Source organism: Serinus canaria, chromosome 13 (genome assembly GCF_022539315.1).
Source record: "Serinus canaria isolate serCan28SL12 chromosome 13, serCan2020, whole genome shotgun sequence".
Taxonomy (NCBI): domain Eukaryota; kingdom Metazoa; phylum Chordata; class Aves; order Passeriformes; family Fringillidae; genus Serinus; species Serinus canaria.
The window spans coordinates 13,790,843-13,862,931 of NC_066327.1; the positions used below are offsets into that span (position 1 = coordinate 13,790,843).

The 72,089-nt window shown below is 40.8% G+C and overlaps 1 protein-coding gene across 1 annotated transcript; it reads right to left on the minus strand.

Annotated features, from left to right (window-relative positions):
* Positions 1-7,837: 7,837 nt before the first annotated feature.
* Positions 7,838-54,656, minus strand: CLINT1 (clathrin interactor 1). Its single transcript, XM_030229201.2, has 12 exons — positions 54,498-54,656; positions 29,134-29,238; positions 28,369-28,465; positions 26,803-26,911; positions 25,782-25,946; positions 23,071-23,245; positions 17,955-18,198; positions 17,378-17,459; positions 13,972-14,049; positions 11,062-11,357; positions 10,223-10,427; positions 7,838-9,530 (listed from the first exon to the last, which is right to left on the minus strand). The coding sequence occupies exons 1-12, from the start codon at positions 54,536-54,538 to the stop codon at positions 9,190-9,192; spliced, it is 1,938 nt and encodes a 645-aa protein (XP_030085061.1). The 5' UTR covers positions 54,539-54,656; the 3' UTR covers positions 7,838-9,189.
* Between the last annotated feature and the right edge of the window lie 17,433 nt (positions 54,657-72,089).

A 72,089-nucleotide genomic window follows, 5' to 3' on the forward strand; every position in this document is an offset into this window, starting at 1 on the left:
AACTTTCCCTAAAATCAGCCCAAAGATGTGAATTGGAATCAGCCCCAGTCCCCTCCTCTTTGCTTTTGGAGCTGCATGTTTTAGTGTGTTCCTTGGTGTGTTGCTGGTTCTGCAGTAACATTTGCGTGTGTGTGTAGCCTTATTTACAAATGCTTTGCATCTGGGTTTGCCCACCCTCCTCATGTGCTGACAGTTTTATACTGATAAGATAGTGGCTATTAATTAGTTTATTTTAAAAGCAGCCATGTGCTTGTCATTCCTTGTTGGGTCAAAATGCTCTGAAGTCACCCATTGCTCAGCTTGGTGTTTTAATTAAAAAGACCCTTCAAAGACGGGGGGTTCTGTCTCCATCTATTGCAGTCATGGCAAGTGTTAGTGCAGCAGTGTGCATCACTGCCGAGAGCATCCTCCACCCTGGCCTCACATCTATTAGTGAGGGTAAACTAATGAGCAAAGAGCTGCTGGTGGTGACAATATCCAGCATAAGGGCTTCCCAAAACTGCTGTAGGCTGACATGGAGAGATTACAAAAGGCAGCAGCCCCTGACCTCAATAAAGGCTTCAAAGGAAACTCCTGAAAATTTTTTGCTACCCAAAAAGGAAATTCTTCTGGCAGTGTAGCACTTTAATAGCCAAAACTATGCTAAGGCTTCTGCTGACTGGGTGAAACAGTGTCTTTGTTTCACATGTGAATACTGTTCTGTAAAGCCTTTTTTTTGCTCCCTTTATTAAAAAAAAAAAAAAAAAAAAGAAAAAAGAAAGACTTGAGGCTTACGAGATGAAGGTACAGTTTACTCAGGCAGCCACCTGCAGTGACCCAGCTGGGCAGGGTGTGAGGGCAGGAGCAGGGAGCAAGAGCCACACAGGCACCAGTCCCCATCATGGGCTGGGATGCTGAAATCCCAGCTCCCAAAGAGAGAGAGGACAGGAGCATGTAGTGACAGGAGAAGAGGGGAATGGCTCCAGGCTGAAAGAGAGGAAGTTGAGGCAAGATATTAGAGAGAAACTCTTGGCTGTGAGGGTGTTGAAGCCTTGGCACAGATTGCCCAGAGAAGTTGTGGCTGCCCCATCCCTGGATGGGACTCTGAAGAATCTGGTCTAGTGGAAAGTTGTTGGTTGGCAGGACGGTTGGAATTAGATGATATTTAAGGCCCCTGTGATGCTATGAAGACCCTGCCTCAAAGAAAATGGTGGGGAAATCAGCAACTGCTCAGGCACCCACATTTGCTGAGTCTGGCCCTGGAACAGGAGCAGAGGAACCGTTCCGGGCATCCCGGGTAGGAGGTGACAAGGACAGGAGTAGGATTCAATCCACGGGACTGCTCCAGGGGAGAGGCTGCGGAGCTGGCACAGCTGGAGCTCCGGCCGTTCCCCTCTCCGCAGCTCTCGCCGCTCCAGCGCGGAGCTGCCGGTGCCGGGCTGTGCTCCATCGCACACCAGGGCGTTCCCTTTGCCCCAGCACCGTTTGCCTCTTGTCAGGCTACGAGTGCTGAAGGCAGAGACAGACCCGCGCTCTGCCTGTGCGCTGGACCGTGCTCTGCTGGCCGTCATTCCCGAGGCCGGGAGCCGCCGCCGTGGAGATGCTGAATGCTGGGGAGAGGGGTGACCGGGGCAGCTCATCCGGCCGGTGCAGTTTGTGTCTAATTAAGTTGAAGACCGTCATCCTGTCTCTCCTCCTGCCTGCAGCCAGCCCGAGGCCTCGGCCAGGGGCCTTGGGCAGCTGACCCTCATCGCCACGGCCGCCCCGTGGTGCAGGGCAGGAAGCTCCCATCATTTTTCCAACTCTTTTTTTGTTTGCAGATATTTGAGATTTCCTATGAACTGCAAGCCCCAGCAAAGAGAATGGAAGGTGATGAGCACCTGGTGTGGTTTTCCCGCTTCCCAAAGGCAATGTCCATGGGACACAGCTCAGGTATGACTGCTGGCAGTCAGCAACTCCCTTTGTCTGCCCACAGCTACTTTCCTGGGCTCTGTGACTGTTGCGTGTATATGAGAGAAAGATGGAAAATGGCCCAGCACCAGGTAGGGGAATTTATGCACATCAGACTGGGCTGGAAAACCACTTGGAGGCCAGTTCAGGAAGCTCAAGGTGGGAGCAGACACTTCCTCAACTCCTTTATGCACCTCGGGGGAACTTGGGAGGATGTGCTCTCCTGTTGGAAGGAGGAGGGACAAGGGGCAGAGGCAGGTAGGGAGAAAACTGAAAGAACCAAATTGCCTGGCTTTTAGGAATTTAACCCTTGGTGCTCTCCAATCCTGGATTTTGTTTCCAAATCAAAAATGGGTAAAGATTTTGGTAACCTTATAGTATCACCAACAGTTTGTTAAAAGACTAATTGCCAAGTAGCTTATGCATGTGGGACCATTAGTAATTCTGTAGCTATGCAAATTAAAACAGTGATGTATGATTTATAGCTTTAATAATGTTCTGAAGGCTCTTAAATTTTAATCACTTGCAACATCCTTTTTAATATTCAATTACTTTATTAACTAATTAGGTCACTTGCTGAAAAAGCACATAAGGCTGGTGCTATTTTAATATCAGCTGAACATCACAAAATACCTTTGAAATGGTGTAAATGGTTTATTTATTTTAAATAGATCATTAAGATGCTGTAATTAATAAATCAATTACAGAAAAAAAGACAAGAAATTGATAGATGCCAAATCACAATGGTAGTGGCTTCTCTGCTTACTTTATAAATGTTCACAGAGATGCTGAATTTGGTGAACATGGCCACTGAAGCACCTTCCTGGATAATTCGTATTCAGCTGCAGGGATAAGGTTTGAGATATGCTTGGTTCATTATAGATGCTTTTTGTATGGATTTAGCTTTCTGATTGATAAAAGCTCCACAAATGACCTTGAAAAGTGAAAGCACTTAAAAGGACAGCCCTCTTCTGCCTCGTGCTCTTTTGTCTGCCTCAAAAAAGATAAATCCATGGCAATCTGAGAGCGCTGGGCTGAAAGGGAGAGCTCTGGGGAGGGCAGTGGGCAGCTCTCCCTGACCAACCTGCTCCCCTCACCGTGCACAGCCCTTCCTGCTGCCCAGGGGCTGTGGCAGTGCAACAGCAAACCAAGGAGAGAAAATTTCAGCCTGGCTGTAGTGCAGAGGTTCACTCCTCCCTTTTACACCAAGCCTTGAAGTAAAACTTCAAGGCTCAGAAGTTAAACTTGTCACCAGGGCGGCTGCAGCTCTGAGACTGAGTAATCTACTGTCTTAAAACTAAGGGTAAGACAAACACTGTTCTAGGAATTAAGTCAATCTTATTAAAAGATTTTGGTTTAAATTATATTGATGTGATGATACAAAGTGCAAATTTTCTCTCTTGAGAAGCTGCTAGTAAGATCTGCAGTAATTACAGAGCACTCATCTTCCCATTTCAACTTCTCTTGCTTCCATTTTCTTGTAACAAAAACCTGTAAATCCAGGAGCAAAAAACTTTCTGTTAGAATTTCTGCTAAACTGAAGACTGTTCATTATAACTGAGCTGCACAGAAAACTACTCCAAATTTCAATTTATAGAGTTTCCTGGGAACTGAAACATACATGGTGTCAGTCTAGCTCCAAAGCAGAGTCCAGGGGAGGTACCACACTGTAACTCCATGTCCCCAAAACCAAAAATAAATGCTGCCGCTGCCCCTGTCCCAGGGGTACCTGCAGCCCAGCTCTACTGCAGCTGACAGTGCCTTGTTCCCGTAGTGGGGCTTGAGCCGAAATAATGGATTTTCTCTTAGGAAAATGCCACCTAGGTACCATTTCTCAACTGCTGTGAGAGGCCACTGCCTGGGGTGACCATCCCTGGAAAGAAGGACAAACAAAGGATAAAAGGAAATGCCACCTAGGTACCATTTCTCAACTGCTGTGAGAGGCCACTGCCTGGGGTGACCATCCCTGGAAAGAAGGACAAACAAAGGCTCTCTATCCTCTCTGCAGAAAGGATAGAGAGCCCTAAAATAAATCCAATTCACATTTTATGGGAGCTGCCACAGGAAACAAAGGTGCAGAACAATGGTAAGGTACAAATACTGGTACAGCTTAGGACAGCATATGGGCTCCCTGCCTTGGAACAAGCACAGATACAAGTCTTGAGGGGTCAGAGATACCTGTACAGTCACATGAGGTCACTGTCACCATTTTGAGGGGATTTATTTCACCCTACAACAATCCTGTTGTACAACATGGCTCAGGGGCTGTTCTGAGCCTCCTTACAAAGCCCCAGGTCTCAGTCAAATAGGTGCATTTTTATCACATTCCTGTAACTTCTCCCCAGTCGTTTATTCACGTGAGCGATTCCTGAGCCGCTCCAATCGTTTGTGTGGGAATCCCCACATCCTCCTGTGTCAGACCCAAATAGACACAACTGCTGCAGTGGCAAACAAAAGGCCACCGGTGCCTCAAACCCAACCGGTACCAGGAGAAATGAGGAGGTAAAGGCGGTAGCAGCACCCGCAGAGCTCGGTGGGCCCAGCCCTGTCCCTGCCCGTGCTGGAGCCGCTTTTCCGCCTTCTCCGCCGCGGAGCCGCCGTTAACCTCCCCGGCTCGATTCAATGTGACAGTGACACTTCACAGCACATTGCATCCAATCTCATTTGAAGCTGACAAAGATTGTTTCTGTTTTATATCTATTGGTTTATTAATGGCCTACAGCCTCTTAAGCAGATGCATATTCATTAGATAGCCAGCTGTTAGGAGGTTCCCAGATGTCGAAAGTAGCTCTGTCTTGGTATACATTCTTTTTTTCCCCTTCTCATGAAACAAAGTAATTGTAGCTCAATTAAAGAAGCAGTTAATTACTAAGCCAGTACCTTATGGCACGATTTAGAAAAAAAAAAAATCTGGAAATTTGTGAGGACTAAAGACATTTTTAAAAACACACGAGTTGAGCCTTTGCGTGTTGTACAAATGAAGGATTTACGTAGAAATGGAGACTGGATTACCCCATGTAAAGAACCCTCAGCTGCAGAATCCAGGGATACACTGAGTTTTGCAAAGGCATCTTTATTAATTTTCCCCATTCTGCAGATTTTCTCTTACCTCTTACCATTCCTTAGGTGAATAGTGGGTGCAGAAGCACATAAGAGATGAAAATGAGACACATGTCAGTTTTTAAAGGTCATTTTACATGGAGAAGAAAAATTCCATGGCATCCCAGCTAGCTAAAACTGTGACCAGGTTATTGAACAAGCTGTAGAGATTGACCTACAAATTCCAGGGACCATCCTTCTGAGTCTCACAACATTAACCCAGCTCATGGAGGTGTCTTTGCAAATTCTTTGCTCCAAGCTCTAAAAGCAGCTCCCAGAAGCAGGTCTATCACTACCACCCCCAGGAAGCCCTTTGCCCATGGAAATGTTTAAAACATTGAAGTCAGCTCCAAGTCCATGGGATCTGGGCAAAAAAGGTTCCTGCGGATTGTGGTTTGTGGCAACAGCCCCACTCCGTCGCAAGAAAGAGCTGCACTTCCATCACCAGGAGAGGAAGAAGCAGTTGAAACCCTAAAACAACCTGAAACAATTCTAAATTTTATTCAATAACACTTTGGAGTAAAACTTGTGAGGAAGGAAAAAATTAAAACCAAAACTGCCCTCAGCATTAAAAGCCTTGATCAGAAGGCAGCGATGGCAGTATAAAATGTCATCTGCTGTGAGTGTGTTTACAGGCGAGCACAGAGGAACATGGAGGCAATTTTGTAGAGTGACTCCTGGAGCAAAGGCCTCTGAGAATAAAAGTGTCTTTAGATATTTGTTATCCTGTTATAGCTGGTATCACCTTGAGTATACAATGCCTGCCTGCATTATGTAAACACTTCATTGATAAATCCCTCCCCCACCTCCCCTAAGCTGTGTCAGACTGTTCTTAGCTGACAGATAGAGCTGAAACAGATGCTGCTATAAATACCCTTGTTTAGCTGTTTTGAATATAATTTCTTTTGTAGAACACGGTGGTTGCTCTACAAAAAGCATTGAACTTGCACCTGTGCTGGAATTTATTACTCCTTTGTACACATCAAGATGCATTTTTTAAATTATTCTATAAAAACCCCAAACACAGAGTTGGATTCTGCTGCCCTTTTCTCCCCTTCAGAAGTAGAGACAAACTTTACTAAGGATTGCACTCATTTAAATTGAACTCTTTTAAAGTTTAGAAGCTACAGAATCCAAAGGTGGTACAAGTTTAACTCTCAGGACCAAACACACAGTTAATTTACAGAATCATGTAATTCTATATATTGAATTCTATGTTTCTGTATTCAGATATACAACACCCAGCCAGCCAAACTCTTCTGGAGAGATCACAGGTACAGCTGGACCTGGCTTCAAAAATGAAAAAAACAGTTGTACTAACACAGCAGCATGATTTTGAATTCTGTTATGCAGCAGTTGATAACTGGTAGATCTGCCCTCATTCACACAGTAGCTCATTTGTATTTTCACCCAGAAACATAATTTCTAGCTTAAAGATATTATTTTGTTCATACCAGAAATATCAGAGATGAAAACATTTTATGGTATTTATCTTAAGTTCAATATTGTTTTAAGCAAAAAACCCATTTTATATTCAGTCTTTAAATAAAGATGTAAACCACGTTTTGCTAAGTACTGCTACCTGTGACCCATGTGCTTGAGCTGGGGGGAAAACTTGCAGGCTCTCATCACTGCAGAAGAGATCCACAGGGATGCACCTGGCCCACATTCTCAAGGAATCTTTCCAGGGTTTCTTTTCTGATGTTTGTTTTGGTTTGAAGAACTTTGTTCTCACCCACGTGCAGAGGACCTGGCTGGCTTACAAAGCTGCTTCTCACACTCCCTGCTTCCTAAGGAGGACATTGACCCATGGGATGAACAGAGATCAGGTCACCCCATGGCTGTTCCCTGAGCCAGGGCACCCTTGACTGAGGTGGAATTGGCACAACTACGAAGACCCACCCAAAGGGACCACTGGAGTTTTCCACTGGAGTTACTCCAATCTGACAAATCTGCTTCATTATCACCAATGTTAATTAGAAGCAAAACCAAGGGTTCATCTGAAGAGATGTGAACAACCTGAACATACTAAGGGACATGGTCCTTCAGCTCAGAGCTGACTATTTCACTGGCCAAACCCACCTCAGGACAGCACAAGGAACAGACTCATCCTATTCATGCAAAAACCTTCCAAGGAGGATTGAGAAGCACTGCACCCTCCAGCACAACATAACAACACTGACTCCAGGTTTAGCTTTCCTCAGTCCCATCTCCCAGCCCTGGAACGAGCTTCCTTCCCACCACAACTCTGCATACATTGAACCATTGAATTCTGCATACAATGTCTGAGCCTTCCCATCTGTTCCAGCGAGAGGGTTTGAAGATGATTATTCCAAATAAGTGTAAAGGTTTCAGAACAGGAACCAGAGCCATCTCTCCTACTCAGCCGTTGAAGGCTGCCTTGATTACTTTGATGTAACAACACTTGAAAGCTCCTATTCTTTGAAACTAATTTAAACACATTGAATTGTTGAAAGATTAAAAACCGCAGTCAGCTAATTACACTCACTCTCATCTCTTATTCAGCAAATGAATCACTTTTCATTACCACTTAGCTGAAGTACATGAATTTCTGCCTAATTAGAAATGTTGTAGATGGAGCATTAGCAAGGCTGGAGCGGGTCAGGATATCTTGCCTGCTTCATTTTTAATTCCTAACGGTAGAGCCAGATAGGAAAGGCTTCAGATAAGAAGTCATTAAACAATTTTAAATTATTTATAAAAATTACTTTGCCCAAATTATAATTATTTTTTTTTCCCAAATGCTCTCATAAACGTCAAATGGAATGAAAGGAAAAGCAGCCCAACATTGATTTTAATGAACATTTTAATGTTATGTATAACAGAACATTATGAATACAATGGAAACAAAGTTTTATCAATTTAATAATAAAAAAGAAATCCAACATAAGAAAAGGGAGGCAATAAATTTCATACCTATAGTATAGTGCTTATTCTTAACAATATTCCCAGCTTGTGAATATAACAATGTCTTTGTGTTCCAGATTCTAAAATCTTGATTCATGTGAACTTAAATGCAGAATTACAGAAGGAAAAATAAAACCCCCCAAAACCTTAATTCACTCTTTTGCTTTCAGTAAATCAGTAAAATCTTTGACTGCTACAGGTCTCCTTTATTAATATATATATTTTTTTACTCCTCTATTGGATTCCACAGCTGCTAATGCCATATTTACACAAAGGAATCACCAAGTGTTGTATAAAAGTCAGGATCCAATGCCATTGGATTAAGTTAGGTTCTAGATTTACATCACTGAAGTGTGATTCACCTGCTGCTGATGCCCTAAACCAGTGGCTCCTTAGGGACATTGGTGCTACAAAGGATGCCAAGTGCCACTGGAAAAGAACTCCAAGAAAGTGCATTTTCTGGAGTTTTCTGAAAGGAAACCTTCCAGCAGTCTTGGATAAAGCATCTCCCAGACTTGCACAAGGTATCAGTTGTAACAGTAGAAGCACGTTAAGACCCCAAAAATTTGTTGATCGCCGAATTACTGAGAGAGGATTTTTACAATAAAAATTTGGGTAATACAGCAGTGTGGCTGGAACATTAGCAAAAGTATATATACATTCCAGGTCCCTTTGAATTAGCCATAGTCACATATGTAAGCCATTTTTGGACAAAAATATATATTCTTATAAAAAACTGATCATAGTACTTGAGTGACTTCACAATTGTGGACTCAGTGGTAGTAAAAGGAATGATCCAATTATGACAAAGCGATCAGGGAGAGGGGGAAAAGAAAGTCAAAGCTCTTCAAGAAAAAGAAAAGTATAAAATTAGATTCAAACATTTTTACCCAGTCCCCAATCCAGTCTTCCATCAAGTCTCAAAGTTAAAATTGGTTCTTCTACGTAGGAAAGGTTTTTTTGATGGTCTTAATACAAATTATTTTGCAAAATCATCCAACACATTCCTTAGAAGAATCTCTGACCTCTCCAGAATTTAAACACTAGTTATTTCAACACTTAGAAAATAGCTTTTGGTTCTTTATGTAGACAATTTAACTGATAAAGAAAAAAAAAAAACTGATCAGTGTTTCCCATCCCTTCCCCAGCTATATTTGTGCAGCTAAAAATCCTTCATTCAGTCTGCCCATTTATTTTATTTTAATCTCATTTAATTTATTTATTTTACAATCTTTATTTGCTAAAATTGGCAAAATTTGCAAAGGCATCTTGCTTGGGTTGTACAGTCCCAGGAGTCAGAGAGGTCATAGCCATGTTGGGCACCCCCATTCCTATTGTGCCCATTCCTGTGGCTGGCACTCCCATGTTCATGCCCATCATTCCCTGGTTGATCATGGGTGCAGGGGCCATGGAGGCCATGCCCATGGTACCCGACATCACCCCGGGCACTGCCAGCCCCACAGGCCCTCCCAGCAGCGCGCTGCTCTGCGCCCGCACGGGCATCATGCTGGGCTGGGGGCTGAGGTTCACAGCTGCAAAGTTCTGCGTTATCACATTCATCGGTTGTTGCATATCTGCAGCGAAGAGAAAGAGCACAAAAATCACTGAGTGGAATCTGCTCATACTGAAGGAGCTCTTGTGATTTAAGGAACTCGTGTGGTCACTGATGTGAACATGGATACGATGGCCAGGCATGCAGCTGTTTCCTGATTTGGACATCAGGAGGAATTTCTTCACTGAAATGGTGGTCAGGCATGGGAAGGGGCTGCCCAGGGATGTCTGGAGTCCCCATCCCCAGATGTCCAAGGACTGGACGTGGCACTCAGGGTCTGGGCTGGGTGACAGGGTGGGGATGGGCCACAGATTGGACTTGGTGATCCCTTGGTGAGGTCTTTTCTAACCTTAATGATTCCATGATTCTGTTGCACTTGTTTCCCTATTTTCTGCATGAAGACTCAGAAAGCTTCACAGAAGGTATGAATATCATTGTATACCAATAAATATTCTAGAGAAGTTCTAAAGATTAGAAAGCCCAAAGTCAAGACACAGCCATGGTGCAAGCTCCACAGCAGAACCTGCACAGACACAGCCTCCTGACACACCAATCTCCATTTAAAGAACACTTGTGTCACAACGTCACTGTGGTTTATGAAACACGTGTGACTAAAGGAAGGAAAATGGTAATGGACAGAAGACTTGGATCTCAGGGACAGCCTATGGAACACAGACAGGGCTCAGTGTGCATAACAGTGCAATGATCACTTACTCTGTTGCTGCATCATGGTATTAAGCGATGGCTGTTGGGGTTTGGAAGGCTGCATCCCAGGTACTAAATTGTCCAAACTGATATTTACACTGGGATCTGACCACGTTGAGGGTAGAGTTTTGCTTGCATTTTTCTGGACCATCTCTGTCCTTGCATTATAAAGTGAGTTAGGCTTCGGCATCATCGGGTTCACACTTTGCAGAGGCTAAAAAAGAAAAGTTTGTTGGGATTCACTTGAAATAATTTACTGGTAGGAAATAGGACTGAACAACAAGTATTTAGTTTCCCACAGAAGATAATAAAACCCATGAAGCCATGAACTTTAATTCTTCCAAAGCAGGGCTGCCAGGTGCTGTTCCACAGTTAGATTAGAAGAGTATTTGTAACCAGAGGTCAAGTCCCACATCAATGTGGAGTGACAGTAACCAGCAACAGCCAAGTTTTGAACTCAAACATGCTGATTCTTTCTTCCTAATACCAAGCTGATCCATTAGTTTCCAAACCACTCTCCACTGCGGCAGGCACTTCTGTATTTTGGAGAACAGGCCAGTCGTCATCTCCACGTACTTGAGGCAGGAAACCTGTAACAATCTGTGGAGAATGGCCTTACACTACCAAACTCAACTGCTCCAAAAAAGCAGCTACACTTCCTAGAGCAATGAAGCCCATCTTCAAGAACAGACTTTTCTGTTTAGGATACAATTGAAACATTTTTGACAAAATGCTGATCCCATCTGAGTGACTGGGTCTAATGCATGCCAGGAGAGGAATGCATTCATTTTCAAAGCTCTGATTAAGGAGGAGAAGGTCATTAGCAAACTATAGCAATAGCAGCATACCTGTGACCTGGACATGGGTAAACTGACACCCATGGAACTGGAACTCATCATGGAGAAATTCATGCTTTGTGAGGAGGTCATGGTTGTCTGAGAGGGTCCCATCAAATCAAACAGATCCATAGAATTGGAAGCAGCTGAAGGCTGGCCCGGAGCTGGCTGTGAGCCACTGAAGAGCTCTAGAGCTGGCGGCTGTGCTGTGCTGCTGAAGAGCTCTCCAGATGAAGCACTGGCACAAGGAGAAGCTTGGTTGAAGGCACTCCAGTCACCAAAGTCTCCATTTCCACTTGTTGCTGTACCTGAAGAAAAGGCAACAGTGTGGGAGGAAGGAAGACAGAGAAGAAAGACAAGACTTAGAGAAAGGCACTGAGCAAAATGCCATATTCCATGAACTGAAACAAATGAGAGCTGATCTGTGTCCATCCAGATTAACATCTGCAGGTAGAACCTCCATCTGGACATCACTCCCTCTCATGAATATTCCAGCAATTTTAACAAGGTACGAAAGGAAACATGAAACACCCGTACACAGAGAGTAGAAGATGTTTGATAAGATGTCACCTGTGGATGCAAGGCAAGCAGGGACAGGTTTGCCTCAGTTGAAGTACAACTGGAAGATAACTTGGGGTAGAATGGAAACTACAGTCAGAACAACACTGAGAACGTGGATAATATTGATCAACCTTTTCTCTTGGCATTTTGATATTTGCAGAGAGAGCATTTGTCAGGAACAAGATACTGGATAAAGCAAATTCCATCATAATAAAGACAACTACATCCAAATTTGGTTGTATACAACTGTAGCTTTTTGTATAAAACCACACTGAGGGGAATAAAACCCAGAACTTTGAGAGCAAGTTGCCAAGAAAAGCTCATTTGAGGTGATAAGGAACAAGCACTTCCCATCCATGGAGTGCTCATATAAAACACATTAAATTTTTTAAATTTGATTCCTGAACTAAATGACTTGATTTGAAGCAGAAATTCAATCTTGGATCAATAATTTCTCTCAGCAGCAGCTTTGCTGCACTGTTGTAGTTCATCACTTGAACACTGTTCCATTTCAATAGTTGGGATTTTGGAGACAAGTGTTTAAATCAGAACACAGCACTCAGAGCTCTCTGTCTGTATTTCTCTGTGAAGGCAGAGCCAACAGCACGAGCTGTTTGTAGACACCTGCAAGGGCACCTCTTCAGCATCACAGATGTTGTGACACAAACCAGTGAACTGAGAGCATGTCAAACCTTGGAGTCAAACAGGAGGAGATGTTCCCTCCCTCAAAACACGTGTTTCCCCATTAACAGGGAAACTGTTGATTCACAGCACTGATGGGGAAAGAAAAGCTTAAAACAGCATTTGCAGAAGATGCTGAATATAAAACAACACCATTTAAACAGCTCACAGGCTACACAGTGAATCACACTCTAGCATGGGCCACTGGCCAGCTCAGCCTTTTGATTCTCCCACTGATTCACTTTTGGTACTTCAGCTACATCACAAACAACAGCGCTGCCACAGGAAATGAACTTTGAGTCCTGGTGAACATTTAAATAATCTTTTGGATTTCTTTAGCTGACTGAACAAAGACTCAAACACATAGAGCTGGGGCAGATGAATCCAGTGCCAGTTTCTATTTCTTGCCCTATGCAATGGCTGCTTCCATAATAGATTCCACCCACTCATGGGTAACTGCAGCAGTCTTAAACACTTTGTGTAAATATTTATCAACATACACCTTCAACCTTTAGTCATGTTTCTTTACCAACACATTACAATTTAAAGAAAAGTAGAAGAGTAAATTTGTTCACAAAATCCAAGTATTGCCAACAACTTCAGTGCATGAAGTGGGCTAATATTCATTAGCTCAGGGCCTTACTAGAACATTTGCTTTGATCTTCCTCACAAAGAGGCACTATATTAGAATGTTTCAATTAGTATTACATATTAAAAATTAAAACCTACTTTAAATATTCCTGATAGATAAGTAAATGCTGAGTGTGCTCCTTCTGTGTTCAGACCTGTGCATTGAGCACCAATAATGGAAGGGGGGGGTAAAAGGGAGGAGGTTTTGCCCCTTCAGTAGGACTTCAAAGATGATTAATCAAGAAGGAAAAGATTTCTAGAGGGGCTTACACTGTTCAGGAATGATTAATAATTTCACAGGACTCCATGTCCCTTGCATAATGGTGATTGGAATAGATTAATCATGTTAATGCAGATAAAGGATTATATCAATTTAGACTGTATTAACACAGGAGTTATTTGCATAGTGGGCAACTTTGTGTTTGCAAAACAACTTGGGTTTGACAGTGAAAGCTTGTAAAAAACAGAGCAGTTCTTTCCTACCAAGTACACTGAAGGTCTATTAACTAACCCAGGCCCAGCAGAGCCTTCCCAACACAGCAAAATAAAGGAGGAGATGGAACCAGCTGAGTAAAAGCTGCCTCCAGGTAGATTTGCTGCTCTTTTCTCATTTTGTACCTGATCCTGCACCCTGGCTGAGAACCCCTCATCACAAACATCACTCCAGCTCAAATTAACTTCACAAAGGACAGCCAGTCAGCTCTCCCCACTCCGGGGTTTTCTGCATCCCTGTAGATCCCACAAAAATTCCACCAAAGGAAAATGGATCACTTTAGGAGGTTTCCAAGCATATTTTATTATTTCCAGTCCAATTTTAAGGGAAACCTTTTCAGATGGTGGCCATGTCTCCTGATAAGCTTGTCTGTCTGCAGGTAAAATGTCTGCACATGCACTGAGCCAGGCTGCATCTTCCTTCCTCCCAGAGCACTTGTGGTCCAGTTACACACACACTTTACCCTGGAAAGGGAAGGGACTTTGAATAATGCCACATGGCATCTCTTGCCCTCCTTCCACCCTTCAGCAGCACTGCAATCCCTAAATCAATCCTACCTTGTGATGATGGGAAACTCGCTGAAGCAGCAGGTGAACTAAAATCAGCAAATCCTCCAAATGGGTCACTTGATCCACCTAGGAACAGAGAGAAGCCAAAGCTGTTACAGGACTGTGCAAAGATCCATTGCAATAACTGCATGTGGGATTTATGAAGAAAAGCTGTTCTGCACTTGACAAGATGCATTTATTGATTCTGCTCCTTAAGTCAGCTCTGTTTTCCTGTTCATCCCCACACTATGTTTATACAAGCCTGAGCAACAATAAACTGGATTATTTCCAACTGCCTCGCAGATCTTGCAGTTTTGTTTTCCATGGGAAGAACTAAAACATGCAAGTTTTTGTCACCTCTAAAAATATATTCAGAGATATTAAGAAGATTAACAAGTTTTTAACTGGGGAGTGATGCTACCAGTTTGGCACTTTGTAAAATTAAAAATCTGGAAGCATAATATAAAAAGGCCAACCATTTCTATTGTATAAAAGTTAATTTATTATGCTTCCTTATGAAAAATTACATGTCACCTTATATTTAGTTTTTGTGTTACTTAAAGCATGAATGATTCTGCAATGATCTTGAATTAGGATTTCAGGGACAGAGCTTCTCTGCGTGTTCATTTTTTTATAAGTTTGCTTCCTTTCTGCAGCAAGAACATTAAGTTTTCCAACTAGACATTTGTATACAGCATATAAATTATTGACTTCTGCATACAGAATAGTAAAAAATTTTTACTAAAAAGATACAGCCAAGGTATAAAAGCAGAAGATTTAAGAACCATATTGTAAAGCTGATTTTTAAAATAAACTCAGAAAAGTTATAAAAATCACTAGTTATGGTTGGTACTGTTTTCAAGCAGGTATTCCACTGACCAGAGGAAGCCAAGAAGTTGACCTTATTTGTATGTCCTTAAAGATTTCACCTCCAAACAGTCCCACCCTCAGAAGAAGCTGCAGCAGTTCAATTATTTTGCTTTTAGTGTTCTGAGTACATTATATAGGTTACATCACAGCTGCTTAGCCTGCAGTGCTTAGGAGGCAGCCAGGTGGGACTGGAACATCTGTGCTGCACTCAAACACCACCAGGGACAGCTTCCAACATCTGGTGCCATTTCGGAATTGTCTTATCGCTGCAAGACATTCTGCCCCATCTGCTACTCTCAACTGGGTTAATTAAACCAGAACCATCTCCTTTTTAATAAATGGCCAGCAGTAATAAAAGGAACCATTCACTTCCTAATACATGTGTACTTGTATTTCTTTTTAATGTTATTTTACTGTAGACATTGCCAGGAAGGCGACTGCTCTTCCAAGGGGAAATGTCTTCTTGCTGATCGCGTCGTGCAAGATATAAAACACGAGCAGAGAATGCAAGGATGGTCCCTGAATTTTCAGACACAGCACTACAGAAACTGTTTCAACACCTTTTCAAGAGGGAAACAACTTCACAAAAAGTTAAGGAATTTCTTCAACACAAATTCTGAAGCGATCTAATAAACATCTCCTGTGTGTTTGTACATGTTTTATTCTGATACTCGAGAATGAAAAAGGAACAGTGAAATATCAAACTAAAAACCTGATCTGATCCTATTTATCCTCTCTACTGCAATGAACATTTTCAAGTGTTTTTTTTTCCCCCACATACGTGCCAACAGAGTTCAGAACAGGTTAATGGTTTGAGAGTTTATATGCTGAATGAGAAACACAGATGACACACTCCTGACCACTTGCTTGAAGGAAAAAATAAAAATCAATGCTCCCTGCTACACCCATTATCCTTGGGCTGGCTGACAGTGCCTAGGGATTAATTTAATTTTAAAAACAGAACTAGGTTCAAACCCAAAATAACCCCTTAACATCTTTGGTCAAGTTTAACTTTTCCTCCCCATCTCTTGCCTGTTTTCAAGTGAAACTGAGTTTCAGAGAGAGGTGACAGAGATTAAGCTGGATGCAGTAATTCTCTAAAGAAAGGTTAAAGAACCTCAGCTCAGTAACACCAAAAAAATCCTCCCAGCAGGTCTAACCAGGGATTTTACATCTTCTCTTTTATGGCAAACAAGCACCCCCTCACATACAAACTGTGTTGCTCCAGTAAAGAGTAACACTGAGCCCAATCAACCCTTTCACATCTCTGCACCTGAAAATACACAGATAAGCAAACCCTAAGTTCCCTGAATTGACATCACTTCCCTGCCAGTTCCTTCACAGGACACATCAAAGGCTGCATTTGACCCTTTCCCTCTGCCTTCCCTGACACTGGGAATGTTCCCACAGCCTGTGCTGCAAGGAGCAGTGGTCATATCAAGTGACCTGCATGTGAAGGACAGTGCTAATCCTCTCAACATGAGCAAGCCTCAAAGATTCCCATACGAGATCTGTCACTACAAATGAACCCTTTCCATCTGCCTGCTCAGGTCAGCAGAGGTTATTTAGCAGGACAGCTGGTAATGTGTCTCTTCTCAGCACCACTTCTAAATGCTGCTTTGGAAAAAGGAGGAAAAAGATTAAAAAAAAAAAAGAAAAAAGGCTGACTACAGCAATGAGCCAAACTGATGAAAGATTTAAATACACTGTAATACAGAAGCTGCCATAGTTCTGTTTGAAATATGGGCAGGTTCATTTTGAAGCGGAAACATCTATTCTCAATGAGATCTTATTTTTATAAAAATTAAACATACACACTGTATATAAACCAAAAAAGGTTCCAAACCTTTCTGCCCTAAGAATTAGGTAGAAAAAAATTCAGTATTGACTTGGCATAGTGGTTGTGATCCAGGATCTTAACTTTCATGGAACTGTGGTAACTCTGGTGTAAAAAATCCTTTGTACTCTTACCGATCCCATAGGAATGCACTGAAACTTAACACACTCCTAAAAAGAATCTGCATTTTGGGAGCAAAAGGGTAAGTCCATGTGAAGACTAACAGATTTGCTACACATTTAGAGAGTGAACGATGTGTTTTAAATGAGTAATTTCATTTTTAGATGCAATTTCTTTTTGGTCTAGGGTTTGGATCAACCAAGTGCCAAGAGAAAATAAGACAAAGACACAAGTTTGCCATATACCTCAGATGAAAGCTTCCATGAAGATTATCCATCTCCACCTGCCCAGCCTTTGAACTGCACTATGAGAAATGCTTGAATATGAATGGATTGCACTTGCTTTTAGAGTTAATTATAAATAACTGCATTACATACACAGTTTCTGACAGACTGATCTAGCAGTTAATCTTTGTCTTCTTAACATTTATTAGTCCCATGCAATAGCACACACAGTACCTTGCTACAAAAGGTTCTTTCCAAGCAGTTTTACATTTTTTCAAGAATTCATTTCTCAATTCATCTACTTTTACTTTATTCCAGCAACAAACAAACTTCTCCTCAGAACTGGAACAGACCCCAAACCTACCTGTAGAAGCTGGCTGGCTGGCTCCATCAAACAACAGGTCCACCAGGTCGTTAGAGGACTTGCTGCCAGAGGGCACAGCAGCCTGGAAAAGAAATGACACCAGATCTCATCTCATGATGCCATTAATCAATCAAATGACATTAAGTAGTTTTCCGGGGTTTTGAAGGATTTTGTTTGCTTTTGCTTTGAAGATTTGGCTTTAAAGCCAACAACCATGCGGCTAAAATTGAACTCAAATACTGAAAAACTGAAGCTCATAGTTTTTTTATAGCTGAAGAATTGGTAAGTTTTCAGTAAGTGTTCAGCTTCATAGAATCTTTAATGCTTCATGCCAAAATTCTCTTTGCTGTCCTAAAGAGAGCAAAACGTGCTAATGACTATATTTAAAAAAATTCTACACCTTAAAGCAATCTCAATTAATTACAATTATACTGTTCCACAGACTGTGATAAACCAAACAGTTTTGATAAAACAGCTCCCTCGAAGGCTGCATCACAAAACCTACCCTAAATCAGAAATTGTCTTAGAGGCTAGAAGAAAACAGCTTCCAAAATGATGTGCTGTCCTGCTGTCTCACCTTTGTCGTAGGCTGTGCAGGATGAGCAGCAGAGTTCTGCTCTGGACTTGCTTTGTCTCCTGTGTAATGAGCTGCTGCTCCCAAGTCAATGGTTTTTGAAGGATTTGCTGAGCGTTTCTGCCTGATGGTGGTAATTTCTGTAGCTTGTGCAATATGAATGTGTTTTGTTGTCACAGTCTCCTCTTCATCTTTAAATTCAGCTTTGGGAGATTTGCCTCGTCTAGATTTTTCCTCATCACTGTCACTAGAAAAACAAAAGAGATAGCACAGCATTTGTGATGGACTTCTCAGTTCCTTGAGAGGACGTTTGGCTTAAGCTACAAGAGTTTTGGTTACTGCAGTTTCTTGTAGCAACAGTTCATGATAAAAATGCTGCTTTCTCCTACATTTGAGAAAGGAACTGTTCCACCCTTACATAACCCATCACAGCAGACAGCATTGCACCTGTTGGACAGAAGCAGTGGAAAAAAGCAGGTTATTTTGTTAAGCATGAACTGCAAGTCCACGACAGAGGATAATAGGAAATCAGTGTTTAAACCCAGTACATTGAATCACCTCCTGACAGGAACTCCCCCACACATTATGTAACACTTCAGCAACAGAAAGTTAAGTTGGCAGGTGTGCTCAGTACTTACACCAAGAGACAGAAAGCAATGAACCACATTCTGTACTGTCTTTCAGGTTTGCACAACTCCATTTGTATTTCAGCTCATTTCCTTTTCCAGGGAAACAGGCTTTCATATTCTTTAAAATGTTTGTGGGAAGAGACTGCTTACAGAACTATGCAATGCAATGTTACCATTATCAGAGCATGCACAGCTGTTCTCAAAATGTAAAAGAATATCACCCTTCAGGCAAAAACTTTTTAGATGTTGTTGCACACTATTTGATTCATTTATAATATTTTCTACTTTTGTATTTTAAGTCTTTCACAAAGAAAGTAACTGGCCCCCACCACCAGTCATGTTGCCTGTTACCATCAGGATTTGTACATAACAGTGAGAATTGCTGTAGAGAAAGCTTAAATACATGGGAATGTATTTTGAAATTGTAATTCCCTTAGCAACAGAGTTGAAAGTGGAAGGGTTTTATATTTTAATAATGCATTAGAATACTAAAACTGAAAAATTTAAGAAAGGCTGTCCCTTTGTCAGAGTGTGACAGTAACTGCAATATACTCTGGGGGGGAGCCTTTGTTCTCTGCTAACAATGGTGGCTTTTTGGGAACATGCTGCATGTACCATTTCCTCTGTGCATGTTACCTGCTCACCATTGGGGATAGCTCAATTCAAGTCTTTTGCAATTCTTTTACTGTTAAAAAGATAAATTTCACAGCTGCTGACCAACCAGCAGCTCCTGGCACTGGCTTGAGCCAGCCTTTCACAGATAAGGGAGCTCAAATGGCATCATTTAACTTGATTTTTCCAAAGCACTCCAACTCTCCAGTGTGAGCTCACCTACGTCCCAGTTGTGTGCACCGAGGGGACCCCAGAGGTGACCAGAGCCACACCTCCATTTGTGACATCAGGATTTTAACAGGAGCCCCCAGAGCAGAGGGATCTGCACATTCCCATGGTGTACACAGGGCATCCATCCCAAGAGCCCTGGAGGAGGGTGGAGGATGCTGCTGGAAACATCCAAGACCAGGCAACACAACTAAGGCTCAGTCTCTCCATGTACTGTATTTAATACCTGCAATGCATTCCTTGTCCACACTACAGAGTCCAACAATGTTCTGTGGGCTGAGGAAACAAGTGACAAGCAAAGTCTGATTGATAGAGAATTGCTACAGATCAATCTCACTAATGCAAGAATGAAAAAAGTCAGTATTTGGTGATATACAGCAGAATAAATGACTAAAGGCTCTAAGGAAAGACATTAAAACATATATGCTGGAAAGGAGAATAAATATTACAAGATTCAATTTTCTATGACAATCTGAACTTCTCCCAAATTCTCTCAGGAGATCCACTTTTTATTTTTCTTTAATGGTCACATGAACCAAAAAAAAAAACTAATTACAGATTAATGTTTGCTCTAAGTGTGTTTACTGTGCTCAGTAAAATTGCAGTGCTTCATCTGAGAATTGCACAGAGAACTTAAAATTACAGCAATGTACGAAATAATTAAAAAACTTCTGCAAAGAAAGTATATAATTACAACTTTGAGAAATCAAAGTATGGACACATGTTATTTTCCTTTAAGTTTTTTATAGTGAGGGTTTTTTTAACAACCTCTAAAAAAACAAAAACAGTTTACTGAGACTTTAGGTTTATCTAAATTACACTCCAATATAAAAGTCATTCTCTAGATACTTTTAGTACCGTAAAAATGACTAAAAGTATACTTTTAGTCATGCTTTAAAGTTGCCTTTAAACATGGCTGTTGCCTCCTTTCAGAGGAGTACTGGAAGCTTTGCTTCCTTTCTATTCTGTTACCTTCATCAACCTTTCTGAGTACTGGTGAAACAAGGATTAACAGAGTTTTAAGAATTCTTAGGGAAAAAATGCAGTGTTTCAGAAGCACTTCTGTGTGCCTGCAGGTAATTCAGAAACAAGAATTTCAGTGTGCAGTGCTGGAGTCAGGACAGCAGCTGGTTTATCCACCTAAGAACTAACTAGCACTAAGGAAGAAAACCAGAGGGTTTCCCACCCCATAGGGTATTGCTTGAGGTTTTCACTACTTGCACAGGGATCTATTAAAGGAAAAAAGAATCCATTTCCCCCATAACACTGTTAGAATTTTTCATCTAAATTAAAATGAAAAAGGCAGCAGACTTGGCTTCTCCACATTTCACAATGTAAAGCAGTTGCACTGAAATCTACTGTACACTCATGATTTTGCACCATTTAGCTCTCTGGTAAAGCTCTTATTTCCTTCAAGCATTTTTTTCCATCTATGCAAACCACTGGCTTTGCAAGTAAAGTCAGAAATCCACAAGTTTGGCCAAGTTCTTCTGGTGTGTAAAGACCGTGGCTTCCAAGTTTTACTGGCCACAGGTAAGATGTGTAAGACACATTTATTCTTTGTGCTTCAAGGCTTTTATTGGCTTTGCAGTACTCAAGCAATAATGGTTTATAAAGTTATTAAGACTGCAACAATAGAACATAACAGCACGTTTGCCAGCTGAGTGAGTATCACCATTTAGTCACTTTTCCAAGTGAAATGGCAACTTAATTGTTATTATATTGCAGCAGGCTACAAATTAGTCAGTACATTTTTGGCACTTTTTTCTACAAAAAAATTGCTGAAGTGTGAAAACACAAATGCAGAGATTTCACGAGGCATTTACAAAAGAATGTTATTTTGAGCCTAAGTTATATGATAATTAAAATTTTATGCCACCTTCAGTTTTAATATTTAAATATAGTATTTTGCTAATAGAGCATGCACTAAGCGTGTATTTACAGTATCCTTAAGGATAAATACAGACATTCCATAACCATCTGTTCAATCTTCTTGGGTCCTCTGATGGCTTCTGTAGAAACAAACCTCTTCACTCAAACTCTTGGATAAAATCCCTTCCATGGTATTTGATCCCCAATGCAAGAGAAGAGGAAAAAGAAATTCCAGGCTGGGATTTGAAGCAATGTTAGAGGAGCTGAAATGCTGCAACCTGAATTCCTTCTTACAGCAGAATAACCTGCAAGCACCAAACTGCCTTTGCTCGTGTATGTCCCAAAAATTTCTCCTTTTATTCTGAGTCGCAAGTTTATCACTTTTATAAATTTTGAGACAAACAGAACCTGACACAGACCAAAAAAAATAGGAGAAAAATCAAACAGAAGAGACAAGGATTAAAATATTAGCCAGAGAAAAAGAGCAGCGTTACTTGGGGCAGATACACAGTGGAGAAGTCATGAAAATACACTGCTTTTGCTAAAGATTAGGCTTCAGAAAGGACTGTCAAAACCACTAAAAAATACATGACTTCATCCAGCACATGTAAGAGACAGTTTTTATTCAGAAATAAAACAAAGAAAGTAAGACTGAAAAAAAAAATGTTTACTGTACATCCCCTATTTGAAACATGGCTGGTGAGGTCTGCAGACATCATGGGACAAGTTGCTTTTGAAAGATAAGTACAGAAACGCACACAAATGTACCATTGTTACATATGAAATTGTTTACTTTTCTTCTGATCCCTTCTCTTTGTAGTCCATTGATATTAGGTTCTAAGAGGGAACCCTGATGTGTGCAAAGAATACCAGTTTTATGATTTATTAATGCCCCAGCAAGAGGACCACATGGGCTTTCCCCCAGAAACGCTGCCATTATTATTACTTTTTGTTTCCATGCAAAATTGCTTTAGTTTTGCATCACACTGATGTGTGCAAGTGTATTTTTATGTTCATATACATGTGTGACTATTTAAAGATATTCTTGCAAAAAATATTAACCAAATCTCAGTGCAAATTTGATTTTTCAGTTGTTTCCCAAAAGGGAATTATTTCAATATACTTAAGCACTTTCTCTACAGCAATTTCAGATTCTGTTAAGTACAAACTTGATCTCCAGATAATTAAATTCAATGCACCTGTTGAAGTGTGACAGATGTTAAGTTCTTTCTGTAGCCAAAGCAGGGTAGACTTTCTCCCTTACTGAAGAAATTTAATGACCAGATGTAAAATACAAGAATTTTCCTGAAAAGCCTCAACTGAAATTGACTTTTTTTTAAAAAAAATCACCTGCAGGCTGTTCTTCCTGAGATCAGCTCAGGGAAGCAGCACTGTGTCAAAGCAATTTCAATTTTCTTCCTTGGCACTCCAGCATTCAGGGTGTGCGCAGCATTAAGTGGCAGCCTTCAGTACACTGGCACATGAGCACTGAATTGCTGAGACAAGGAAAAGCTTTGGCTATTTCAGCCAAATCCCCTGCTTTGCCAGCAGCTGGGGCAGTAATGGAAGGCAGCCAAGAGCAGTTAACTACTGCCAGAGCCACACTGTTCCCCAAGGCCAGGGAGCTGCAGAAGCCCAGGAAGCAGGTACTGAACTCAAATATGCTTTCCCCTACAGACAAAAAGAATGGCAGAGGATTGTAGCTTATATCCAGCAATGTCAAGCTGCTTCCTAAGAGCAATCTCACAGATAAATTCAGGGTAAAACAACTCCAGTACCTGCACCTTTCTGGAGAGTCTTCTCTATCTTTCCTTCGGAACTTGCTGATGGTGTCATCGATGGTGCTGCCGATCTTGTCACTGAGCTCCCCTAACTTGTCACTGAAAGGAAAAGTTGACTTTTTATCCCATTCTTCATCCCATTTGGACTTGGGCTCAGGATCATATCTTTCACCTGGTAAAACAAAGATGAGAACTATTAAAGGTACCAACAAAAAGCCTGTGGCCTTTCTGGAATCCCTCTCAAGCCCCCCCGCCCCACACACCTCAGCTGTACAAGTTCACAGAGCTAACAAAGCTCCCCCAGCTGAATCGACTCTATTACAGCAAGGCACAGCATAGAATGCCCATCATGAAGTGGCAGGAATGAAGGCTCAAAGACTTGTTTATGGCAATGACACAAGCTCAATGCCCAGCACATCAGGACGGTGTTGGGCTCTGCTGGAGAAGCACCAGAGGCACAAGCAGCCCTGGCTGCAGGAGCAGCTGAGCAGGAAGGGCACATGGCACTTGTGGAACAGCCCCTTAGTGCAGGACATTCCACTCCTGGCTGAGCTGAGTGATCCTGGGGTTTTATACACTGACATTAAAACACAGAAAATCAGTACCAAAATACTGAAAGAATGTGCATCATAGCTTTTCATTTTCCACTCAGCAATTAAAAAAAGTTTTACAAATTTTTAAGCGAGATGAAAAAAGAAAAGGCAGTAAAGCAACTCACCTTTTCAGGGGCCACTGAATAACCTGAACATCTTTCCTGAGCCCTATTATCAAGAAATCAAAAACTTTCTTCTAATTTAGTATTCCAGACCTCCATACTGGTATTTAGATTACAAACAGCTGACAGTTTTACTTGAAATTAGCACATTTGTTGTACAATCCCATCAAGGAAGTCTAAACACTGAATTCTTGTTTGTACACACACAGCCAACTTGAGTTTAATTCAAATGAAAAAAACCCAACATTTTAACAATGACTTGACTATCAGAAGCACTGCACACTTCATCTTGTATTGTGATCTTGTATCAGATCTTCTGCACAAAATACAGGTGTATAAATCAAACCAAACCAGCTCAGTTTCTAGACAACATTTGTAGGCAAACATTTTGTATTTGTAGGCAAACATTTTATATTCTAGGCTATCATACACATGAAACAAGCCAATTTTTGTGCATCTTTTAAAAATGTAATGAAACAGTAATGTAATGAAACAGTAGAGATTTTTTTTTTTACTTAGGCTGAGTAAAATTGAGTAGGAGAAAGGAAGGACAGTGAAATAATCCCTACTTCAAGTTACATACAAATGATATTGCAGCTCTTGTGATGTTCAAGATGTATTCAATTAAGCCATTTTAATTAAAAGAAAATGATTATTCCAGCACTACAAGGTGCAAAATTTAAATTATACCTGTCTGATAACTTTGTATCACATAGGGTATATTTTCTTAGTAAAGACTTAGTTGCAAGTCTCCAATTACATTTGTTTAGATCCATAAAACTTTTCCAGTAGAGAACCTGCTACAAATCCATGAGACACTCAGTGAGATCTTTATCATTGGAAAAGGAGACACTACTCAGAAATGTACTGCTGTTAAATTTTGCAGGAGAATAAAATGGCCTTATTTCAGTTTATGTCAGGCTCTCAAGCATTTTAATGCAGATTCCTTTAGAGGGGTTTTCTTGTGCAATACAAATTTTAAAATTAAAATAGGCACCAACTAGAAGCTCAGTATTTTCAGGACAAAATAAACTGACAAAAAATCTTAATAGAAGCATTTGTGTTTAAATAACTAGAATCTTTCTGATTAGAAATCTCACCTGGGTAAGGGTGCTGGAAAGACTTTTTAAAAAATCTTTACTCAACACATGAAGGAATAATTCAAAACCACAAAAATTAAATACAAGACAGAAACTAGTCCCTTAAATTAAAAAACCTGAATGATACCTAAAGAGCACATGGAGAAATGATCCTACCCAGCCTACAAGGATAGATCACGACTCTGCACAGAGAAGTCAAAAGATAAGCTCAGTGAAAGAACAAAGGGACATGTACAAAAAGTACAAATACAGTGATTCATAGGTATTTCCTAAAAAGAGAATCACCACAATTCCAAGCAAGTAGCAAAAGCCTAAAGGAACGTAATAAAACAAGAATTATCCTGCCTTGGAAATTTTTAACTACTCTGCATATGAGGAAAAGGGAGAATGGAGAAGGAACCTGTCAAAAACAGGAGGGATCAAATCTAAGTGGAAGGCTCACAGATAAGAAAAGTAAAAAACCAGAAAGCATCAGGCAAACAGGTGAAGTTTAAAACCTGCACAGCTACTACTGAGCTCTTACAGCAAACCCTTCTCTCAAAGAAATGACCAATTCTAGCAAACCAGAGTCTTGTGCCATTGGGTCTTCGGTACTCATCCCTTACTAAAAGCAGCCAAGGATTAACTCAGACCAAACAAAACACAGTCTGGCAGCTGGATCATGGATGGCATGTGGGATACATCAGATGGAAGCCCCAACAAAAGCTCAGACCCCTGCTACACACTATGAGAGGGACTGGAAGCAAGGAGTAATGTACTTGGTACCTGTAAAGACAGCTCTGACAGACTCCAGGAAACTCAAAAAGGCACAGATGCATTTCAAGGCTCCAAACAGTGTTATTTGGGAAAGCAAAAGTGGATTGCAATCCTTGCCAAGACAGCCCAGTACTCACTGTATCTGAACCCTCCGACACTGTCCGAGGACACCCCAATATATTTGTCTTTGTTCTTCTTTGCCTTCTTCCTCTCCTCCCGAAGCCGATCATCGTCTTGAGCAAACTCAACCATTTCTTTCACCTTCTGGCGGATGTTTATCCCCTGGTCCTTGCCATTCTCATCTGTCAGGTAATGCAGGACAGAGGTGATGGACAGAAGATGGGAGGGAAAAAGAAAATAGTAAGTAAGAGCAGCAATACTGAACAGCAAATGGATAAAAAAATTTGAATCATAAACACAACGGTCAAAGATTTCGTGACTACTGCAGGAGGTCCACTGCATCTCTTTAAAAGGGACTAATTAATGTAAAATTTAGATGAATTAGTTTGCACTGAATGGTGTACTTAAACACAGGAGAGATTAACAAAGACTGAGACAGAACTTGTATTCTCCACTTGAACTATTTTAACCCCTCAAAACATCACCCTTTTTCCTCAGTCTTTTTAGCACAGTTTTTGCAAGTTTCATTGCAAGAACCGAGTCTCATGGCAGAACTGATTTTTTGAAAAATTGCTTTCAGTTGGGAAGTACTATAAGCTAAATATGCTCCTTTCCAGCCTTTTTCACATTCAAAACACACACTGGCCTTGCTGCCTTTGCACTGTAAATATTATTTGGTGGGAGGAAAAAACCCCAGCTTCAAACAGATGTGTGTGTTTTGGAGCTCTAACCTTTTCTTCCCATATGATTAAAGCTATTCCTTTACGGACACCACAGGGGACCAGTCTCTAGTGCATATTTTAATATAAACCCCAACACTCATGTTGTGTTGGTTCTGTTGTTATTAGCCAGTCTTTTCTGCAAGTTCTTGTCTTCACTAATTAATACTCTAGGGCCCCACGTCTTGGATTCTGCACTCTTCACACAACTGGCAACAGTCACATTTTAATTAGACTGGGGAAGCTTCTAAGCTGGTTCAGGTGACTGACAACTCCAACTACTGTTTTAATTTGCTTATAAGATTTTTCTATTGCTCACCTACAAAGTGGTAATTTTCCAGGGATCGCAAATCATAAATGTGTTCTCTGGCACTTGTAACAACACGCTCTGATCCATTCCTTATGAGGTAAGCTAGGAGCAGCAAAGACTATAAAAATACAAAGCACCTTATGATTGCATGAACAAAAACTCTACCTTTCTTTTTTTGTAAAAACCCCAAACCTACCCCCACCCCAAATTAGTAAATACTAACCTTCCCTTTTTAAATACATGATTACATGAGTCCCATGGAAAAATTTTTTTCTGCACATGAATGTTTGACTCTTTGGACTATCAAAACTGTATTTTTAAAACTTTAGCTTGTTACTATTAAATCACAAGTCATTACCTTTATCAGCCACTGCTTGTTTTAAGATAAAGCAGCAGCAATTAAGGAGAAAAAATTAACCTGTGAAATGAGGCATTTTCTTTTGCATCTTTTGTTCACAATTTTCCAATGGCTTTTACTGGAAGGTAACTCCTACAGGAATTTAAGAAGCCTTCTGCAGGATTCAATGGATATACAAAACTGCATTTCAGGACGACTTTAGACAAGTGACAAAACAAATGAAGTTTAAATAACACTTTCATTTCAGTTCTCTATGTTGAGGATTTATATCTAGAAAGAAATAAGGCTCTTTCAAGTAGTGCCTTTATCAGCTAAAACTATCATTTTATTTCTCCCAATCTAGACCTGATAAGCAAGTTCAAGAAGTCTTTATAATACTAAGTAGTTATGTGTGATAGTATTAAATATTAATTTCTATTGTACTGCAGGGAAAACAATTACTATGACTACAAAACATCAAGCACCTGTGAAAAGCACAAACCATGCTTCAGAATTAATTGCCTTGCTACAATCCTGGCATCAAGAAAAACAAAATATATCCTAGTCTAATACATCAATTCTAAAAAAGGAGGTTATATTTGCATAATTCAGTGAACATTGAACACCACTTTAAGTGCAGCACAACACAATCTCAAGCAAAAAGTTTCTGTACGAAAGACAAGAAAAATGCAAATGACTCTGATCTTTTCCAAAATACAATTAGGACATAAAACTGTCATGTAAGATCTGCAAGGAAATTTGGCCCACTCAAAAGTAAACTGCAACTTTTAAAGCATTATAAATTGACAGAAAATTAGGATTAGTTTGCATTTTATTTCAGGTATTCCTGAATTCTGTCAAAAAAATGTTTTCCTGATAGCACAGTAACTTAATATCTCCTTCTCATGGAGCTCATAGCAATTCCTTGGGGTAAGCTGAAATTGTGAGCACTATTCTAATACCTGAATAGCAGCAAAATGGAATTGCTCTGTTGTGTTCATTAAGTAACATGTTAATGTGCCTCTAAAACCAGAAATTCTGGTTTTAGAGAAATCTCTTTTTAGAAAATCTCTTTTTTCATATACAGCATTTGAAAAACACCTTTGACTTCACCAACAGAATTTTAAAACATTTAGGGAAGAAATTCTATGTTGCTAGAAGAAAAAGTGCTGTAGGATTATCCAAACAAGAACTCCACCAGGACACTGCATGAGCACCAAGCCCTGATCCTTACACACCTTATAAACTCTCCTCCAGTTCTTTTTGTTGTCTTTCAGCATCCGAGTCCACAGCATGTTCATGAGCTCTGGAAACTGCTCGTACATAAACGTAGCCCTAAGGAATGGAACAAAAGCAGCACAGAAATGTCGTTTGCCCGGGTTGGCCACAAGAGCCTGTTCACACTCGGGGCTGGCAGTAGATGGCAGGAGTGATCTAAGCCCAGCCACATCGGATGACATTAAAGGGAAAAAGCTGTCCCTGTTTTAACTCCTAGATCAGTCATTTACATGCCAGGACTACAAAATAAAAGAATAATTCTAAATATCAGAGGTAGGAAAAATCTTCACTAATTTGTAATGAAAATAATGCTGAATATGAATACCCTAATAATCACTGCAACTGATCAAACATACAACTTCCAAATTGATTTTAACACAAAAGAAAAAGCTCAAGGAAGAATTCAACATGTTTTGTTGTTTTTGTAGAAGTTACAAGAAAGTGCTTTGAAAATAAATACTCCAAAAAAATCAGCTATATTGAAAGAATTCTGAGGATACATAAATGAAAAATCAAGAATTTAAAAAATACCAGGGCTTCATTTTTTTGTTTGACAGTTTTCAATACATTCTATGATTATACATTAAAAAACTTTAGACCTTATTTACAACAACTTTTGGCCATTATCAGTCTGAATGTCACAGAGTTGATTTAGCATCAAATTTCACATTCTTATATAAAATGTACCTTTCTTTTCTTCATCACTGAGTCAAATTATCACTTACTTGGCAATCTCTCCCATGAGTTGCCCTGAAGGTCCCCACGGATCATCATTGGTTGCTTCTCGAACCTTAGACTCTATTTCTGAATAATTCATAACCACATTGGTGCTGCAAAGGAAAAAAAAATTCACACACATGAAGATTAGCATCAAAACTGAGAAACACATGAAAACTTAATAATGACACTAGTGCAGATCTCACTTAATGAGATACCTCTACAGAGTGGGAAAGAAAACAGCTTTAGTGCACAAGTTACCCTGAGGACAATATAGACCACATTTAAGTTATCTTTAAGAAGGTTTTACTATTCTATTAGTCTTCAAGAATACAGATGAGAAACTGGGGATTACATTACAGCTGGATTTAGTCCAGTAAAAATGGCTTTGGGTCAAATTAAAATGCAAACCAAACCACCAGAGTCACAGCTGATGGCTTCTGCAGCTAGGTATGGTTTGCTTACAGGTTTCTAATGGTAAAGAGTTATTTGCAAGAGGCTTTATAACTCAATCATAGGCAATTTTTTTGGAATGATGTGACAAGAGAAAATCAAGAACATCAGCACCAAACAGGTGTTAGTGAAAAACTAACAAATAAAAAAAAATCACATGGAAGACTACAGTAAGGGAGATGAGATTCACTCGAAAGTCTGTTTCCTAGCTTGAATTTAATTAATTAAGGGAAAACAGCAAAAGAGAAGCTGCAGAGCACTCAGTTACAATTACAACAATGCAAATACTGCAAGAAGCTCGGGCTGTCTTTTCAAAAGGTCACAGAAAAACCCTACTTAGAAAAGATTTTTTTCTGTGATGTTAATATTAAAATAGTAAATATGTGATTTCTTCTTAATTAATGCTTGTAACAGGTAACATATGAGCCCAGCAACCTCTTTTGTGCCCCTAAAAGCATCCAGATGTGTTTGATAACACAATCATTTCCCTCACCTTTTAAGGAGAGAGAGCAGCCCTAAAACCTCACCCATAGTGAGAACATTTGAAAACTGCTCTCTGCTTCTGGAGCACCAGGAGTCACCCCAGCAATGAGATCAGCAGTGAAAGGAGACCTGCTGGTCTCTGCTCTCCCTTCATACCTGGAGTCTACTCACACAACACACTTACACCTAGCAAATCAGAAGTTTGAAGGTTTACTTAAAAGTACACCATAACTGATTCAGAAGCTAAGAAAACCCCTGAGAGTACTTTCAAGACAAACCAACCCACAATGACAAATTAATTAATAAACTGTAGGAAAGATCTAATGATTTATAACACAATGTGGAGAAAGCATTTGCTGCTTAAGAATCTCTCCTGAACCTGAATGACCTTAAAGGGGAAAAAAAAATCAAGATGCTCAATAGTCATCCCAACAGTTATCCCTCTGTCCATGTAGGAGTTTGCACAATGCAGCATTCAAGCAACGCCTGCTCAATTTTATTTGGCATAAGGATAGTAAAGATCTTGGAACTGGGAGATATAAACAGCAGAAACAAGAATGAAATCCCCTCAAGTCTGAAAGGGGGCACAGAAGGTAATTGTTAAAACAGAATAAAATTTCTGGACTTAATCTTGGATTCTCAGCATGAGAATTCCTGCTGTCAGATCCTGATGTATGATTTTATTCAACTTTGTGTCTAAAGAGAGCATAAGCTACATGACTGAATAAATAATCAGCAAGCTCCCAGAACCTATCTATATTACAACAAGCATGTAAGAACACAGCAGCAGTTTGGAACAACAGCAATTAAGGTTTTACAAATTCATTTATGCTGAATACACCTCAAGCTTCTGTTTCTGGTACTTTCTTTACTGTACATACAAATGTAAACCAAGCCCACCTTCACTTCCCCCATGTATGGAAAAAACACGACCCCAAAGCTCCAGGATTTGCAGCTTCCAGCACACTGGGTCCCTTGTCCAAAGCAAGGAAAGGCAGGGAACTGAATGGAAAGGTTCTGCTTGTTTTTATAACCCCTCCTTCTGCATTTGTTTGAGAGACTTGATGGAGACTTGGGAGGGGGAAGCATAAAATGAAGTATTTCCTTAATTTCTTAGAGCAAAGAATTTAAGAATAGAAAATGCTTGAAGAGATGCAAACTTAGTGTACAAAAACAAATGGCAGCATTGGCTATGCAAGAGCTCAGGGCACGTGGCTAAAGCAGCAGCAGGGCTGGAAGGGGGAAACGGAAGGAAAACAAGGGAAATTAAGTAATGCCAAGAGAAAAAAGGTGCAGTTAAGCCTCTCTAAGTACAGAAACATGCTCGACTTCTAAACCCCTCTGCAGAAAAGTTATTGTTCTCAGCAACTAGGAGAAAGCTCTTTTATAAATGCCAAGCTAAGATCTAATGGAATGAACCATTCCAAACCAAAGCATCTTAGAGCCACATTTAATTCAGGAACAAATGTAAACTTCAAGGAGAAAAAAAAAAAACCCTCGCTGTTGTATAGTTTGGCATCATTCCAGGTCACTTAAAAATAACCATTTCTAAAAAGGTGGAAATACAGTTTTATTCTTCCTTTCCCATGTTTTCTATGGCCCTCATTCCCTGCCCTACCCATGATTCCTGTGACCTTTGCAGCAAAAAAATAATTTATGTCCAGATGTGAAGGGAAAAAGTGACTCGCTTGATTGCCAAGACTTCCTGTGATTGATATAAATTTAATATCCGAGGACACTTTCCGACACCAGGGGGGGCTCTCTGATTAGTTTATCCTGGGCAGCTTCCAGGGAATCGTGCTGGATCGCATGGACAGGCTGCTCTGCAAACAAACGGCTGTGCAACGCTCGGGGCTGACAGACAGGAACTTCTCAGGCAGGGCTGACAACCCCCTTATCTGCCAGACTACATCTGATTCACCCCAAATCCTCCAGTGAGACCCTGCACCACTGCAATCTCGTGACAAGAACATTTACAGAAACTTCTGACATGGACAAAGATATTTCGAAAGTTACATTCAAAACCAGGGTACAGCAATACAGGGATTGACAAGAACATCACAAACTGTTACATTCTTCTGTGCCTTACATTTAAGTCTATTAAAACACAGTAATGACAACAGATTATTTTTACTCTTTATTGTACCCCTCCCAAGTGATTTCAGTATAATTTTCTTTTTTTTTAAAAAATTGTTTTCAAAAGCCAAGAGAGGGCACTGTCACATCTCTATGGAACAAGCAACACTGTGACAACAGGGAGCAAAATGCTTTTAATTTTCTTGCAACTTTTAATGTTTGCATCTGCAATTTACAGCAACATTGAACAGGTAGCTCAAGTCTGAGACTAAATTCCTCTTAAGTGAATAAACGGACATTTCTAATAAAGTAGTGGATAATAGCTGTAAATACCTGACCATCTCCAACTGAAGCAGAAAAAAATCCATTTCCCCTAAAATGTTTTACATGCATTTTATTAACTATCATATGACATATATTGAAAGTTAATTGTTGTACTATGTAACCTTAAATCCTACTTTGTCCACAATTTTGACTGCATTTTTCAAATAATTCAATCAATTGTAGATAGCTTCAAATTTAGTTCAAAGTTACATTTTGAGATTTGTACATTTGAGGTAAAGATGACATCTGGGTCCTTGTGGTTTACCCTACAGTGTCCTAAAAAACCAAAAAATAAGCAAGAGGGGAGAAGAGAGGGATGTGAAAAGGAAGAACAGTATTGAACACATCTCAATTGTGGAATTCTAGGTAAGAATGATGTCTAGCTGGTATTAGGAGAACAGGTAGCAAGAGGGGACAAGAATTTCTGTAGCTCCTCATATAAAACTCAGATCAGACCATCTGTGAAGGTACAAAACATCCACCAGTATCTGCCACTTCAACCTTTACAGCTGCAATAGTCTGAGAGCACTTGAACTTTCAGGCATGAAGAACATAAAAATCCTACAGGTCTGAGATTTTCCTCAGCTCTTTTCTTTGAAACAGGGAAATGAAAGGCAGCTCGTGGATGGCCTGCATGAAAATAAAACCTTACAGACTGCAGGAACCCTTCACAGATGACACACAAACCAGGCAGACTAAGGGCAGCCCTGTCTTCCTCCTCCCTATCAGCAGATAATAATGCAACCCACAACGTGGACACATAAATACATATGACCACTAGGAAGTGATAAATGTATCTGCAGAAAACTTCTATTTATGTTTCATTTCAACAGACTCCAACAGATATATCTGCCTACTCTGCTCAAGCTTCTGATTTTACACATGAATCAAGCTGTAATGCTCAGGACAATACTGATGGGCATGAGGAGGTATATTCTACTCTCAATAACATATTAGTGCTTCATCACCATTATTTTTTCTTTTTTCCCCTATAAAATAGCCACAAAATAATTACTGAAAAAGAGGTTTTTTTTTATATTCCAGACTAAGAAATTATTTTTAAAATTACATTTGCACTGGCAAAATAAAATCATTGTATTTCCACCCAATATGCTAATAAAAAAATAAATAAACACTACATCCTGAATAGAAATGTTTGTTTTAGAGTGAAGATTTTTCAATGCTCAGGACTATAAGGTGCTCTCTACAGATTCATATGCTCTAACAGAAGTCAATTATCTGTTAGGAGATTACAATCACTTACACACAACTATAACTGTACTGCTTCCAGTAATAGCTTCCAATTGGTAACATTACAATTAGTTTTGTTGTGCCTGAACTAATTATCCACATCAATCATTGCTAGTTCCAAACTGAAAAAGAATCAGAATCCCACCCTAATTCTCTCTACACCATACACTTCAATCAGAAACTCTTTGGAAACATGGATGTGAGGTACATGGCTTTGTATACAGTCAGCAACATAAAGGGAAGACTATTTTCTCAGCTTATGTCTTCTCTAAAATTAACCCTCAAACAGCAACGATTTAGCAGGTTTGCTGGCAGTGTATTTAAAGGACAAGATGCAACAATTTTTGTTTCTGTGATTGAACATTTTGGTGAGAACTCAGGATTCAGCATAAAGCACTGGAAGGAGTAAATACTCCACTGCCCATAGTTTTCCCTAAAGAACATCACACACAGATTTCCACTTCATGCTCCCTCCCAGCATCTCTTCTATTTTCCACATTTTTTCCATGGTCAGTGGTGTTCTGTTCCCTCACCACCCTGACAATACATTCAAGTGCATGAAATCACAACTCATGAGGGAAGCTTGCAGTTCATGGCCAGATTTTGGGAGCAATGTTCTTTGGAAGAACTATTCCTAAAACAATCAGTCATTAGGAAAGAAATAGTGTTATACATCCATTTTTCAGATCTTGAAATATCAAATAAACTCAGCATTTTATATGAATGCTCAAATACCAGCAGTTTATTAAACATGCAGAAACCTTTCAACAGCATGTGCACAGCTAACCTGCACTCGAAAAAATAGACACCATGAGAAAAGGAGGTATTTATACACTAAAGGTAATGAAAGAATAATAAATATCTATCCATCCATTCAGAATGGAACTTACTTGAAAAAATATTGAGGAATCAGAGCCTTACAGATCTTTGCCAATGTTTCTGAACAAATGTAAGAAAAGCCTTGAATGTGCCCTGGGGCGAGAGTCAGAGCATGCCAGAAAGGCACGGTCAGGATTAGAGCTGCCATTGATGTGGGTGGCGTCACCCAGGGCACAAGCACAACGCTGGGCATCACATGCACAAAAGATTTGTGAAATGCCAGGTCTAATCTTATGACAACTAAAATAGCCAGAAGCCACAGAGAGGGGACATTACAACAGTTTCTTTATAGTGATGATAAAGGTATTGGATTGGACAGGGTGAGCCTAATTAGAAACACTTCTCAAGCCTCTGGGAAGCTGCCCACTGAGCTGAGGGACTCCACCGCAGGAACAAGAAACCTGGCTACTCACTTACATTTTTTTCAATGTATATTTCAAACCAATTACAATATCATGTATACATGGCACTCCTATGTGCATAATATTCTGCCTTTAACTATTACTCCAAGGACACCTCTGGATTATGCACCTTCTGTTTTCCTTTTTTTTAATTTTACAACTGGGAACACTAAAATACTAAAAGCTGAGATGAGAAACTTTGTACATTTTACCACCATTAACAGTTTCCAATGAGACACCATTCTGCAAATATCTGCTTAAGGACTAAGCACAGAAGAATAAAAATTCAAGCTTTACTCATGTGTATGTACCATACATCCGCTATGAACATTAATGTTATTAAAACAAACAGCAACACTAGAGAATGTTTGTTTTTTTTTTTTTTTTAAGAAATTAGTCTATTATAGCAGGCAGGGTCTGGATTAACAGAGGTCAAGAGAAACTGTTACTGTACACCACTATGAAGTGTGGTGCCCAAGTCTTACAAGAAGTAAATATTTCAACCTTTTGTTATTTAATGTGCCAAAACAGGCATAACATGATTTTATCTTTTGAATAACATGTTCAACATTATTCCTTCAAGAGTGAGCCTCACATACTAACAGTTTAACTTCATTCTTTAGCAATTTTGTTAGCAGTTTCCTTATTTTTAGAAAGACTTCTGTGTTTCCTGTGACTTTCAGAGTGAATAAAGGCAAAGCACACTTTAAATTTGGTCATGACAGAACAGATGTTACTGCCTCTGAATCAAATCTCATCACCTCAGTTGGTGACATCGCAAAGGAGACCATCCCAGTAACATTCCACATGGACAAACCCTAGTAAGGAAACTATTCCACAACTCTTGTGCTGGTGCTTTTTGGATCTAAAACTGAGTGGACTGCATTATTCAACCAGAAAGTTTCATAAAAGGCATAAAATAGTTGAGAAAACTAAGTTACAGCACAAGGAAGTTTGCTTGAACTGAACAGAGAAGAACACATGCACATGGTTCATTTATTCACCTTTCCTCTCTCCACCTAAGCATCCCACCACTTCTATGGAAGGGCACCCAGGTGACAACTGCAGTGTTTTCTCTCAGGGATGGGGTGTTACCAGCACAGAGGTTGTGGTAAAGCTCCAGGTAAAGCTTTGAACAAAGACAGCAGTAACTCACACCTGGAGGCTGGGCCAGCTCCCTGCCCCTGCAGTTTAAGTGCCACCTTTGTCTCTCAGCAGCTGATTTTCCCAACATCTCCCTCTTGGCTGAGAAGGCACAGACACTCACGAAAACAGGAAAGAGACCACGAGTGACTGCTCACATGATCCATGGTGCATGTTTTAGGAGTATTATCCCAATGCAACAGCAGCAATTTGTGCTCAGATTTCCCAAAAACCATTAGAGGGGTGACAACTTAAGGCAAATTGACACTAACATAACATAGAGCTGCTTCTACACATTTGAGATTATAGCTGTATTTGTTTAAAAGAGTGAAGGATTGAATGCACTATATAATAAGCCAAGTGAACATTCACCATCTGGAGAAGAGACAAGGCAGGCCCTGGCAATATTTTCACAATACAGTTATCTAGAAGACCCCCACCCACAGACACACACGCGATTAAGATGAGGCCCTCAGAGAGGAGTGAACACCACCTCATCTCACCATTTAACTCCTGTGAGTCATGCATTTAAACTATTTTTAGTATCTAGATTAAAAGGTTTCTGTAAAGGAGGGGTAGAAATAGAAAGCTTTCTGAGAATGCAAAGCAGCTGCTTTTATGTTATGCTTTTTATGCTTTTTTAAAGTGTGTGTACAAGTTAGTTTCAACTACTGAGAACACATAGTAAATAAAAAAGCTACACAACTTGCCTGAGTACAGGATACATCTCCCCCACTCCCAGGTGTAGGAATCTTGGCATCTATTAAACTGTTAATTAGTTTCCAGAAACACTTTTGCCAATTAAAAAATCATTTAATACTTATCCATCTGGGCATGAAATACTTTCAACTGAGCATTTGAATTGGTGAGCTAAAAAAGAACCGCTCCCAACCCGCACAGCACCGCCTCCCAAACCACCAGAGGCCAGGACACGGAGCAAGCAGCACCCCATAACCAGGAGCAGCATCTATCAACTCCACTTGTTTCTGTCAGCATCCCTTCCTTCAGGCTCTGAGGCATTCCAGATGATCACTGGTCCAAACCCGTGTTCCAACAAACTGAAAGGATTTAATACGAAGTCAAACAGAAAAATGCATTTCAGGATTAGATTTAAAAGTGCATTTTGGGATAAGATTTCACTACCCTATGACACTGACACTTGTTATCTATGAGAGCTCACTGCGCAGACTGGTTCACAGACAGAGGACATCATTTATCCACCTGTTATCCCAAACAATACAATGGATGTTCAGGAACCTATGCACCCAATGCTATTAACAATTATTCAGAGAAGGCATTCCAAATAAAGATGGGGCTGCTCTTCCCTTCAGTGAACTCATGTATTCCATCTCAGCCACCCTCTCTCCCCTTGCTGGGTGAAGACAAACTAACTAAAAAACATGTAACAAACTTAATGCATTTTCATTTTGCTCCTGTCAGTAATGTCACTTTTGTTATAAAACATGCAGCTTAGATTTAGAGCCTTACAGATAAAACATATGGATACCAAATAGGAAGGCAGCAGTCCATATTCAACAAAGAAACAGATGGGGACCCATCTGCCAAAATGTCTGGTGAAATACCTCAGGTTACAGAGAGGTAACAGCACAACCTTAGTGCTGTTGACCGTTTGAAGTTCTTTATTTTTCAGCCACTCCTCAGAACCATTACAAATATGACACCAGCCAGTTTAGTCCATGAATGCCAGGTATTATTCTAGACCTTCTAGGCCAGGAGCAGTCATACTCCTCCTGGCCAGTGATACAATCTTCATTATATACAGTAGGATTTGAAATACATTTTCAGCTTTTTAAGTTCAGTTTCATAATTTATGTGGCAGATGTGCAAGGCAAACTGCACAGAAAGAGATAAGCCAAGAAAAACATCCTGATGGCCACGAATGAATTACAACTTGTGGGAGGAAGGAACTATAAAGCTATTTCCTGTGCCTTACAACTTCTAATCACAAAAGACTACCAAGTAAACAAAATAGACCCAAACCACCACACACACTGTCAAAAAGAACAGTGACTTTAAAAATTAAATTGCAGCCTGTTAGAGAACTCAGACCTCTCACTTACAGAAACCAGCACTGCACCTTACTGAAGTCTTCCCTTTCAAAGTTTCTCCCTCTCAGAGTTCCCAATTGCAGAATGCTATACCCTAAAAGGTTTTGTAATCTCTTAGTACAGCTGAATTATTTTTTGCAGATATTGGGAACATGAAGCATGGGAACATGGCAGTTTTAAAGTGTATTTGTGCAAGGAACAAACACTTCCTCCCCCACTTGATTTAAGACTGATTTCACCTCTCCTACTGCAGATTCCCTACAGTATGTCAGTATTAATACTTTCATACTCTTAAATAAAATAATCCCTTGTGGTTCACCAACAGATACATGGCTGGCTGCTTTATGTATCTTCTTATGTGGTAGTAAATAACTTCTCAAACTCATCAAGAATTTTGCCATGTTGGTAATACTAATTGTGGGTTTGTATCGCTATACAAAGTGTACTTTCATTAAAAGTTCAGACCGATTTATTTCCCCATTTTTAATGGGAAATTTCCATTCCAAACATCCACCCTCACATTCTTCAGCTACCATGCCCTAAATTTCACCCATTACAGACTGTCTTCCCTGCAAATGCATATTTCTGCAGCTCCATTTTTGAAGGCTTAATAGTGTTGTCATTTTATGATACATAATTCAAAAAACATTCTTTAAAAGGTAACTTACACAAATAAATGCTACACTCCAGTAAGAAGAATGAATCAAAATATTTCCTTTTCATTTACACAGTAAGAGCATCATAATAGTATTTCCACCAGTTTACAGTTTTTGTTTGTAGGTCAGATTTTTATTTGAAATTGGAGGACAATTACACACAAAGCATTCTTGTGACAAATCTGATGAAACTTAAGCATGAAAACCAATTTCACAAACAAGTGGAGAAAAAGCTGCCATTGAGGCCACACTTGACACTTTGGTGGGACAGTGACACACTGAACAGTAACTCTGGTTTTGATCAGACATAAGAACGATGCTGCTACTGCCCTGTGCAGGTTTTCAGTCTCCTTGCCTCTTGTGAGCTTCCATCTGGTACATCAGATTAGAATCACTGCTCTGCAGCTCCTATTCCTGTGGATTTAATCTCTTTCAAAGTTCAGCACACTATGGTCACACAACAGCAGCTGCATAGTCCAAAAAGAAGTGGACATATGAAATTTGTGTAACTTTTGTAACTGCAGAACTAAAGAGACTTCCAGATGCATGCTGTGACTCAATTTGCTATTGCTCAATCCTCACACTTATTTTGCCATTCTGCTCCTTACACTTCAGGTTTTTTCTTCTGTAACAAGCAAGCTGCAACAATTGAAACTTTTTTTTTTTAGATTTAAGTACCTCTCATTATAAAATTCAGATTGCACTTCAACCTTCAAGAGTCAGGAAACGCCATCATAAATTTTCCACCACGTGATTTATCTTTAATTTTTCCCTATTTGTGATCCAGTCAGGTAACATGACTCCTACTGGAAACAAAAGTTGAATCAAGTAGGATAGAGTGTAAGTGAAATCTAATCGAAAAATCACTTCTGTAGAATGCTTTTTATATTAATAAAATACCAGCACAAAAATGTCAATCCCAATAAACCCTGGTAGACCATTACAACATAAAACTAGAATTTAAATACATTATTTTGGGGGAAGAGAGACTGAGGCACTTCTACCCATAGCTAACACCCTCCAATCAACTGTGTTTCTTAGGGCTTTTTAACATTCATGTAACTTTGAGTGTAACTTTCCCTTGAAGATAAAAAGCTGGTTTCACATATAAAGCTGGTTCATAAGGTGTGGCCTAAGTCCTCCTCCAAATTAGTATCAAGTGCTACTTCCTTCCTTGTATGCACACAGAACTGAGAGACCACATTCAAGTTCATAGCTCAAGTATTTTAAGAAATCTTCCACAGATAAAGAGACTCACAAGTGCTCCCAGTCACTGAGTTTTCAGGGTTAGGGCACATTATTTTGATGCTGAGAGAAAAATATTTCCAAGAAGGATAGGGCCCTCTCCTTCTTTCAAAACAACAAACAAAAGGGGTAGAAGTTTTCAGAAGACAAGGAAGTTGTAGCTACGCTCAGCATGAGGCACCAGCAAGCTTTGAAGCTGAGCAACTTCAACTCACTTGTGTACCTCAGACTTCCTATTTCTGACCACAAAAAATGGAGAGAGTGACCTTGAATGGAGGCAAAAGATAGGGAAGAGAAAGAAAGAAACCAAACCACCAACTTCACAGTAAAAAAAATACACAGTATTATGTAGGTATGACACTCCACACCCTCCCAAATGTTCTGTAGTGAGCTCTGAAAACTTGAAGTACCTCAAATTTTCATAATTTCAGAAGATGTGGCATTAGTGCTTTAAGATGATTCCCAAAAGGTACCACTGCTTTGATAAGCCCCACTCACCCTCTAAAGCTCCTGCAGTTCTGTGCTCTTTATAACCATTTACTCACTACTCTTGTGAAATGTGTTCACCAAAAACTTCATACCCGAGTTTTCTGACACTATGAAGAGCTTGCACAAGTTCTAAGCACACAGTAATGCACCAACTGGCCAAGGAAACCTCCTGATGCCACACATGCTGGAAGTCTATTAGCTGAATAGTTACAGTAAGAGATTTTACTTGGAAAAGCAGGAACATTGCATGGGAGTCAGTGCACCTGTGAACAGCACAGATCCATTCAGTGACACTAATCACAATGAATTCTAAATAATTCAAACTTTCCCTACTCAAATAACTGTTTCAATTATTTGTCAGTTGACAGTCTTTGGTGAGGACAGAAGAATGAACATGCAGTTATATGGAGTTTAATACTGCCAAAAACCAACACCCCAACAATAATGGGCCATGCTTAATGATCCTTGTAGTTTCAGCTATCCATTCATTGCAAGCTGAGTACCATTAAAACATTGCCCTAATTCCAGATTTATTACAAATTAAGCATTACTCTAAACACATGCTTGCTGTTCCACCAGGGAGGGCTGAAAAAAGTTTAAACAATGCAGGCACTGAAGCTTTTAACACACAAAATGATCATTCTCTGCTGCCATATCACCACTTTGGCACTGTGACATTCCAGGCACCTCTGTACTTTGCAGTATCAATTTCCTTCTGTAATCATTTTCTGAGGAATAAACTTGAGTACAGGTAACTCCTCTAAGCCAACCGTAAGCACCTGTTCCAAGCTCTTCTCTGATCAGATTCAGGGGCAAAGTACAGTAATATGAACAGGTCAGTCTGGAGTTCCACTCTGGAAGTGCTACCCTTGTTACCCTCAGAGCTCCAATTCCTACCAGCTCCTCTCCCTGGCCCTTCAGGCTGCAGGCAGCCAGGGTCAGACAACAGCAACCCAACTGCACATAAATCACACACACTGAACATACCAAACCTTCTACAACACAAGCTGCTCTCTATCCCCAATACCCAGACTGCCTGTGAAGGGCTTGCAGCTTCCTCCTGCCTTCAGCTACACAGCCATAACTCTGTACAGCTCCCCATTGCACCTGTGTGGTAGCAAAGTACTGCAACACATTACCTAGGTATCCCATCAACACAAGCATGGTTCAAGTAGCAGGTGAAGCAACTAAACCAGAAAACCTTCAACTGCACTTTTAACATGGCCTTGTGCCCTGAAAAATGTCCTAAGGCTGAGGCAGAAGCTGAACTGCACTTCTGAGCAGGAGAAAGGAAGAGGAAACAACAGTTTATACAAAATAATCAAATTGCAGGTTCATAAGCAGTTGTTTTCCTTCATTTATGCAAATGTCCTGCAGTGGAATTGCTAAGCAGGAGGTATTCAGGAGGAGTGAGATCACTACCTTTATCATGGCTATTATAAAGTGAAGTGCATTATCATTTACTAAGCTTATTTCCAAGCTTACAAGAATTAATTTGACAGCTGCTATTGTTTGCAAAAAGACCCAAAATGCACCATCTCAACATCAGATTTCAGAACTTTTATTTCTGGAAAAATAATCAAAATAAAACCAGAAAGTGAATACCGATGTCACTACAGAGAAGCTGATCAGCTTCTCTTCTCAAAATTGGTTCCTTTCAGTCTGCTTGTTTGCTATTTGAAGCTGAAAGCAAGAATTATTCCATTATTCCATGAAGAGCTACAATAGCTGCTACACTCAATAGCTCTAATGCACCTGCAGAATTTCCTCTCATATCCAATACTGAAATCCAATCCAGAAGACCATTACATGTCAGACAATATAAGGAAGATGCTGTCTTTATGTAAGATTACATGGAATATGTTTGGATGCCAGAACCTTATTTCTTGACTCCACTGCACACAGACAGAGAACACACAATCAAGGTCCTTCAAACTTTTGTTTCAGTGTCTCCAAAACTATCCTCTCCCTCTTCCCAAAAAGGAAGCTATTTGAACTAAACCTTTCCCTGCATCCTACCTTGCTAACAAGAAAGAACAAGAAATTCAACATTTTATAATTAAATTGCAATTAAGACTCTGCAGTCTCACAGCAGGTACTTTGTACACCTTTAGCATAAGCAGGGCTGTGCAAGGGAAAACCTTTTAGCACCATAATCTGACAATTTGAAAAGATGCCCATTATATTGTGGAAAGACTAAAGGCAAGTATGCAGTATGCAGTGATAATTCTGCAGAATAAGCTGGGAGCATCCAAGATTTTACAGGTAGAGACAAAATACAGTCTTCTTCCTGAACTTGCTCTGCCCTCAGACCTTTAGTACTGAACTGGCAGCTCCAAGGAATACCACAATTATTTAGGTTTCTTACAGTAAGTTAAAAAAACCCAAACAAACAAAAAAACCCCAAATACCTTCCTACTTCACATCCTTCATCTGTAAATAAACCTGAATTATATATTTCTTTTCTGCTACAAGTTCACCCAAAAATAAAAAGTAGTCACCATAATCCTAAATAGACTAAACTTGCTTAATTCCAATTGTCTTTAGTCATTCTATTTTCCATGAAGGTAGTTTACAACCTTGCAGTTCTTTTGTTGCTGTATTAAGCAGCTGGACAAAGAAATTTTGGTTAATAGTTAATGACAGTGTCCTTCCAAAGCTATTCACAGCTGAGTATCTAAAAGTGGGCACGAGTAGTAAGAACACAGCATTCGGAATGAGTATTGCAACAGGAACATCATATTAATGTTATTTCATTGAAAGTTTTAGGCTGTATCTCACATTAACCAAAAAGCTTGGCAAACAAAACCCCACAAGTTCACAAACATGCACTGTGACTGAAAGCAAGTGTTCTTTTGTGAAACGAATCTGGTCAATTACAGACAAATTAACTTTCACATTTCCAAGCCATGTTTATTTGTGGAGGATAATGATGTTTCCTCTCCTTTCATGGGTATCCTTTTGTTAAACTGGTTCCTCCAGGAGATCAAGTAACTCGTGTCCTAAAAAGGTAACAGGAGCTGCTCCATTTGCCTCAGAGACCCAGTTTCTGGTTCCTGACCACACAGAGATGGTAATTTCAAATGACACTGTGTATTTGCAACAAACAAATTTCACAATGGCTCAACATGGACACTATTTATTTATTTCCCCACTAATGGTAAGATCACTGGATTTTTCTGAGCTAATGTCTGCAGCTACAGGAGTTACAGTTACTGTGTAATTAACAAAAAAACAACACTGGCAGTCTGAAGGCTGAGACTGCACTCGCCAATTAGGAGTCTATTAGCACTACGTTTTCAAGCTGTCTCAAGAAATGCAATCAACTGTTTGGTAGCAAGGAGAGCTAGAACACTGTGATAGAAGTTAACTCATAGACAATAAATACCTCTGAACAGAGAGTTTCCCCCCCACACTTAACATGATCATATGGAGAAACAGTTTTAATAATTCAGTAATTGTCAAAACAAGGAATAATTAAAAGTGACAGCAATCTTTAAGATATCAGCTCTATTAGTAGATGTAAGTTACCAAGACAAATTTATTTTTCAGGAAATGCATTCACCTACTGCAACTCAAATAAAATTATCTAAGGCATTTAAAAGCCTTCTTCTTTTCACATCCTAAATGGTCTTAGAGAACCTTTCAACTGAGTAGTCCTGGAGAATACAAAACAAAACACACACCTCCAAAAATCACACAGGGAGGTATTTGTTTACTAAGTATAAAGTAATGTCTTGAGAGGAAACACTGAGCACAGTCTGCAACCTACATTAGGATGATTCTAAACAGCTTGACAGGATGGGGAGAGTAACCACCAAGAAACATATTTATTGCTCTGACTCAGAATGGAGTAGAGAAAAAAACCCCTCCCTAACTCCCAACAGATCTCATTATTATTACAAGAGATTAAAAAAAATAAGCTAGTCTCATTAAATAAGTTGAATATACACTAATATTTCTAATTGTATCCCTAATGAACCAGTTAATATCTATTAAGCACGCTATCAATATTTAACTGGTCAGGATAGGACACACCCTTTAGATGAGGGGTAGAAAAAGTTCAACAACTTTGAGGTGGTTTCCTTATAACTCATAAACAGACCCTGACAACATTGGTGTCACGGTAGTTTCATTCTTAGTGGCAAACCAAACACCTCTAGAAAGATTTAATCTATTTTAAGTAACAGTCTACACAGAATACTCACTTCTCCCCCCTGATAGAACCCAAATATATATCACCAGTATTTTATTGCAATAAGCTGCAGAAACTGAATTGAAAGCTTCTCATATGAAGATCTGTTGGATCCTGAGATTAATTTGAGCCTGAATGATTCAAAGTAGCCCCACACAAGTCACATAACTATTTCAGTTTATGTCCTTTCTCAGAAGTCTGTGATACAAGAGTGGAACCAGAATATTGGTGCTTACCCTCCCCATCACAACAGTGATACAAAAAGAAACATTGGCTTGGGGCCTTCAACTTGTGATATATATTAGAAGAACAACCTTAAATAAATTTAAACCTGCAGCTAACAAACCACAAATGGTACAGTTTAAAATAAAAATATGTAGAAATGTCTTATCGTGGAAAAAGGCTCCCACAGCTGACCTTCCTGTCCTTTCCCCATCACCACAAGCATTTGTGATGCCATGACCAGCTGTTGTAAAACATGTGGCCAAATCAGCTATGAACCCTAAAACCATTATGGGGGCTCTTTTAGCTGTTACCAGCAAGAGAGCACAAGCAAATACTGAACCATACACCAGCAGCACAAGGAAGGCAGACAGGGAATGGCCAGGTATAAAAATTCGTTAGTTCTCTATTAGTAGAAAAATAATCTTAGAATTCTTCAACCTGCTTGTGAAATCAAATGCTAAGGGTGTATTGCTCTCAACTTGCACTTTGTCCCCAGCCACTTATTCTTGCCCAAACACCATTCCTTCTTTTATGCCAGTACAAATATTTGTGTGACGATGGAGTTAACTATACCAGGGAACTAATCCAATGGAGAACTAAATTGGCAAAAACAACTGGTTAGTCAGAGATTCTCTCATCGAGCAGAAAGTCTGCAAGTGCCAGCAAAAGGGAGAGAAGTGTGCAGGCTGTGGCAGACGGGAGGCTGTGAAACCTCTTCACCATCAGCCCACGCTTATACCTACTGTGAAACTACAAACTTTGATTTCATGGCTTGGGTTATGTTTTCTTATTGGTGGAAGTGCTGACTGTGTTTGAGATTTCAGGGCAACTACAAGGGGAGATTTAACTCTGTGTCCAGTGTCCTCCATTCACATGAGAACTTTAAGGGTCCTTCTCCTCTCCATCTCAACACCACTTCCTCAAATGTGCAACACAATTGTATGGCAAATAAATTTAGGGAACTACTCTAACTCAAACCCAGATAATCTGCAAAGTCCTTTTGGGAGAGAAAGAGCTTCCAGTTGGGTCAGTTCCTCTTTCCAATTCCTTACACGGCAACCCAAACACCATCATTACACAGCAAACAATGCAAGAATAAGTAATGAATACTCTTTCTAACTGGTACTGAAAAAATACTCAAGAGCACTCGAGTACGAGAGTACTCTTAAACAGCTTTCTGGAAAGAAGTAAGGTACCAACTTGTACCAGTTTCACATGACCTTACCTTAGCATATCTTAAAGAAAAAAAAAAGTACATCCCAGTTAGAATCAGATCTTGTTTTGCAGAGAGGCAGAATAAAAGGACCATTTTGTTCTGGACAGTTCTGCTCTTCTACACAACTGCTCTTTCTAAAGAAGCTACCAAGCATCATTCAAGTTTTAGCTGTGTAACAGCTCTTCATTCCAAATGGAACAGGTAAATAAAGCTCCTGCTCCAAACCAAAACACGACAGCAGCTGTCAATCCTGGTGTCTAACTGGGTCCCTATTTGACCTGTGTCAATAAGATCCAGATCACTACAAGGAGCTGGAAAAAGACCAACTGCAAATCTGACTATTCACTTGGTACATGTGCTACTAATTCTGCTTTTCATTCTCTTGCCCTTCATTAGTTCTGCCTTATAAATACAATAAATAAAAATAAGCATTTAAACAAAGTCTATGAAATGGCCAACTTTTAACAAAATGTTATGCCATTGTACAGCTTTGTATCAGTTAAAAAAATATTAAAGGGAACAGCTCTTCTCATAGTTTCAATTTCCTGTCCCTCTTCTCTAAATACCATCTCAGTTTAAGCTCAGCACACACAGTGGTAATTTGGAAGCTGAAGTTCCTCATCAAGCACATGACAGCAAAGTATTTGAAACATACTTGAAGCAACAGGTCAACAGGCCAGTCACACTCTGTATGTTGGATATGAGTTCAATTTGGAATTCTTGCATTACGACTTTGGACAAGCTGTACTCACACTTCAAAATAAATCAATGAAAGATATTCCAAAAGTTCCAGAATGAAGCACGCAACTCTCAATCATTACATTTTTGTGTTCTTCATCCTGTGAAGCAATGCTTCACTCATTCTCCAATGGCTCATCTTTGTTTCTAGAAAGAAGCATTTTCATATAAATATAGAAATTCATTTAACACTTGAAACGAATGGAGATAAATATAACAATCAGATCAGCATGACTACATTTTAGGACAACTGCAACTCTTACAGTTGCACACTGAAATAGCAAAGCCTGAGGAGAGAAAGCAGTAGTGTGCCCAATGCTTTGGAAGTAATTATACCTTGTATAAGAAATAATTATGCAAATCAGCTAATATTCTGTAATACACTAACCGGCAACACAACCAAGAGAATTAGCATAGAACTGAGTTAAGCACCTTGATCCTTTTGACCACAGCTGCACACTGTGATGTAGGTAAGGCTCTTATCCTTGACCAGTTTCGTGCAGGAGCCCAGTCCTGCTTGGCAAGGACACACAAAACTCTGCTTTAGAGACCATTTCAAAAACACAGAAGTTGTCACATATACATCACTTAGATTCCTTGAAAATACATAAAGCCAACACCCGAGCTAGCCTTACGCAACACAATATAGACTATTGTCAGCTACCACAGGGTGTAAAATGGCAATAACACATTTGAAAGAGCACTAACAAAAGCACTACTTGGAGTGTGCTGATGAAACTGTGTGCTTGGCCACAACTACCTTATGCCAACTCTTAATAAATCCATCAGCTTGTCATATTTGCCTGTTTGATGGATTACTCCACCAGCTGAATATTCAAACAAGAGAGCACTGTACCTATGTATGTGAGATAACAGAGCATAATACTTTCACAGATGCTTATCTCCCATACTCAATTACATGGCCCAAAGACCAGAACCCTTCTTCTTCCTTATTAATACCAGCAACTTTCTGGAAGTTTTTTAAGGGGAGGAGAAAAGCCTGAAGAAGTAACTTGCTATTACAAGTATTTGAATGACACAGCCATGCCTGGATGCAGAGCCAAATGCTACGTTCAAATCCAGTCCTCCTCTGTATTGCCAAGACTTTCTTCTCTCTCTCAGCTCTCTGGTAACCAGAGGACAAACCCTTCCAGGGCTGAAGATAATCATCATCATCTGGCTTGTAACAGTAATACAAAATGCTGTTCTTAAAGCAGTTATCAGCAGGGCTCCTATTAGCAGGAACAGGAGAATAACTCATGCAGTGAGGGTTAACTAACTGTCCCTTATATAAAACTGTAGAAGGGTTCAGTGCCCTGAAGATCTTACTTATGCAAACCAAAATAAATCTTAAATACAGAGAAAACTAAATGATCCTGGGACTGAAGCAAAGGAGTTTACAGGAGATTCAGATAGCAATGGACAAATGTTAGACAGTCATTTACCCTTCTGCTGGATGTATTTTATGATGGATCATTTACAATAATACCTGCTATTACTGAATGCAAACAGCATTTCATTAAAGAGCTCAGTAGTCTGGGTGGACAAATCCATGAACCACAAGAAAATCGCCTGTAAATAAGAACAATTACAGGCGCATTAAAAAGAGAAAGCAGTTAGGCTGGAGGATTGAAAACCCCCAGCTAAGGGTACATGGGATCCTGCCTATTTCTGGGCAAACATGAGCATTCCAAAGGCAGAGAGCAATCAAAAGTCAATGTAAGGTCTATAATTGTAGGGTAAATGACTGGGGTGCATTTATCACATTAGTATCCTGCAGACATACCATAAGGTAGCAGACAGCAACAGGAGACTGAAGTCAACAACGGCAGATTTTTAACTGTTACCAGCACAATGTGACTTGCTTTACTTGACAGAATTATCTTACTAGCTTCCCTCATCTGTGACCTGGGAGTGAAATGAAGGGTCTCATTACATGCTTTAGGTTACAACAGCAAGAAATTGCAATGACAATAGAAGCAGTAATTCATGCTATTTTACCAATAATTTACCCTCCTCTTTACAGATTGTACAATTAGAAGCACTAAAGAAAACATGCTGTTTATCAACCAGAACTTCTCCCCTGCCTAGTTCTATTGAAGCTCATGACAACAGCTCCTTTAATCCTTCCTTTTCCCCAAACACTAAAAATACTTTCTCTTTGCATAGATGTAGCATCAGAATAAATAACAGAGGACCCAAATGACTACATCTAAAATACACCTTAAGGTGTTATAATGCTTCCTTATTACAATCAATTCTAAACAAGACTATTTGCTCCCAATTTAAAAAGAAATTAAACTATTATATACTGGGCAATTCATCAAGTTTGTGAAGCGCATGGAAACAGCTCTGCAACACTTCACCTTCCACTCTGCAACACAAGGGAGTGCAAACACATTCCTGCTGGGCCACTAGAAAGGTGTGGCTAAGAACAGCAGTAGCAAAGCAGGGCTCAGGTGGACAAAACTGAGCTGGAAGGAGCACAGAACAAAACAGGAGTATGGCAACTGTCATTCCTATTAATAGTAAGAAATTCACAGGCTCTCTCCATTAATTTTTAAGTAAATGATAACTGCCTCAGTCACCTGAATTAAAGAACATCTGGATAATACTGTCCTAACTACATTCAGATCTGTCACCTTCATCCCTTTTTCATGAGACTCCTTCTTATCCTATGATGTGTGGAAAGGTGCTTAAAAGGAGCTCTCTCACATTAAGGTCATGCATGCAGAAGATCCCAAAAGATAAGAATGGCAATGGAATTTTAAAGAAAGTGGCTGTAAGATCTCACCACACTGTTACATAGGCAGCAATCTGATCTCAATGGGTCCAAAGGCTTTCCAGCCTGCCTGCATGTCCTACATGTCTGTGACAGAAATCAGGCAGCAAAAATGTTAACATGACATATTAAGAGACAAGTTATTGCAATGAGGAGTCCAGCTGGCCTTGCTACCTATATAACACACAAAGACTGTGTTCTGCTTTGAGCTGAACCCCTCGTGCAGGGCAACAACATAAGGGAACCTTTCAGTAAAATAAGAATAAGCAGTTTCTGCTTCAAGAAGAGGAAATTCAACAGAACTAAAAAGAGATGATGGCCTGGCTTTTGAACTTGGCCACTAGGCCAACCTGATATCTCCAAGTTTCTGACAAGTTAAAACCTGTTTTAACAGGAATTATTAATATTCCTTGGTTATTTTGTTTGTGTTTTTTTTTTTTAAGCCATGGGGTTTTCTTTGTAGACCTGTCCTAGAAATCTCACAGGGAACAGAAAGCACAACATGTACTTGTCCAGTAAGACTTAAAAGTAAAGTTGCCAAATTGCATAACACTCTGTATTTCCACAGCCAGGACTCCTGAACTCACTCTCAGTGACCACAACAGCTTTTGCCAGTTCTGTTATCATACAGTGAGGAGAAACTTGGTTAAGGTCCTTGGTGATTGGATTATCAAAGTACTGATACACCTATACCAATAGAAATATGACTTCCTTGTGCAAGCTGCTTCTACACAGTACCAGGCAGGCTGCAGATCCTTAGTCTCCTGCAGCTCACTAGCAGTAAATGCAACACTTGGCCTCAAGTTTCATCACAAGTGCAGGACTGTTTCAGAGCAGGCATGGGGTAACCTGAACTCTGGCATGGGTGCCACAATACCTGGGACTGCTCTCACCAGAGCATCCAGAGACATAGCTGCAGATCCCCTGCTGCAGCAGAGCAGTGGAAGGGAGGGAGACCAGACTCCTTCCCACCTGCCAAATGTTCCTGCAGCTCACACTCCCACCGGCAGCTCCAGTGTGTGACTTGTGCCTCTGTGCAGTGTCACAGCAACTGGCCACCTCCTGCCTGGAATGCTGAGGCAACACAGCCACACTGCAGCTCTCAGCTGAGCCTGTGACAAAAGAGAATTGAACAAGAAATCTCTGCCATTGCCTCAGGAGTGACTCAGAACTGCCACCTGACTCACCAACTTTGCACCAAGCACCACCCTGGCCCTGAGCCATCAGAAACCTCTGCCATTTAAAGTGTTCACTGTCCTGGAGCCAACGAGCTGAGCACAGAGGGCTGCATTTATTTTCCAACTGTTTGGTTTACTTCACAAATTCAGTTTTGAATTACTGGGGAAAAAGAACCCATACAAGTGAACACAAAAGTGAAAAGCTGCCTTCTTAAGTTAATTTATTCACATAATAATATGAAGTAGAATTTACTCCAGAAGAAATAAGAGTATGTAGACCTGCACTTTCTAAAGTATAAACGAACCAGAAATTCAATATAATTTCACACACTTTAAGAACTCTTGAACACACTGCAGTACCCATTAAGAAATTGGAGGGTGGAAGAATTTTGACAGTTATTTTGAAATTGCAAGAATAAACCTCATGTCAAGCAGATTTTACTAGGTACATACGAGTTTTATTATAATTTTTTTATTTAAACTGTAACCTTCTTTACAATGCCCAGCTAGAAACAAGGTATTACTGTTCAGTCAAACCTAATCAAGGTATTTAATATTTAAAGGAGGGAGTTGCACTGGCATTGAAAAGCAGTGAAGTTAACAAAGGGCAGAACAAGACATAGAACAAAAGGATTCCACCACATCCTAGAACAGTAAATCTGATACCCTACCACAGAGTCTTCCTCCTAAGCTTCAAACACCACAGGATTACCACTCAGGGTCTAAATAACTGTCTCATGTACAACAGGATGCAGATCCATACTTTGGAGTTACTAGAAAATGCTACCATAAAAATAAGAGGTGATTGTGAAGAGAATTACAAAGCAGAATTTACCTGATGAACTTCATTGCCCAATTCCAACCACACCAAAGTATACAGACCAAATACTTCAAAAATATTAAATATAAATTTGAATTTCTCATATGTATTCTGCAGTTGCTAACTTATTTTTTGGTTCTAAGACTTTGATTAATGTTAACAGGTTACCTTTTCTACCTGGGTTTTAGCATTTAAAGTAACCCACAGCTGTTTATCATCACTTACAGAATCTCCACACACCAAAGTATCTGAGAATTGTGTAAGAAAAGTCCTTCATGTTGAAATAGATGACCTAACCAAGCTCTCAGTCACTGAAGCACAAATAAGGAAAAAAAAATAAACCCCAGATGAGTAAATTGAAACTCTAAGATAAGTATCAGCTGAATATGGAGCCAAGATGCAGAGCTCTAAACCACTATCAAAGCTATCAAGGAAAATTTCAAGCTATTTCTACATTTTCAAAAACCTCATATAATCATATTCCCTTCTTAGGGAAAGAAGGGCAGTTTGATGCTGAAGTTCAGCATGCTGCTGCCACAGCATCAGCTGTTATTTATGAGGCAGATTATATCATTTAGCTTCCTCTGCAGAGAATTTTGTAAGTCATGGCCTTAAGACAGAAGACATTATGACAAATCTGCACCACACACAATGGGACTATTGATCCTGATGTCTCTAAATACTATTTACTCTGCAGGCTCCACCTTCCTCCTGCCCCTCCTCCCCTTTTTTTTTTAGTAAACAATCTGCTTTATTTGGATAATGTTATTCCCAGAAAACTGAGGTTTATGAAAAAATGGGGTTTTTTTAATTGGAAATGTTTCACCTGTTCTGGAAACAGAATGTCTTTTCCAATTCTGATTTTGATACAGTGTTGGACTTACTTATATCCTTAGAAGTAAACATTTTAAAACCAGTGACAATATTATAATGCTACAGTGATCATTAATCCTACAGACAAAAAAGTACACAAGTAAAATTTAGGGAAAAAGTTTATTTCCCTGAAAGATCCTGGAACTCAAGTCAGGGTTCCACTCCTAAATACCTCATCTATCACATTATATAAAACTAATTTGTAGGGCTGACTTTGTATACAAGAAGCTGTAAAAAGCAAATAACTTCCTCAGGACAAGACTTAATCACAGTGGTTTTTGAATGTCATCCAAATCTTGGCCTAGAGAAGTCTCAGTCTAGTACAAAGCACCTTGAGCAAAACAGTTGATTATCATGAATAAGCTGATACTTCAGTTTGCCATCTTTAAGCCTATACATCCCACAGGCTCTTTTAAAAGCTGTTTGGAGAAACAAAAATTTTAGAGAAAGTTTAAAACAGAACTTCAGTTTTGAAAGACTTCTGACTTGTAAAGGCAGGTACAACTGTTTATCATTAATATCATCTGGTGTACACCAATCTACAGACCTTCAGCTAGTTATTCCTCTTAGCATTCCATAATTCATAGAACACAAAATTGTTTGGATTGGAAAGTAACTTTAGGGAGCATGGAGAACAATCCCCTGCCATGAGCAGGGACATCTTCAACCCACAGAATTATTGGACTTGGAAGGGAGCTCTGGAGACCATCCAGTCCCACCCTCTGCTAAAGCAGGAACACCTGGAGCAGGTTGCACAGGATCACATCGAGCCAGGTTTGGAATATCTCCAGAGAAGGAGACTCCCCAACCTCTCTGGACAGGCTGTTCCAGTGCTCTGTCACCCTGAAAGTAAAGAAGCTTTTCCTCATATTCACACAGAATTTTATATTTCAGTTTGTGCCCCCTGCCCCATCATTGGGCACCTCTGAAAAAGAGTGATGGAGAAGTGCTCCAAGCTTTCCCCTATAAACTTATTGTTTGAGGAGGCAAAACAACCTTTGCTAAGTTCTCCACCACACCAAATTTTTCTCATGCCAAAAATGAAGAAGTGGCTGACACACGCAGCAATAACATCATGCTCTCCATCTGCCACACAAAGATCACGCTAACCAAGTCCATAGACAAGTATTCAGCGGGAGGAGGCTCTTTTCAAGGAAACAAACTTGTAAATATCTGAGCTATTTAAACGTGTAAGGGGTGCGGACGGGCATCTCAGCCCAGTATAGCTCTGAAGGGCCCGGGGTTGGGAGTCAATGGCAATGGCAGGCCAACCTTTCCTTAGGAAGGAGGGAAACACTTTAAAGAGCATGTGGTGATTTGGGAAACTCTCAAAACGTGCAGGTGATTCCTTACCCCCCCTCCTGCTTTGAGAGGCTTCTCTGTTCCCCCTCAGGGGCCTAAGGGCCACGCTGGGAGCCAATCCAGCAGAGACAGACACCAAGGGCTGGCACACCAAACCGGGCACACACAGACAGGGACCCTCGCACAGGAGGGGGCACCCGAAGCTAAAGCGCTGACCGCCAAGAGCTGGAAGGGCCCAGATGCGCCCGAAAGGGGCGGGAAAGTAGCCAGCCATAATGGAAAGGCCACAGACTACCCGAACAGCAACTCCTGGCTGCCTGCAGCCCCGGAGGGACCACAGGGCCACGCCGGGAGGACGCTCAGGGGCGACCCCGGGCAGCCACAGGGGGACAGGGACGGGAGCAGGGAGAGACAACGGGGTCGGGGTCAGCCGGGCACAGTGGGGGTGTGAGGCCGCCACCTCAGCAGGGGAGGGGCCGCGGCCATGTTGGGGGGGGCGGGGGGAACGCGGGCCCGGCTAAGGGGCCACGGCCGAGCCGCCCCCGGCCCCCCGCGCGCGCCCCGCCGTACTCACGCCTTGTCCACCAGCTCCCGCACTTTCCACATGTTCAACATGGAGCCGACCTCCCGGAGACCCGCCCGGTCTCGCTCCCTCCGCCGCCGGCCCCAGGAGGCCCCGCTCGCCGCGCTCCGGCCGCCGCCGCCTCCGCCGAGCAGGGGACGCGGCGCCGCTCCCGGAAATGAAGGGTCGGGTGGCCCTGCGGGGTGCTGGGAAATGAAGTTTCGGGGAAGGGAGGGGAATGGGCGCGGATTTTGCTGGGCGCCGCGAGGGCTGCCGGGAGTGGTAGTTCGCGGCTGTGCGCGCGGTGCGTGCCGGGAGGAGGCGTGAGGGGCGTGAGGGGGGCCGGGCCCGGCTGAAACTGACCCGGACAAAACTGACCAAGGCGAAACTGACCAGGGTAAAACTGACCAGGGTAAAACTGACCAGGGTGAAACTGACCAGGGCGGCATGAGGCTCCGCCGGCCGTCCCCTGAGGACTGAATCGCTGTCACAAGGCGGGGACACCGAGCGGTTGTGCCTGTCTGGGGGACACGGACAGCTCGGTTCAAACCCGGTCTCAAAGCTCCCTCACACCCTTCAGCGTGCAGCCTGCATCCGCAGCCCGGCGAGGCACATGATGGAGAAAGGCTGTGAAATAGTTGGTTAAAAGTCAAAACACTGGCGTAAAATCCATGATGGACCAGAATGTGGTTGTATGCTCGGCTTTCAGCGAGAGGAACTCCCTTCAGAGCAGCATTCTGCCCTTACGGCCGTCCACCTGCTGATCGTGGTGTACGGCCTGGAGCGAATTGCTGCTGGAATTTCCAGATTCCCAAGACCCAAATTTCAGAAAGAAACTGCTGGAACAGCAGAGAGGAGGGTGCAGCATGAGGGCTGCCCCACCGAGGCACTGCACAGGCAGGAACCTTGTCTGCACTTCTGGAGAAAAGCTAAGCTGATTGAAAAAACCCAGGGAACAATCACCCACATAAAAGCTGCCTCAGGATAATATTGGTTGTTTTAACACAGTTGCCAACAGGCAAGACCATCTTCAAATATTGTCCGTGCAGGCACTGAGCAGGAATCAGTTACAATAAAAACAGCGAAGTCATCAAAGTGAGTTTGCAATCAGGATTGTCAGTTTCATGACATACATTTATTTTCTTACGAATTGCATTTAATATGGGTTTTAAATGACCCAGTTTCATTCTTGATGTATGCTTTTTGTTTGTATGTTTGTGTCATATATTTTGCCAAAAGACAATACACATCTGCAAACATTTATCCAAATACAAATGCAAAATATTTTCATTTTAGGTATTGTATCAGAGCTGGCAAAATAAGGTACAAGAAAGGCCAGTTGCAATGGCACTTGCTACTCTAATAAGTCACTTCTTTTAAAAGTTAGTGGTTCTCAAAACTTGTCAGGAGAACTAATCAGCTCAACTCTTGCCCATTTTCTGACATCCCACTGTATCTTTTCACACAGACACTTTCATGGCTTCTGTCTCGTGAACGTGTCCATGAAATCTATTTGAATATAAGAAGTTCCTGAACAGATCATCAAATCAAGCATCCTCTTCCTAACAGCAGTATTAGAGGTTCGTTAAGGTAAAGGATGTGGATGGATCAGTCCTCAGGTACATCTTTCAGATGTTCATTTTTCTGTGGCTTAGGGACTCAGTTCTGAAATATTCATGCTAAAACTTTCCCTTTAGGAGCACTGGATGAACTTTTGTTTTATGGATTTAACTGATTGCTTTTTGAGCCTTTTTAGATGAACCTACACTACACCTCGTGGCAATGAATTCAGTGTTCTGTCACATGACAAAATGGTTCCTTTTGTGTGTTTTAAATTGTCTGCTTCATGGCATTACCAGTTCAAGTAGTGTGAGAATTAGTACTTAACAATTCCCTAGCACTCTTCCTCATCAGTTGCAAATTTAGAAATTTGTAGATTTCTTACTGCACTGTTTATTTCTGCCTAAGACTTGCATTGTACCTAATTTCTGCAGAAGGCTGTGACCAATCTAGAGATGTTTTATGACTTTTTTTCTCAGTTTTCATTTCATAAGAGTTCTTAACAGTGTTTTCATTTTTGAATGCTACTGAACCCTGAGGTGATATTTTTAACCTGCAGCACAATACCTGTGGTGGCTGTGGCTGGTGTGTAACTGAACTCAGCACCACTTTTGCTGCCCCACAAATGTAAGGCATGAGGCCATCAAGGACTGGGAGGAAGGAGTTGCTAAATTTCCTACAGTAACACCTGGCAAAGCAAGCTGGGTGAGGACACTTGCTGTTTAATATCAGCCTTTTGGTTTTTTCTGTAAGTACACTGACATTTGTCTTCAGGAGCAGACAATGTTTATAACCTCTGTTTAATGAAGAAACAGCAGAAAGAATAATAATTGGAGCTTGCAGAATCACACCTTTTCTGATTGGCTGGAAATGTTGTTATTTTTAAGTGTGGCTTCAGTCCATATTGGATCAAGATCAGATTTCTAAATACAGTTCTGATGAACTGCAAATTCCCCAGATTCTGCTGTGGTGCAATGAAATTGGTGTTCTTGTTAGAGCTGGTTTCCTTGAGCAGCTGCAGAGTTCTGAGTGCAGGGGCAGAGCTGCCAACTCATGGGGGGCTGCCAGAGGCAGATTCCAGGGTCCAGATGCAGCCACACCTCAAAGTGCACATATCCCCAAAATCACCCACTCCTCACTATTTTCCCATCAGGGTTAACATTTTAATTGAAATAGCTAAGGTTCAACAAGCCATCAGGATTTGGCTGATTTGTTTGTTTTATAGAAATTGTTGTTTCCACATGAAAAAAAATTACAATCCACTGTAATCTCATACTTCAGGAAAAAAAAAGAGAATGGTAAAGAGTATTTTAGGTGCAGGCATTGGAGAATAACAATATATGCAGAAGAAAGAAAGGCTGAAGCAGGGATTTAAAAGATGAAGGTGAGTTTCTTCTAAGCAATGCTTGCTCAGTCTGGATGCAGTAATGGGGCAAGGAGAGATGACTGGCATTTATTGTCAATTTTAAGGTATAGTAAAAAGCAGGTCTTTATGTGACATTGAATGCAACATGAGTGACAGTAATTTTGCAATCCCCATTCTGTCAGCTGCTGATAAAGTGCATGAGCATATGTATAATTTCTGAATGATGTGAAGACACTTTCTGGTTCATAAGTAATTCCTTTAAAAAAAAAAAGATCTGATCGGTGAAGGGAGAGGGTAATGCAGTTTCAAAGCAATGCAATATTCAGCATAACAGGTAGTACTTGTAACATATATCATGTAGAGGAACTGTACTTTATTATAATTTGAGCCATCAATTACAGGAGAAGCAGTTAGAGAAATTGAACTAATTTGAGCACTGCAATAGAGTTTGCACCTGGCTATTCCAGAAGTTAATATGGGCCATTTGGTGCACAAAAAGTCTTGCACATTCCAAATGCCTGGAGAGCAATATTGTTGTTAATATCAACCATATTAATGCACAGTAGAGACATGTCCAAGTCAGTGATTAATTTACAATTAAAATTCAAGGTGGGGTGGAAAGAGGAATGTCAAGGAAAATCACATTGTGGCAGCATAAGGAGGCCATGGCACAGACTGAGAAAAACTTTTTATTTGATGCAGTATTTGTTTCCATGATTTCATAAAGCTCCACTTTTTACCCACTTACACAGCTGAAATCTGAATTCCATAAAGTATGTTTGTTCTAAGAATTAGTCAGTAGGGCAGAAGCAACACTGGGATAATGTTTCTCATTTGTAGGCTGGTTACCATCCAGGCTTTTCTGAAAAATTGCAGCTTCTCTGAGTCCAAATGTGTCTTTCTGTAACACATCCCAGCCACACAAACATCATATTCCAACCAGAGAGTCCCTAGGTGGGCTTTTTCAGAACTTGTCTTCCTGCTCTGCCACAGAATGGTTTTGCCTCTGGTAAAATCCTCCAGTCCCTTCCATGGGTGTAGAACTGCTTGTGAAGCTTTCACTACCTGAGCCACATCACACTCATTTCAGGAGAGAATCTTGAGGAGCAGGCAGTAACAGGGAATATTGGCAGGGAACAGTGGAAAATGTAGGGGGGGAGTGAAAAATATACTGTGAGTGATGTTCCAGTGTTATCCCTCCTCACACTGCCCTTCTGAGAAGATCCACCCATTTACTAACAGCCTTTGCATGGCCAGGACCTGCCTCACTGTAAAGGAATGTAGGTAGCAATCTTCAAAGTTTTTTAAGAAGTGAAGATGATTCTATTTTAAGCTTTAGAACCAAGACTACAACTGCCTGTGTTGTGCTTGTGGAAGACTGGGAGTGCCAGGCAGAGGTGATGATTTATCTCAGGAACTGGGAGGAAAACCCTGCCCTTCAGACAGCTTCTTCTGCCAGCAGAACATGGGCAGAAGTCCCTGCAGGGAGGCTGTGCTGAATGTTAGCATCAGGCTGCATCCTACCCAATGCTGCTTTTTTTTTCTAGCCTGAAGAAATGAAGGTTGATTCCATAGTGTGAATTTTCACTCTGTCTCCTCACAGTCTTTTGAAATGCTTGAACCAATTCACTTAGATGAGGCAGAGGTGGTTTGCTCTAAAAGTGAATTACAAATTTATGCAGAATTCTTACAAGTTGTCTCAAAATAAATGACTGAACAGGAGAGATGTTATTGTTACTGCTCCTGAAAAGATGTGCTCAGCCTCTAATGAAAAGCATTTAAGATCAGAGTTCTCAGGGTTCTCCATTGTCCAGTAAGCAGTAAATTCTGGGTTTTCCTGTGCCTGGGGCATTCACAACATTGCTTTTTTGTTGTGGATTCCCTGATGTCTAGAAAGGGGTGAATTCCCACTGCCAAAATATTACCATTTAATTATCAAACCAATCAACTGTGAGACAAATGTCCCCAGGGAAGCAATCTTCATTACTTCCAATTTTTACAGAGCTACTTGGGGTTTTTTGGTTTCTCATTTTCTCCACATTAGTAACTGGCTGTGTGTGCATGTCTCCAAATTAGGATGGAAACGTGGGGTTTGGGGATTGCCAATTAATGGATAATATTAGATGTTCTGAGCTTTCCTTCAGGCTGATGATGTGATCTGATCTTGGGGAGGTTTTGGAGATACAGGTTTTAAAATGTTACCACTGTTAGAAGTTTAAAATACAGGGAAACCCCGTGTGAATTATGTCCTGATGTCACCACAGCTGTCTCTGTCACACCCTTAGACACCTCCTTTATGTGGATATGGTGCTTTCCATGGAAAATTTAGGAGTTTGTATTTGAGAACTGATCCTCAGTATAATTCTCTCATACGAACCACACATGATCTTAGTCTTCTCTCATGTCCAGAAACTCACGTCCAGATTCCTCAGTCTTTTTTTCTAGCTTCAGTACATTCTAAGACTCTAGAGCCTGGATTGTTGCTGATTGCTGTTGTGCAGCTGTTCCAGTAAGTTCTTTTCTCTACTGACAGCAATTCACCTCTCTGGCATTGAAACTATACAGGAGGAGGAGAAAAGGACAGGTCACTGTCTGCTTTTTGTAACAGTCAGCTGCTGACAGATTTGTCTTGGTTAGCAGGCTGGGTTTCAAGTTCCAAAATGCCTGTGACAGTGGCCAGAGTTAGAAAACTGGTAGCAGAACAGGGCTGAACCAGAAGCACATGCCAGACTAGTGAGGTCAGAATTCTTGGGGATGGTTGCAGCCTGTAAGTGTTCCCATTTACTACATTGTCAGTTTGATTGTATTCCAAGTCACTCAGCTTTGTGCCAGATCCCCGAGCCAGAAAGGTCTTGTTTGCCTGATTTCCTAAGGATACAAAACAAAACTTCTGAGATCTCCCTGTCTCTGTATTTGTGTCTTTCAGTCCCCTTGCAATTACTGTTGGGCCAGTTTCAATCAGATGAGATACAGGGGTGGCTGGCTTAAGGATTTGAAGTTGTGTTTTGTGAAAATGTACAGCTGTGTGGAGAGAGATACCACAGGAAAGCTCTGTAAGGATGTAGTAGGAGTGGAAAGGCTGTAATAGGAGTTCAGTTGGATACTGAGGATCCCCTTGGAGAGCATTCTTACCCGTGTTCCTCAGGGACTTAGTCTTACACACAGGAGAACCCAACCACAAGACACAAAAAGAAGACAGGTCTCCTTTACTGCTCTCTGTAAACCTCATTTCATTTTGCCTATCTGATTAACTGATGCCATAAATGTCTTACATAACCCATCAGGTAAAGCCCTACTATGGCTTTCTGTCAGCTGTGAGCACGAGAGAACAGAGTTGTAGTCTTCCTTCTTGGTGCATCTAATAGTCCCAAAACTGCCAAAAGAAATGGCAATTCAAAATCATCCTCAAGCTGTGGTCCAGGGCAGCTGCTCTTTGGTAAGGCAGAGAAACATGGTCAAAGAAATCACTGCAGCTTTTTCTCTTAAAGGTCATGGTACATATTTTCATGGATGCAAGCTAACAAAAAACCCAGCAAGAACTGAAAGCAGTGCTTGAACAGATACAAATGAGTCTCATTTTCATTTTGGCTGGAAATTAAAATTGGCACGGTAACACTACACAGGATGGTCTTCAAAATACCCTTTTCAGAATATTTAGCTGGACTTGGATCAAAACACAGTAGATGGAGACATTTTCACAGACTGGCAGACTGGGACTCTCCAGGCTGGAATTATCCAGCCAGTTTTAGTCAGAGGAACTGGCTTTCTATCTCAAAGTGGGAGACAATGCCTTAAAGTGCTGCCTTTTTTTTTTTCTTTCACCCACCACAGTTTTTAATTAGGTCGTGTTTCAAAGAAAAGAATTGGAAAAAGTGGCGCTGAGTTTTCTACCTTCAAATAATAATCAAGAAAGTGCTGTTTAATGAGTTTCTTTTCTCTGTATTAGTTCACATAATAATTTATATGCATACAGGAAAACAGTGCAAATGCAAGTCCTGTCATGAAGAGTTCCCACCTGAGTAACTTCTGTTAGGGCGAATAAATGGTGTTTTAGCAATTTTGACTTCCATGTTTCTCTCATTCCTTCTTCCCTATTTCCACTGCTTGCATGGAATGTGGTTGTTTTGGTTCATCTTTTTTTTTTCCAAAAATAAGGCTTTAAAAGCTGCTGTTGGCTATTAGTATTTTACAAAAGCAAATACCATCACCAGGATCAAAGCTACTGAGGTTTTAATGAAATAAAAGGAAAGTTGAAAGAGCAAATTCAGTTTCAAAGGTGAAATTGATAAGGTTTATTGTTAGGTTGGGAAAAATGTCAGATGAAAGAATATATCATAAATAAACACCAGGTAGTTCTTGTCTTAAAGAACCCAATCTGTTCCACTGGGATTCAAGTGGACATTTTTTGCAGCACTGAGTACCCTTATCCACAGTTATTTACTATGGCTGCTTTCTTAGGATTATTTGGCCACCATCAGGGGAAAGACTGTGAATTGAACATATCAATCACCTCCAGTTCCAAAGTTCTTCAGTGAGGTTCTTGGCAATTCATTCAGCTTCATTCAGGATTGAATTTACTGTGTCTGTACCTTCACTTCTTAGATCCCATCAAAGCAAGAGAGAGCCACCATCTACTCTTTCTCTGATGTTGAGGATCACTTTGGGAACAAAGTGATGCTCATTTCCAGCTGCCTGTCTCCTCCTCCTGGAATAATTGTCAGACAGATCTAAAATTGTGCCTTGCATGCAGTACCAGCCAGTTAAACAAACATGTTGCACAAGACCAGAATGCAGTGGCTGGGTTAATTTTGTGCTTCTTTCTTGATTTCCAATATTTTCAATTCTTCTGGTTCCCATTGGTGTGACCTTTATTTACTGTCTCCCACTGTGTCATGAACTAAATGTTTACCTTTGGATGGAGGCTGAGGACTGAGTTGAGAGAGGAGATATTGGCAGCCCTTAAGCTTTGAGGTGCTTGTTCATTAGAGTTCATAAGTTTGGGGACTCCTTGCTGTTTTGGAAGAGAGGAACAGAAAAAAAGAGACCATAAATGCTGCTGGACTGAATAAAAGGTTCTGTTATTGGGAAAAGGGAAAAAAAACTCCAACCAACCTACCACAGAAACAAAGAGGTAAGAGCTCTAGAGAGGCAGGAGTTGTCAAAAAGCCTTCCCCATCAAACAGACTTCAGAGAACCATAGCAGACGGATTTTCAGTACCAGTCAAATGTAGGAGTGTAGGAAGTTGACATGCTGTCCCTTGGAGAGCCGAGGTATTGACAAAAGACATGCAAACTTGAAAAATGTACATTTGTGGAAAAATCCATCCTGACAAGTGACTGCACTTAAGTCGCCAAATGGACTTCACCCCTGGGATAAAACTCAATTATTGTTGCACATCCAATGAATCCATCCATGGAGAAAGCACATGGCCAATAAAGGGGGAACCGTTCAGTAATCAGATCTTTCAAAAACTATTTAGCTCTTTGCCACTGAGTCCCTGGTCTAAGTGACGTGTGCTTTCCTGCAAACCTGCTTGGCTCCTCCACTGGCTGGTGAGGAGTGCCGAGCCACTGGGAGCTCTTCTGCAGCACAAACACATCCTTCATGAGCTACTCAAAATCATTTCTCTAATCCTTCTGAGTTGTCTGACATCAAAGCTTTTTAAATTGCAGCTTGTATTTAGTGCACATGAAGGATGCTTTTGGTTTGGAGATATTTTTACAATCCTGTGAGTAGAAGCTATTTATTGCCTAAAGGATTGTGTTAAATGGTTTAGCCCAGTCAAGGCTCCATTAAGTAAGGAGCTTGCACGCTGCAGTCATTAAGACAGTCTTCCATTTTGAGGAGGAAGTGTCTCGAGTGCATCTGATGTTCTGAATTCATCTTTCCATACCAATATTTAATAGGTACCATCTCTCTTCTTTTGAGATTACATTATACTTTGCTCAATCTGTCTACTTTTTATTTGCCATCTTCTTGATTTCAGTGGGTCCACAGTTTTTAACACAAGTAAATGCCTCTTAGCAAGAAGTCTATTTTGGGTAATTTTAATTTTCTGATTCACAAATGAAAGCCAGCCCCACTGTTGGCCTCGAAGCCATTTGTTTTAGGATGCACCTGCACACATATTGTTTCATAACAAAAACATCTTTGTGAAACTGAAACACTGCAACTGTTGTTTGGGAAAAACAGGCAACAGTGGCTGACAACAGATGCTTTTAAGAACATGTATATTATGTGCAAGTGTTTCATAAGTTTACTGAGTTGCCATGGCCAGATTTGAAACCTTTGCCTCTCCTGCCAGCCATTTAGTTCACTGCTGTGTCTGTCTGTTCTCATAGATCTGTCATGGTGATTTTTAGAAGATGTTGTTCTCTAGAATAAATTAAATATCCAGTTTTTCATGACAATTCAGAATGCAGTTTCCCTCAGATATATGAAATTCCAGTACCAACACTGTGTGCTCACATATATGGGACGTGAACACAGACATTTGCCCTTCCATCCATCAATAAGAGGAAAAATGTCCTGGTGACAAAGCTACACAGTTTTTTGTCTTCATTTATTTTTTACTCTCATTGTTTCAACCATTTCATAATCTGTCTGCCTTTCTCTTTACAAGCTGGCAGTTTGGTCTTGGAACATTCTCTGGGCTGCCAAGCAACAAGCTTCTCCTTATTCAGATTTTTCAGGGAAAAATGTAGCACATCTGTTTACACTGTCACCCTGACATAAGTTTGAGCCCACTCTCCAGAGTTATCAGGCATTGTTATGTCAAGCACCAATGTTGAAGGAGCATCAGCCATCAAGTCTTGCATCATCCCAGCCTCAGAGAAAACTGTTTAAAACAATTATATTCATATACTATGAGTGGTTATGAACAGGTATTTAACTCTTGTTTCAGCTAAAGACTGTTTAACATTTCTAGCAATGACACTAGCAGTTTTATCTCAACAAGCAAAAAATCCACATTCGTCGAAGAATCTCCTTGGGGAACTAAAAAAGAAACTGCCTTCAAAGCCAGTAACACATTTTTATGAAAATACCCCATGTTTGCTTCATATTTATGCCAAATCTTCATCACACTCACAAAGTCTACCCAGCAGTGTTTTCTCTATCTAACATCCTTTTCAGCATTTGTCTTCGCTGATACAGTGACTCAGCACAACATGAGCATGGTATGCAACTCTACCATTAGGCAAATATTTCTCATTGTTTGCAGAATCCCTAGAATTCAGCAGAGGAATAGACTGGTATTTGAGCCAAGAAACATCTGAATGTCATGTAAAGTTCAGTTAATTATTTTCTAAATAGTCACCAGTACTGCTCTAGCTTAGAGTAGAGTTCAACTGGTATTGTTGTGATCACACTGGAGCCTTTCAGAGGGGGGGGAATGCTTGCTTTCATTTTGGTCTGCCTGGTTCCACGTTGTGACAGAGCCATTTCACTAAGGGATGCATTCACAAAAAACTTAGGAAAACCATGGCTGTGGTCTTTTAAAAATTGCACCATTGTGCTTCCAGGGAATCAGCTTAGTCTGAGTAGTACTGTGCACATATTCCATGTGCCCCTCAGCCAGGAGCACACAACCCAGCTGTGGCCACTGCAAAATTCAAGTGAACATGAATTCAAGTCATTGTTATCTGTATCTGTGTTTATGGCGCCATAAAATAAAGAAGAAGCATTTTTGGGTGTTTAGGTTTATCTCTACAGGGCTTGAGCTTTCTGGCTCTGCTCTGGGCTCCCTGACCTGTTCTGGCAGTGCTGAAGGGGCTGGAGCTGCTGATAAAAGGGTTGCTCTAGCAGCAATGACTCAACACTAGTGAGCAACCTCTGAACACATCTCAGCAGGAGTCCTTTAACGTCAGAAGTTCCAAAGGTAGCAAAAAATCACCTGATTTGCAGTTCATACTCCAAATCTTGACTTCTACAAAATAAGTTAGGAGATCTGACTTTGTTCTATTCCAAACCCTGGAAAACAACATGAGGAGCATGGGAACACAACCTTGCTCAGGTTTACAAAGGTATTTAAACATACAAAGATGCAGACAGACACCTAATAGGATTTATGAAAGTACCTAAGGGAGTTTGGGACTTAATTCCCATTGGCTGTCAATGGGAATTAGATGTGTAATCTACTTAGGCAATTTGAAAATCCCACTGGCTGCATCTTTTCATGGCTAAGTACCATTACAAGCCTTAGCCTTAATGAATAGAATTATTATTATACTTGGTTTCATTTCCTTAAACTCTGATTTTGGTATGAAGGCTCAGTGAAAAACTGCTTGAATCCAAGTGTAGATGTGTGCTGTGGATATGAAGTGTCAGGAAGGAACTGAGCTGCTGAAACCATCTTCATATCACCACTGCATCTGCAACCACCGCAGAGAGCTCCCAAGGGGTTGTGTGTTGGTCAGCTTGGCTTTAATGTGTGTGATGTAAAAAATGCAAGTGACTTGGTGAAGGAAAATTCTGCTCACTCACAGCAAAGTAATAAAGAAAGCAAAATCAGAAGTGCCCAGAGGCTGTGACTAGCCAGTTGAAAGGGATTCATTTTTCCTGCAAGGAACAGCATTGGAATCTTCTCACCACTCCATGTGGTCCCATCTGGTGCTGGAGAGAATTTACAGCTATGGGCAGTACAAGGACTCTTTAGTTACCCTCTTTTGCTCAGGCAACCCAGACACAGTTGCAGTGCAGAGTTTAACCAGACAACACTCTATTCCTTTCCCTTTTTCTTGTCAGACTTGAACTCAATAAGCAAAATTTCCCTATCCATACAGCTTTACAAAATCTGTGAAAAACTTCATTTCCCTGGATTTCTACATGGTGTACTTTTCATTGAACCCAACTTGAACTTCTTGTAATTGTTTATCCACTTAACTTTACATGCTTAGAGTTGTGTTGTGCAAATCAGCCAGCATACAAAAGAGTCAGAACTGACATGTTGGGATAGGAAAATGTTGGGATGGGTTTCTACACAGTCTAAAGCTGCAAAAAGTTACTAATTATTTAAAGGGCTTCAGTAAATGTGTATGAACAAAACAAGGTGATACAGTGTCCAAAACAGGTGATACAAGCTCTTTGAGCTTGGTGAATTTGAAAATACTGTTTGTGTTCAATAAGAATAATTTGACACTGAAAACTTTAAAAACCAAAACTCTTTTAAAAATGTTACATGTATTGCTGGTTGAGACCTTGCTGGGAGTCAGGTGACACTGATCTGGGGAGGAGTGTTGATGTGCTGGAGGGTAGGAAGGCTCTGCAGAGAGATCTGGACAGGCTGCATCGATGGGTCAAGGGTACACCTGGGTAGGGATTGGCCTCTTCTTCTAGAAAACCAGTGACAGGAAAAGGGGATATCACCTCAAGCTGTGCCAAAGGACGTTCAGTTTGGACAATAAGAAGAATTTCTTCATGGGAAAGGTTGTCAAGCATTGGAACAGACTCCAGAAAAGTAGCAGAGCCACCATCCCTAGAAGAGTTGAAGGAATGCCTGCACTTGGGGCCCTGGTCTGGTTAGCAAGGTGAGGATTGGTCACAGGTTGGACTCAATGATCTTGGAGGTCTTTTCCAACCTTAAGGATTCTGTGATTCTTAGCAAAAATTCTTGATTATTGATTTTCTCCTTGCAAGAGTTCTTACTATTCTGGAACATCTGCACATGCACAGAGCTGAACAGTCAATTTTCTCAGGATGGTCTCACTTGAAGTTCAGTTTGGGTTTTTGAATCAGACAGAAAAGGTCACACACTGAATGTGTCTGTAATGCCCACTAACAGAACTCAAGACAAGGGAAGATTGTCCTGTGAAAATGGGTCAGTGCCCAGGTGCATTCAGCACTGGGATCTGGAAGTGAACTGGCACCAGGAACCCACATAAGCCTTGGCTGTAGCCAGCTGAATTCAGTTGAACTGCGGACAGCAACAGCCTGCTGAAATCTTGCCACAGCTAGAATTTCTTCCCAGCACACCCATTGCTGAGCAACAATGTGTGTCCTTTTCCAGAGAATGGGATCAGCCCAGATTGGCTCTTGAGAAATACACCAGCTGCACTTGAGAGAGCACTGGGATGAATGTTCAAGAAGCTGTGCAGCCCAGCAGAACACTGGGATTCCATAGCTCAGGGCACTTAGGCTGTGTAATCCCCCATGTGAAAGAGACACCCTCTGCCCAAGGCACTGGCATTGAGGTGCAAGGGGGATACACCATTACAGGGAGGAGAAGGGATTTCTGTGTTGAGAAGGCAATTGATCAGGAATGAGGACAGTCAGCTTAATTTTTCTTCCTTTTTTTTTTCTTTATTTTTTTTTTCTGTTAAGTCGATTTGATGCTAATGAACTGGAGGCACATTAGGACTAACTGCTTTCTGGCACAGACTACACAGACATTGTGCAAGATTCCTTTCAGCTCAGCTTTGCTGACATGTTTGGTTCTGACCTCAAATATCTCAAGTTTTTCCAGTTCTGACCCTCTGCAAGTGAAAAGGCCTCTGTCAGTGAACTTGTGCCAAAATACCTGGGGAGCTGGGGCAGACTGGAAAGACTGGGTTGTTCTGCCTGTGATCTCAGTCAGGGGGTTGAACTGCTCTACAGCTCTGGGAGGCCAGTCTGCACAAAAGGGAAGAGGCATCAGGTGGGATGTGGAGAGTTGGTTCCAGTGGGATGAGTGAGCACACTGACAGCCAGCAGGCAAATGGCTCAGTTCCTTATTTCCAGCAGAAAATATTTCAATTACAGTTTCTTGTTTCATTAACATTTTTCTTAGATCCTTTTTGATTTTCTGTATAAAAGGAAATCATCCTTGGCATAATAATGGGGAAATATTGTCATGAAAAAGCCAGTTCTCACTAAATGCCCCCTGTTCCTCCAGTAGACATTTTCCAGCAAAAGTCTCTGAAATTTCAGCTGTCCCTGTATGTGCTCCAGATGAGTTTTACTTGGAGTGGTTTGTGCTCATTCCAGTCTCTGCATGTTCTGTTTTCAATGTTAGTCTGATTCAGCATCCCTTGACAAGAACAGACATCATCCTGTGGCTCCATCAAGACTTGAGGTGTAGGCACATTACAGAGGAGATACATCCATCTCATCTCTTCCCCTCCTGATAATGATCACAGCAATGATTTTCACTCTACCTGACTTTTGCCTGTCTTGAGTGGCAAGCTAGAGAACCCATTCTCCTGCCTCACAAGAGGTTTATAAACCTCCCTCTGAATATATCTCTTAAATGCTACCCTTGGGATATTTTCTAAATTATTTTATTATTTTTAATCTACTTCCTCCTTTAACTGGTGAGAGAAAATTAGCTAACAGTCGGGGAAACCTGTGTGTACAGTTTTATTTCCCTGTGTTTTCTCAGTTCTGAGTTTTTCTTCATATTTTTTTTGGAGAATATCCTTGAAAAAGTGCATATTTGCTGACCCAGTTCCAGGGAAGGATCTGTGTCTTTGTGAGAATGTGGGCATACATGTGAAGAGAGTAGGATGGCCATGAAACATCTCTCTTCTTGGCACTGCAGTTTGAACCAACAACTGAAACATTTGTTATTATATTTGAGGACAAATCAGAAGTTCCATTGACAAAATAATTATTTTATAAACTTGCTTACCTTGTCCACAGTTCTTAAATCCACTGCTGGAGAGGTTGAGAGGGAGTTTGATAACACTGAGAGTTCTGCTTTGTCTTTGATCTCTGTGTGGTCTTCTGTAATTATCAATTTTACTCACTATTTCTGTGTCATGTTTTCTGTCTTAAACCACTGCAATGATTTTAATGCTTTTTACTCAGATTGATCTGAGAAGAAATTTAGTTCTGTTTGAAGAAGAGAGCACCGAGAAGCTTTACAAGGCCTGATGTTCAGTAGTTTTTAACTGCTGGCGCTCTTCCCAGCAGCTGAAGGGCTGTGTAACATAGAAGGGACTTCACTCAAGTCAAGCTCAATGGGCCTGGGATTCATCTGGGAGTCTATTTTTGACTAGCTGGATTTAGCTGGTCAAAATTTGCACAGCTGTGAACAAATGCAGCCGCGCTGGTAGAAGATGTTGCTGTTCCCAGGAGATTATCATCATCTGCCTTGGCAGGGGTTACTGCCCCAGTCCTTCTGCCAGTGAAATACCCCATGGGTGATCCTGAATTCAGGCAGTACCAGGTGGATGGATGGATGGATGGATGGATGGATGGATGGATGGATGGATGGATGGATGGATGGATGGATGGATGGATGGATGGATGGATGGATGGATGGATGGATGGATGGATGGTGCCGTAGCCTGGTAGGCAGGTCATTGTCACATAGCTGGACTCACAGTGGCACAGCTACAGAGAGAAAAGGAAATCTCTCCCTGGCTCAAGTCATAACAAACCTTCCTCACTCCTCAGGCTGTGTCACAGAACAGAACTGGTGGAAGTGTCTCTCAGTCTTTGCACACAAAATGTTTAGTGTTCATTCCACCCAGCAGAGTACAATGGAAGCACAAACCCTAGAGATAGGAAAAATTTGTATTTTTTGAGAAAAGTGGCAGAGTCTGACCAAAGGTCAGAGAGTGACATGGAAATCAGCCAGAATGAAAACTGATTATTTTTAGTAGGCAGCTCTATTTTCAACTGTTGTTCAATCTGGGTTGTCATAGCCTTGGAGTCATTCCTCCTAAACACACAGTGAAGGTTGCTCTTAAAGAATGAGGGTGGAAAGAGATTAATCAGTTCTCCCAACAAACATAACATGGTACAGAAGAGAGGAAGGATTTGTCAGGCTTTAAAGTACCCCAGAATTGGCAGCAGTAACAAAAAAAGCTTTAAACTGATGGACAAAAATGGAAAGCAAACATATTTGCTCTGCTGAGCAGGGACAAATAGTATCTAGATAATCTAAGGGAAAGATTTCACTTTTGCCTAATCCTCATGGCATTTCCAGCCCAAAGATTTCTGGGAATCTGGTGGAGCCCAAACCGCATGACATTTCTAGCCAGCTTTGCTGACCAAGGACTTTGGGATCAGCACTGAACTTTGGACGATTAGTCAAAATGAAATGCTTTGGGCTTAGCTATTAACAGTATCTGTCTGGAGCCCTGTGCTGTGAGTGGAGCACCAATCATCTCCATGAAATCCCAGGAAGTCTGACTAATGCCCTTGTCTGTAGCATACTCAACCTAGACCATCAGACCTGGGGCTGAGATGTTTATTTTGTGCTTTACCCATTTTTAGGGTCAGTGTGGTTAGTAAAAGAAGCTACCAACCTAAATGGGTACCCTGAAACAGTGCTGCTACAGAAATACCTGCTGTGATCTGCTCTTCACCCTGGGATTTACCAACTCCTGCCTCCTCTTTTCTTACTCCACACCTTCAACATTGCTCTGTCCTTCCTTCTTCCCTCATTCCCAGCCCTGCGGAGTGAAGGCTGTGACTTCATTTTGTCTTCTTCGAGATTTGAAATTGTAGCTCCTGCCTCCAGTTCCAGGGCCACCACTGAGGCTGGGCATGGTCTGGGCTGTTGTTGTCCAGAACTGCTCCACTGTTTCTGTGTTAGGCTTTCCATCACCATGGGCTCTCTCACACAGCACAGAGCTCCTGCTCCACACTATAGGAGATGGCTCATGCCTGGCAAGACTTGGGCTCTGCGGTGGGCAAAAGCAGCTGCAGCACTGGAGCCTGGCTGTCCTTGGAAGTGCTGTAGCCAAGAACTGCATTTTAGGGACTGCCTATGGCTCAGGTAATGTGCAGTAACCTTCCTCTGGACATCCTGGAGTATGCTGTGCTTGTCTGGGAACCTGCCACAGATCCACAGAAGGGATCTTGGTGGGAGTTGCCAGTGTGAGTTGAATTCAGGCTCTCAGTCTTCAGCAGGCTCCAGAGTACTTGGCACAGGGGCAAGGCTCTCACAACAGCTGTGCCCCTTTGCTAATGGCTTGACAAATATGAGCATTTTTGCATTTGTCACAAAATCCCCAGGCCTGTCGCTTTCAAGTTTCTCAAGGCTTTAATTCCATGCCAGTATATTGGGCTGGGGGGAGAGAGGGAGAAGCAATGCTCCACAGATGTCCAAGGCTGGAATATCCTGGGAAGCATTAATCCTCTGAAGACAAATATTCCGTGAAGAGAGAGATTTTGAATATGTGCTGTGTTTCTACAAACACTTTAAGCTGGCATAAGCCAGCTCTGCAGCAACTTCTTTCAGAGGGCAGTCCACTATTCCCACTCCTCTGCCTTCTAATTCTTGGCCCAGTACTGCTCCTTTCCCCATGCTGGCACCAGCACACACATGATTGTGAAGTGAACCAGGACAGGGAACTCTGCCAGCTAAAAATGAAACAATTTACTTTTCCCCAGGTTAGTTTTGACCTGGATGAGTTCCCTGATCTGGTTCATTGCGGGGCCACAAGAACACTTGTGCTGGCACAAGGTAGGGAGCAGCAGAGTGAGTGAGGAGGAATGTGGGCTGTGGGTGTGGGGAAGGAAGGGCCATTTCCTTCAGCAGCAGTGTTGGTTTATGCTGGCTTAGAGACTTGGTGAATCTGTGGTTTTAATTGCTGAGAATTATGTGCTCCAAACTGTGTCACAGCTGAGAGATTTTCAGGGAAAAAAAGCCTCTCTCTCTCTTATAAAATGGGACCTGATTTCTTAGGTTCTTCTTAGGTTAAAGTTTGGTGGGTCAGAGTCAAAACCGAGATCATAATGTTATTAT

Bases quoted from the DNA above. Each gene is read 5' to 3' on its own strand.
- CLINT1 (XM_030229201.2), bottom strand. From the start codon at position 54,538: ATGTTGAACATGTGGAAAGTGCGGGAGCTGGTGGACAAGGC. The intron at 23,246-25,781 runs GTGAGTACTGGG...TTGTTTTACCAG, and splicing joins TGTCGGAGGGTTCAGATACA to GTGAAAGATATGATCCTGAG. The intron at 10,428-11,061 runs GTATGCTGCTAT...TTTCTTTTTTAG, and splicing joins TACCCATGTCCAGGTCACAG to CCTCTGCAAAGTGTGAACCC.